The sequence below is a fragment of the Pantherophis guttatus genome, chromosome 2 (genome assembly GCF_059756535.1).
Source record: "Pantherophis guttatus breed Tessera chromosome 2, ASM5975653v1, whole genome shotgun sequence".
NCBI classification, from domain to species: domain Eukaryota; kingdom Metazoa; phylum Chordata; class Lepidosauria; order Squamata; family Colubridae; genus Pantherophis; species Pantherophis guttatus.
The window spans coordinates 251,343,915-251,406,313 of record NC_142064.1 but is presented as its reverse complement, the minus strand read 5'-3'; the positions used below and the strand labels follow the sequence as shown (position 1 = coordinate 251,406,313).

The following is a 62,399-nucleotide window of genomic DNA, read 5'->3' as shown; positions in this document are numbered from 1 at the left end:
GGTCAGACTGAAGGCGGCGTAGTTCTAAATTGTTTAAGCCCAAAATTTCAAATCTGGTGGCATAAGGTATTCTATTGCAAGCAGAGGAGTGGAGGACTCTTCTTGTGAAATATCTCTGGACTCGTTCGATTGTATTATTGTCCGATATGCAGTGTGGGTGCCTGCAATATTGATGCAGTGTGCAAAAGATGAATTCCGCGTTAAACTTCCTTAGGAAAGGATTTGAAAAATGAAACTGCTTTATGCCATTATACAGATCCTTAACACCATTATACAGATTCGTAACACAACAGTTGTACTGCTGAATCTTGAAAGGCAACGAAAGGCAGCCAAAGATATAAGGAGGTTGGCAATTTTTCAGTCTGAAAAAAAAGAAGAAAAAAGTACAGAGAAATGTGAATGCCTGCCAAATGATGCACGGATTGGAGAAAGCAAACACAGCATCTTTTTTTTCCCCCTGTACAAATGTATGACTTGAAGACATTCAACCTTGCAAAACAATGCAGGCAAAGATAAATATTTCTCATAAAACATAGTGAAGCCATGTGGTGATACAGTCCCTCATTTGTACAGCTTTAGCTGGGAATTAGACAGTTGGTGGAAGAAAAAGCTATTTGAATACCAGTCTGAATACCAGAGGAGTGTGAAAAAGCACACTGAGCTTCACAGAAACATTTTGTTGGCTAGGATAGGAAACAGCACCCTTTGGATGTTAATCTGATGTGACAGGGCTCTTGAATTGTCCTGTATTGGTTCTTTAGTTAATACAGATTTAATAATACTCGATAGTTTTGAACCAAATTATAGACTGCCTTGAAGATCTTTTGCTAGAAAGTTAGGAGTTAGATATAAAGCTATGTGAAAAGAAAGAAGCATTGCTTATTCCATTGGAAAAAGAAGTCTGTAGAGATTCTCAGCCATCCAGGTCCATGGTTGTCCCAAAGGTGCTTTTTCAGGAGGCAACTGGACTTTCTGCCTGCAAGGAATATAAATCCTTCCATTTCCCACTATCCTGTCAGAGCTGAAGAAGCTTCTTGGACGAGAAGCGAAACGTCTTCAAAAGAAAAAACAAGAAAGTCCACTTGCTGAAGTTTAATTGTATTCATTTTATGTATTCAATTCATGCTTATACTGATATATATTATTTAATATGTACTCGAATAAAGAAAGAAAGAAAGGATTGCTGGACAGGTGGCAGCTGCGAGCAAGAAACATTAAAATTGAGTTCAGTTTAAAAATAAAGTTCTTTATATACTGAAAAGAAAGAAAGAAAGAGAAAGAAAGAAAGAAAGAGAAAGAAAGGAAGGAAGAAAGAAAGAAAGAAAGAAAGAAGGAAGGAAAGAAAGAGAAAGAAAGGAAGGAAGAAAGAAAGAAAGAAAGAAAGAAGAAAGAAAGAAAGAAAGAAAGAAAAAGAAAGAAAGAAAGAAAGAAAGAAAGAAAGAAAGAAAGAAAGAAAAAGAAAGAAAGAAAGAAAGAAAGAAAAAGAAAGAAAGAAAGAAAGAAAGAAAGAAAGTCTAAAACAACCCCCACCAAAATAAAAAAATGAATCAAACTTCGGGCATCAAAAGATCTTGCAATTTTAGATGGAGGAAATGAGGTTGGACTTCGTCGCTCCAGACCACCGAAGGGTCGAGCTGCACTTCACGCGCTCTGTGCCGCATTAGGGCAGGCGTCTTTCTGCATCCGTCGGACGCTTAACCCGGCCTGTCTTTCCATTAGCGAAACGGGTTCTCCCCCTGGATCTAGAAGCTCAGGATCGTCGTGCAGAACAGGCAGCGGCCAGCAGAGGGCTCGGGTTATAATATCGAGAAGGAGGCGAAGGGAGTCCAGGCGCCCCTTCCCTTCGCTGTGCTCCCAGAGGGGTCGGCGGCGGACCTGAGCTTTCCAGGCAGGAATTTGGGAACGCTGCACGGGAAACCTCGGAGGGAGGTACGCGGCAGCTCCTGCACCCCCACGCACCAGCCGAGCAGGTCGGCTCAGAGTCCCGCGGCGTCGCCTTCCTCCCCCGACCGGAGTGAGAACTGGCCACGGGCCGCGGCAGCCATTAAATTCTTCCTGCGCTGTTGTGTAGACGGACTGCGGCGAAGGAGAGGTAAGGAATCGACTGGGCAGAAAATGGGGGGTTTTTTTAATCGGGAAATGGGGAATAGAGACGGTGGAGGATTATAAATCAACGCATTCCGCTTTCCCAGTCTGATCTGGGCTGGATAGAGAGAGAGAGAGGCAATCGACATTCTGGGGTTGCGCTTCTCTTAAGAATCATCGAATGCAAAGCTTGGGAGGGATTTTGGAGATAGCAATAGCGCTTAGACTTATATACCGCTTCATAGTGCTTTACAGCCCCCTCTAAGTCTTGTCTGACCCTTTCAGGAGTTGATTTCCTTAAGCCATGATTTGTGGGACAATGTTTGAGTTTGCAACCAGAACCAGTTTGGTCTAGTCAGTGGTTAAGGGTTATCAGGCTAGAAATTGGGAGCTTGAGTTCTAAATCCCGTTTTAGGCATGAAAGCAGGCTGACCTTGGATCAGTCACACTCTCTCAACCCAACCCAACTCACCTCACCTCACCCCACAACTTCCTCACTGTTGTGGGGAAAATAGGAGGAGGAAGGAGTATTAAATATGCTGAAAATAATAAAACTGGGATATAAATTAAAATATAAATCATGGTTTTGAAAGCGCAGTGGTTGGATTGCCACAGTGCCCCAAAGAAGTAAATGGTAGAATACCTCAAGCTTCACGTCTGGAGCTCATTCACGTTTCATAAATCAATAAATCATAAATCCCTTTTAATGATCAATAAATCATAACTCCCCTTTAGAAAAGGAGCTATAAGGGATGCTCATCCCATTTGCAGATGACACAAGCTGTAAAGGATGGTTAATACCGCCAAATACAGGCTGGGAATTCAGTAGCATCTGAGAAACATGAACAGTTTAAGTGGGAAGAAATGTTGCAGTTAGGTAAGAAAAAGCAGATCCTCAAGTATAAGATAAGGGGCACCTTCCTTGGCAGTAGTACTTAAGAGAAGGATTGAGCATTGACCATAGATTAAACATAGCCAGCAGGGTGATACAGCTGCCAGAAGAGCTGATGCAGTCTTAGACTGCAGCAACCAAGATACAGTATTGAAATCAGGGGGAAGGTTAGCTCTGCTCTATGCTACATTGGTTAGACTGGAATACTGTATCTACCAGTAGTTCTGGTCACTACAATCACAAAGAAATTGAGGAATTGGAAAGAGTGCAGAAAAGAGTGTCTAGAGTTATGAGAGGCTTGGGTACAAGATATCTTCCAACCCCATTTGGTTTAGTGTGATTAGATGAAAGTAGGTCCAGTCGACTAACGTATGTAAGTAATATACTGCCCAATGCTGAGGCCAGAGTTTCATAAAAAGCCCCAGCGCTAAATTAAAAAAGCCACCCATTTATTGTAATGACCCACTAATTTCTTATTTAGAAGAAAGGGATATAAAATTTCTAAATCACCTCATTGGGGATCCAGGCCTGGTCCACAGCCTAGATATGTTTCAATTAAGCAGGTATCATTAGCAAGATAAAGTCAGCTGTTTCGTGTATACCTTTGAAACCTGGAGATAGGCTCAGTCCAGCCATCAGTTAAGCCACATGAAGAGTGACAAAAGTTCTACAGTATTATACCAGAGTTGGTATCAGCTGTGGATGAAAACCTGTTGCACATTTGTCCTTTCAAAAACCAATCATTGCAGTAACTTGCAAATTGGAATAAAAGGAGTAATACTGTAACCTGTCATGACAACAATAGGAGTATCAAAAACGTTACAAATAGACAAAACCAACAGGCAGTAAATTAAATTGGCCAACAGGCAGTAACATGTCAACTAAGGTGTTTAAATAAAACATCTTGGGTTGTTGATGACATGCAAACAGAGAAGGAAATAATGTGTTATGTTGAGACATCGAGTTCTGCTGATCAGTTGCTGTCATAGAGAAAGCCCTTTCAACATTAGGACACAACAGGTGATCTTAAAGACAGGCAGATTCACAAGGGAATTGTTGCCACTTCCTGTAGCTTGACAACACTTACAAAGAAACTGGCAGCCATTAAAACTCTAATAATTAAATAGTTACATGAAGCCAGTATTTTATCCTATTCAAAACCTTAATAAAACTTTCTGAGTGGTTTACTGGGTGGCCCAACACAGAATCTGTTACAATAGTCTAGCCAAGATAATTTGCAGCATCCTATGGTCATGTGACCATGTTTAATGATGATTTTGCCAAAAATTGACACTTTGTTTTTGGCAAAAGCGTGCCATAATGAACAATGAGTTCACTTAACAACTGCCACAAAAAACAGTGTAAAATTGGGTTGGTCACATGACCGTTCCATTTTTACAACCGTTGCAGTTTACAACCATAATGGGCGTAATGCAAAGATTACCTGTATTCCAATCTATAAACCAATTCCAGTGAGTCCCTTCTTCTAACTCTTACAGAATTCTGCTCTCTTGCATTTTCAATAGCTGAAATCCGTCTTGATTTTCATGTACTTTGAATTAGAGAATAATTGTCATTTGCTACTTTGCCTTCATTCCATAGCACCCAAACAATGTATGCGTCAAATTCGATAAGAACAAATCTTCAGAGCAGTAGGAGCATAAATATGCTCAGAATCCTTTGAAACTAGAAAATGTGGGGCTGGATACATCACACTGTGGTTCCTAGCACAGAATAACATCTGTCATCTATTTTCTCTTCAGCTGTTAACAAAATGCTGACCCAGGAAATCAAGACGACCTTTAAACAGGAAGAAGAGGAGAAGGTACAGCAGCACGACCCCCACTTGAAGGACTTCAGAGAAGTGCAGAAGACACCTGAGGAACATGCGGTCCAGAAGAAACACAACTGTTCCATCTGTGGAAAGAATTTTTGCCGCCGCTCAGATCTTGTCCGACACCAGAAACTCCACTCGGGAGACAGGCCCTTCACCTGCACCAAGTGTGGGAAAGGATTTGTCCAGAGCACCCACCTCATTGCCCATCAGAAGAGCCACACCCGAGAAAAGCCCTACTATTGTCCTCACTGCGGGAGGAGCTTCAATCAGATCTTGAACTTCACCAGGCACCAGAGGACTCACTCCCAGGAGCCCCCTTTCAAATGCTCCGACTGTGGGAAAACCTTCAGCCGCAGCTCGAACCTGATCATGCACCAGAGGACGCACACAGGAGAACGACCCTACAAATGCTTTGACTGCGGGAATAGTTTCAGTCGGAGTTCCACCCTGGTGACTCACCAGAGGACCCACACCGGCGAGAAACCTTTTAAGTGCCAGGATTGCTGGAAGAGCTTCGGCAGACGCTCCACCCTGGTCATGCACTTGCGGACTCACACCGGGGAGAAGCCGTACAAGTGCTCTGACTGCCCTGAAACCTTCAGCGTGAAGTCTGGCCTTCTGAGTCACCAGAGAATCCATATGACCGAGAAGCCCTACCTGTGCCTGGAGTGTGGCAAAAACTTCTGCCGCAGTGCGGACCTCATTATACACCAGAGAATTCACACTGGAGAAAAACCCTATCAGTGCAATGCCTGTGGCAAGAAATTTAATACGAATTCCCACCTTGTGACCCATCAGAGGATCCACACGGGAGAAAAACCCTATAAATGCCCCGAATGTGGGAAGAGCTTTTCTTACAGTTCAGTTCTGGTGGGCCATCAGAGACTTCACACAGGAGAGAAACCTTACGCCTGTCTCGAGTGTGGGAAGACTTTCCGTAACAATTCACATCTCATCACTCATCACAGAGTACACTCGGGAGAGAAACCTTACACGTGTCCAGAGTGTGGTAGAAATTTTAGTGTAAGTTCAAATCTTACAAAGCATCGGAAAATCCATGAAAGAGAGACATCCTTGAAATATTCTGAGTAAGAAACGCAGTGGATGGGATTCTGATTAGCTACTCAAGATGCTTAAAAAGAAGATAACAAAAATATATGGCTTATTCGGGGAATTTTGCTAGAAAGTCCAAATGCTTGCGGTAAGGAAAGCCAAAATGAAAGTAGACATAAGAGAGCGAAGAATGTACAAGTAGTCCTAGACTTACGACCGCAATTGAGTCCAAAATTTCCGTTGCTAAGCAAGTGAATTTTGTCCCGTTTTTACGACCTTTCTTGCCATCATTCTTAGTGAATCACTGCCGTTGTTAAGTTAGTAACATGGTTGTTAAGTGAATCTGGCTATCCCATTGTCTTTCCTTGTCAGAAGGTCGCAAAAAGGGATCACATGACCCCGGGGACACTGCAACTGTCATAAAGATGTAAGAGCCTTGGTAGTACAGTGGTCTAAAGCACCCCGTTATTAAGACCAGCTGCCTGCAATTACTGCAGGTCCGAATCTCGCCAGGCTCAAGGTTGACTCAGCCTTCCATCCTTTCTAAGGTAGGTAAATTGAGGACCCAGTTTGTGGGGGCAATAAGCTGACTTTGTATAAATATACAAAAGTATGAAGGCTATTGCTTAACACATTGTAAGCTGCCCTGAGTCTCCGGAGAAGGGCGGCATATAAATCAAAAATTAAAAAAAAAAATAAATACATGCCAGTTGCCAAGCATCCAGTTTTGATCATGTAACCGTGAGGATACTGTAACAATCAATAGTGTGAAAAACAGTCGTAAGTCACTCTTTTCAGTGCTGTTGTAATTTCGGGCAGTAAATGAATGGTTGTAAGTCAAGGACTACCTGTATGCCATATCTTGTACGAAAGGATTTCATTATTAAAAGATCCTTGATTTTTTTTAAAAAATTCTCTTTTAAGAATGGGATCTGATGAGGAAGATGTATTGAGTTCAGATTCAGGCAACAAGGAAACAAGCATGTTTTTCTTTCTCTCCAAAATAATGTAACACAAAAAAAGTATATTTGCATACTTTTACTTGCTTGCTTGCTATTGCAAAATCCTAATTTTTAACATATTGTGGAAGCCTAAGATACGCGGTGGCTCAGTGACACTGAGCTTGTCGATCGAAAGGTTGGCAGTTCAGCGGTTCAAATCCCTAGATTCTGCCAACCTAGCAGTTCGAAAGCACATAAAAAATGCAAGTAGAAAAATAGGGATCACCTTTGGTGGGAAGGTAACAGCATTCTGTGCGCCTTTGGTGTTTAGTCATGCTGGCCACATGACCACGGAGACGTCTTTGGACAGCGCTGGCTCTTCGGCTTTGAAACAGAGATGAGCCACGCCCCCTAGAGTCAGGAACGACTAGCCCATATGTACAAGGGGAACCTGTACCTTTAACATACGGAAATTATGGAAAGATACAGTAGCAGTAGGGAGAGGGCCTTTTTTTTTTTTTTTTTTTGCAAAGTCACACACTTGGGGGATTCCAGTTGTTTAGGATAGTCATCAAGAAGTGTCAATCAACTGTGAGGCAAATAGTTCAAAATATTATTGGAACTTAAAATGTCTGATTCAGTTCTGCTGTAGCTCCTATGCTGTTAAGCTGCTTAAGCGTTGAATAAACAGAAAGGCGGGATATGATAAATAAAGATGGTCTTTTTACTCGGCTGCCAAAAGTGTAGGCTAATGTGTGAACTGTAACAGTTTTTATTTAATCCACCAAGGAAGATGAAGATGTGCAAAATAAAATGAATTGCCCCCAAACTAAATCCCTAATAAGACCTAGCTTTCTTTAATTTTTGTGAGCTCTCAGGCTACTGAATTTTCTGTGCAGCCTTAAGGATTACAAAGCTAGTTTCATTCCAGCAGTTTCCATGTCAGGATACCTAATTTTGCACTTGTGCAGTCCAACTGTCTGGGTGTGAAAGTCACAAACGTAATTAATTGCTATTGATTTGGTCTTAATTTTTTGCTGACACACAAAGCTAACTCTGTTGCTGTTAAGTGTATGAAATCATTGGAAAACTTTGACAGTATCATGGCAAAGAAACTAGTGTAGAGGTAGTCCTTGACTTATGACCACAATGGAGCCCAACATTTCTGTGGCTAAGGCAGTTAAGAAAACTATGCCCCAATTTACGACCTTTTTTGCCACAGCTGTTAAGCGAATCACTGCAGCTGTTAAGTGAGTCATAAAGCCATTAAACAAATCTAGCTTCCCCCATTGACTGCTGGCTGGGAAGGTTGCAAAAGGTGATCACATGACCCCAGAACAGCGCAACTGTCATAAAATACCTGCCAATTGCCAGGAATTTGAATTTTGATCATGTGACCATGGGGATGTTGCAATGGTGGTAAGTGTGAAAACTGGCCGTAAGCCACTTTTTTCAGTGCCATTGTAACTTAGGTCATTAAATAAATGGTTGTAAATCAAGGACTACATGTAATGTGGTTCACACATTGTGCCAAGCCTTCATTTTTGTTTGCTTTTCGCCTAGGGTGGTGTGTGAACCCAGACAATGGTAGCTTGTTTAATAGCAATAGCACTTCTTAGACTTAAATACCACTCCATAGTGCTTTATAGCAGTGGTCCCCAATCTTCGCAGCTTGGCGGCCCGACGTAGGGAAGGGGAGAGGTGAACCGGGCCATGCAAGTGGCAGGCTGGTGTGCAAGTGCATGCCCACCACTCGCATGAGTCAAGATACACGCGCATAAACGCTGGGCCGCCACTCATGGCCCGGTTGCAAATAGTGGGCAGTGGCCCGGGTTCTGAGGACCCCTGCTTTATAGCATTCTCTGAGCAATTTACAATGTCAGCATATTGCTCCCAACAACCTGGGTCCTCATTTTACCAACCTCGCAAGGATGGAAAGCTGAGTCAACCTTGAGCTGGTCAGAATCAAACTTCTGACTGTGGGCAGAGTTAGTCTGCATTAATACTGCATTCTAAGCACTACGCCACCACCACAGCTCTTAATACACTGTGGTTAAATGAACTGTTTGAACCTACGTGAATGAGTGTGCGTACATGTTTTCCTGGAAAAGTGGTTCTATACGAGCATACAGCACATACAGTGGCAACACACGGCCAGCCTGAAGAAGCTGAGTAGGGTCAGAAGGGATTTATTCTTGGAAGGGAGACAGTGCTGGAAAAGCAGTGACAAGCAAAAAGTTACAGTTTAAGGAGACATTATGAGTGATCTGAAACCTCATTAAGGAATGACTGCCAAGCAAATTTTGCTTGGACGTTGAATCAGCTCCAGTTCTGGGTTGGTTGCATTGACTTCCTGGCTGCCTTACCCCTTTTGTTCAAAAACACAAGTTCCTGTTGCTTGTCCGGTAGAGTTGCCACTGTCCTGCCTTCTCAGGTATATTTCAACCCATCTGGATCATATCCAGGTTGCTACGTGTCAAGGGATCCACAGGCACTGATGGCAAAACATTGGAAGAAGTGCTGAAGAAACAGAGGCAATTCTAGCAATGGGGTAGTCAGTCCCAGGTGTTAAGATTTCCTGAGAGAGAAATTGAAATATCTCAATTTCATGACCAGCAGTCTTATTACAGCTGGGAAACAGCAGTTTGGGAGTTTTCGAAACCTTTGAAACGGGTGAAATCCAGCAGGTTCCAACAGGTTCTGGAGAACCGGTAGCGGAAATTTTGAGTAGTTCGGAGAACCAGAAAATGCCATCTCTGGCTGGCCCCAGAGTGGGGTGGGAATGGAGATTTTGCAATATCCTTCCCCTGCCATGCCTACCAAGCCACGCCCACAGAACTGGTAGAAAAAAAAATTGGATTTCACCACTGCATTGAAACCATTTTTACCCATTTTTCCGACAGGAAAAGTCTCCTTCCTAAGCTCTTTCTAGAAAAATATAGGAGGGAGACGGCACAATTGTGCTGGCTGCATAAATATACATGAATAAAAATGATTTTAACAAAAGCTGCAAACAAGTGAACCTGGCATGTTTTGCAATTGGAACAATCCAAATAAAGGGAAACACGTCTGTTCGAAGGAACACGTGCCGAGGCCCATTTTAGTCTCAGCCACAACACAACAAAACACCTTCACAGCCAAAAGCACTAACTTTATTATTGTTGCAACTTTAAGGATGTAGTTTTAGATTTCAAAGGAACTGGTTGTCCTGTACAGGAGGAGAGGCCTCTTGTGGCTGATCTCCAAAATTGCAGCCAAGATCTATAGCAATGGTGCAGCTCTAAACTACATTCAAATATAAAAGCTGAAAGCAAGAAAGTGAGATAGTTCCAGGCTGGAAATACTTGATGAAACCAAATTCAGCCAGAGGAGCATCCATTACAGAATCATGGAGTTTCCCTTCTTGTATATCTTGTTTTCTGCAACCACAAACAAGTCACCTATTTTGAAGAATGTTTAGAATATGCTATAGAACTTCATTCTGCCAGAATTGTTAGGCTTCCTTAGGTTTTTGCATTAGTGAGTCAATCCATGCCTACCCTGGGTTCACTAATGCTAAAAACTATTACCGTTAAGTAAGCAATTTCTTAATTGTTTCTTCGCCAGATAATAAAGGATGCTTTAAAAAGTTTTAAAGTTTTTTTAAGGTTGCTTTTTTCTCTTTTTTGCAAATTCACTTCCCCACTGCTTTTGATGGTTATTATAAATCAAATACGCTAGCTTTAAAAATACGTTCTTGAATCTGTTCTGCCCCAGCTACGGACCCCAAAGAATGCAGCACACACAAACTCTATACAAAGCTTATTTTACTCAAATAACTTAGTCTTTATCAACCAAAGGCTGTTAATAAACTGTCTTAACAGCCTACCAGAATTCTAAGATAAGGTAATCACAGTCTTATTAGAGTTGGCAGAAGGCCCAGAAACAATTTTGCAGAGAATCCAGACGCGAAGGAGATTGAACTAAAGTTGTTCCCTACAGCTTGCTGCAAGCGGCATTCCTCCTTAAATAGGCTAAGGGAGTAGCCAATTAGCCCCAAGCCTTACTCTCGAGGAGACCTCCTCCTGAGGAGCCACTCCTGCCTTTTGGCAGCTCTGTGCGCGCGTGCATTGAGAGGCTCCTCCTCTTCGTCCTGTTCACAAGGAGCTTCTGGAGGTTCTGAAGGCCCTGGCTGAATCCCTGCCTCTGGCACATCTTCTCCAGCCTCCTCACTGTCCGACTCGAGCACCAGCTGCACAGGCTGCTGGCGCAGCACCACACCAGCCTCCTCGTTGTCGGAATCAGCTACAATCTGCACAGGCCGCTGACGGCCCACAACAGAATGAATGATTTTCATGTGAACTGTGTTATCTTAAAATATTCACAAAACTGCTATGCCATTCTACAAGATAGTCCTTGACTTACAACATTTCTTTTACTGACCATCAATAATCATCAATAGAAGTCTTCATGATTTCTTTTTAGCAAGGCATGGGATGTGGGTCCTTGGGTCTCTAAGCTTGGTTATTTTCATTGCCAAATTAGGTAATATTATTAGTGCACTGATGATGTTACCAAATTTGGTAATGACAGGTTGGCAAGAAAAAAAAAAAGCAAGCTTAAAGAGTACCAAGGACCCCCCAGTTCAAATCTGAGCTACAAATATTATCTTCTATCGGTAGGTCGTAGTAATACTTGTGGAATCTTTGAAGTGACAACTTTACAATGAGGAGGCTTGAGAATGTCCTATAGAGCAGAGATGGCCCAAGTCAGTCCTGATTGTTTAATAAAGTACTCACACCACTGGCCCTTTAATTTCATTGGCTGAACTGCACAAAATTGTACACTGCATGATAGATGGCTATGAAACAGAGGTGCTATTCAGCAGATTCTGACCAGTTCTGGAGAACTGCTAGCAGAAATTTTGAGTAGTTCGGAGAACTGGTAAATACCACCAGTGACTGGCCCCGCCCCTATCTATCTCCCAGCTGATTGGGAGGAAATGGGGATTTTGCAGTAACCTTCCCCTGGAGTGGGGTGGGAATGGAGATTTTACAGTACCCTTCCCCTGCCACAGTGGTGGGTTGCCCCTGGTTCTATAGAACTGGTAGTAAAGCCAACGGGAGGCTCCGCCCACTGACCCTGACATCACCAAAATGCTTCTGTGCGCGCAGCCCCGTTGCGAACCGGTAGTAAAGGTAAGTAGAACCCACCCCTGCCCTGCCACGCCCACCAAGCCACGCCCACAGAACCGGTAGTAATAAAATTTGAATCCCACCACTGCTATTAAATCATTGAAATAAGCACCAAACGTTGTCCACTTCGATTCCTTTTTATATATTAACAAGACCCACATGAAGTTCTGACAAATACATTTTGAAAGATATGCAAAAATTGGGGGGAGGGCGGGGAAATCTGAAAAGGATCATTTTCACAAAACAGTATTCACAAAATTCTATTTTCTCTCAAGAGTTTCCTGAATGGCCAAACAAAAACCAAAAAAACCCCTACAACAACATATTAAAATACAGTCATAGTTCAAAAAGAACATTTTGGATTTGGGAACAGAGATTCCAATCAGATTAAATGTTAACCAAATGGGCTCCATTTTATCACAAGTATAGAAGCTACTTTTCTTTTCTTGGTGACAATAAAGACCAAATACAAAGGCATGCTAATGAAAGAGGCAGAATTTGGTTCTTTTTTTCCCCTCCCTCTCCCCTGGAACAGACTTCTGAATCCACTTCATGAGACAGAAATAACTTCATTTAATGTGATAATTACATTAAAGTAGGATCTGCACTACTATTAGGTACAGCAGAGAGACAACGCTTCTCAAGCCTGAACTTGATTGGGGTGCGGGATTGTTCGTTTCCTTGGGCATTCTGACATGCTTTTCTCAGGCCAATGCTTGTGCTTAGCTTCTTGGTTGCAGTACAGAGTCCACACCCAAAAGACAACAGTTAGGCAAGGACAATAGTTAAATATGATTGAATGCAGTTTATATGTAATTAAAATTACATTAAATTAGTTACATATCATTAATTCCCCTTTCTGTTACACTAACAGTTGCAATCTGCTGGCAAATTTTGGAGGTGGAAAGCATATGCTAGGTTTTGGGGAGCCACATACATGCCGAGTGTCTCTGGCTGTGCACCTGGAAAATTGACACTCGGCAGACTTTCTCAGCAGACACATTCTACAGACTGGATCCTTGGGTGGTGGTCTCTGAGCTCGGTTGTTTTCTTTCAAATGTTTCATTACTCAACTAGGTAACATCATCAGCCCACAGATTCTACAGATTCAGGCAGCAAGCAGCCCTCCTCCCACACATTCTCCTCGGGCCCCCTAAGTTAGACTGCCACTTACTGGTCTAGCACAAAAAGATGTCTTAATTGCCAAAGTTGAAATAAAATCCAGCTATGAAAGTAGTTGGGGTGGTGTAAACAGAATGACGTGGGACGCAGTGGCTCAGTGGCTCAGACGCTGAGCTTGTTGATCGAAAGGTCGGCAGTTCAGCGGTTCGAATCCCTAGTGCCGCATAACAGGGTGAGCTCCTGTTACTTGTCCCAGCTTCTGACAATCTAGCAGTTTGAAAGTACGTAAAAAATGCAAGTAGAAAAATAGGGACCACCTTTGATGGGAAGGTAACAGTGTTCCGTGAGCCTTTGGCATTTAGTCATGCCGGCCACATGACCATGGAGACATCTTCGGACAGCGCTGGCTCTTCGGCTTCGAAACAGAGATGAGCACCACTAGTACCCTAGAGTTTGGAAAAACTAGCACATATGTGCGAGGGAAACCTTTATCTTTACCTTTACCTGAACAGAATGAGGGCCAGACACCTTGTTCTTCACTTCAAATAATAGAATATCTTGGCCAGCCTTAGTGGCATTTCATAAATTCACCCTCCTTCAATTCAATGCAAAGGCCCACTTGGTGGATGCCATGAAAAATGCCTTCTGTCCTCCAAAGCTGGCAGCCAGTGCAATCGTAAGAACTGTCCTCTAGGGAAACCAAACTCTTTCTAGTTCCTCTGTCCTTTCCTTGCTACCCTGGATGCTGTTCAGAAACGATGGAGATGTCTGATGATTCCACTGGATGATTCTCTTCTGGGAATAGTATCTTATTTGTGGCACTCTGTTCTTGGTCTAAAGAATTGAAAGACAGTAAACACAAGCTTTTTTTCCTCCACTTCATCTATTCTCAATAAGATTAGTTTGTGTAATGTCTTTGGTTCTCAACTCTGCCCCAACAGTTTAAAAGTTGAGAAAATTTCCTCTCTGAATCAACTAATACCACTCTATAAAGCCCTAGTAAGACCACACCTAGCTTACTGCATCCAGTTTTGGTCACCACACTATAAAAAAGATGTTGAGACTCTAATCTAGAGGAGAGCAACCAGGATGATTAGGGGATTGGAGACTAAAACATATGATGAACCGAGTGCCACATGCAGGAACTGAGCATGGCTAAGTCTAGTGAAGAGAAGGACCAGGGGAGACATGATAACAGTGTTCCAATATTTGAGGGGCTGCCACAGAGAGGAGGGGACCAAGCTATTTTCAAAAGCACCTGAAGGCCAGACAAGGAATAATGGATGAAAACTGACCAAGGAGAGATTCAACCTAGAAATGAGGAGGAACTTTCTGACAGTGAGAACAATCAACCAACGGAACAGCTTTGCCTTCGGAAGTTGTGGGAGCTTCATCACTTGAGACTTTCAAAAAAAGATTGGACTGCCATTTGTCAGAAATGGTGTAGGGTCTCTGCTTGAGCGGGGGGTTGGACTAGATGACCTAAAAGGTCCCTTCCAACTCTGTTAATCTATTAAGAACTGCCTTGAATCCAGCTCTATGCGCAGAAAAAGGCTCATAAATTGGCCATTAGAAGAGACAGCTGGGAGACGTTTTGCCTCCTTTGATTCCCTTATATAGAAATGCCCTCTTCAACTTCAGGGCTGATTGAACCAGGAATTCACTTCTAATAAGGAAATTCAGGGTTCACTCTTAATAGTTACCCCTGAATTTGGCAGGGAACCATTTTCTCCAGTGGTGTGACACCTCTTATGCTGAACGAACTGTTTGCTCCCGTTAAAACTTTTCCCACAGTCAGGACATATGAAAGAAGTCTTCGCCATGTGGATCTTCTGATGTGTAACCAAGTGTGAGCTCACGCGGAAGGCTCTCCCACAGTCGGGACATTCGTAAGGTTTCTCTCCCGTGTGAATTCTCCGGTGGATAATGAAATGAGCCCTTTGGCTAAAGCTTTTCCCACATTCCAAGCACATGTACGGTTTTTCTCCTGTGTGAATTCGCTGGTGAATCACAAGGTTCATCTTCACACTGAATTTCTTCCCGCAGTCCAGGCACTCGTAAGGTTTTAAGCCGGTGTGAATCCCTTGGTGTTTCGCCAAATGGGCATTCCGACTAAAGCTTTTCCCGCAATCCGAACACCGATAGGGCCTGTCACCTCTGTGACTCCTTTGGTGCCTTTTGAGTGCTGAGTTCTGAATGAAATTCTTCCCACAGTCTGTGCAGTGATAAGGTTTCTCTCCCGTATGGATCCGCTGGTGGTTGACCAGATGGGAGCTGTATCTGAAGTTCTTTCCACAGACGTGACAGATAAGTGGCCGTTTCACCCTAGGGATGCCTACTTTTCTTACAGTGTCCTTCTGAGATATCAAACTTCCCATGCTAGACACAGGTGCTGCCTGGGCTTGATCTGAAGGGTTTCTCTTGGAAATTTTCCAGTCCAAAAGGCATTTTTCCAAAGGAGAACTCTGAGGGCAAGCTTGCTGGAATGTCGTATAAGTGTTGCTATGCGGTTCTAACTGCACACGATTTTCAAGCTCGGAACTCTTTTTGTCATTCCCATAGGCTGTTCCATTACCTTCAGGACAAAAAAAAAAAAAAAAAGTAAGTATAATGTCAGACAGAAACTGCAAATTTAGCAATAGCAGCTCATTATGAGTCTCATTTCCCAGTGAGACTCATTTTGTATGCAGGTCTGGGTTCAATCTCAAGAAACTGGTGAAAAACGCAACTGTAACAGTAACAGAGCTGGAAGGGATCTTGGAGATCATCTAGTCCAACCCCCTGCTGACGCAGGAGACCTGTACTAGGGATTCGAACCGCCAAACTGCTGACCTTTCTGATCGACAAGCTCAGTGTCTTAGCCACTGAACCGCCTAGTCGGGCTCAGTGTATGAATTCAACTGTATGAAACCCCCGAAAAGAAGAGAATAAGAGGGCAGATTCTTATGTCCTTCCAATGTTCAGATATTGCTAATTCCACAAAGCAGAGATGATTCATTATAAGAAATCTCACAGAACACTCCTCTTGGAAGCGGAGGAGAGATCTGGGCTAGGAAATCCTTTCTTTTTTAACTTTTTTTATCTCACCGCCAAATGAAGCCTTTGTACATAATGCTAAGCAAAACTCCTCCATTAAACGCTCAACAATGGCCGTCCTGGCTGGGAATTCAGTAAATATCCAGTTTGGCAAAAACTGTACTTAAGCCACCATATAGTTTGTTTGCGGGCCTACCAGGCATCAAGTTAGAAAGTGGGAGATGGTGAGTTCTAATCCTACTTTAGCCATGCAAGCTAGCTGGGTAACCCTGGGTTAGTCTCTCTCTCTCTCTCTCTCTCTCTCTCTCTCTCTCTCTCTCTCTCTCTCTCTCTCTCTCTCTCTCTCTCTCTCTCCCCCTCCCTCCCTCCCTCCCTCCCTCTCTCTCTCTCTCTCTCGCCATCCAACCTACCTCACAGGATTGTTGCGGTGGGGAAAATAAGGGGAGGAAGGAGATCTGAATAATAAAATAAAATAAATAAATAACTAGATCTAAAGTTTTGGGTGGCTGCACTGCCCTTAGAATATTCTAACTGCAGTGGCGCAGTGGTTAGAGTGCAGCACTGCAGGCTACCTCTGCTGATGGCTGGCTGCCTGCAATTTGGCAATTCAAGTCTCACCAGGCTCAAGGTTGACTCAGCCTGCCATCCTTGTGGGGTTGGTAAAATGAGGACCCAGAGTGTTGGGGGAAATATGCTGACTCGGTAAACGACTTAGAGAGGGCTATAAAGTACCGTGAAGCAGTATATAAGTCTAAGTGCTATTGCTATTACATTATACACTATTGATGTAATTCTCCTGAAAATCTTTCATATAACCAAGAAGTCTATTTTATTTCTATTATGTTGCTTACAGGATTTCATTTCTTTTGACTCTGTAAGGTTTCTTATTTGTAATCTCTTTTTACTGTTTGAATTTGATGTACATTGCTTGGAATCATAACTACCACAACTTGGTCACTATGCAAATCTCCAAAATAAATAAAAATTTAACTGGAAAAATTGTTTCTGCAGAATGCTCTTGATACTTGAAATCAAATATATCAAATGTACATTGCTATTACCATACCATTTGATGGCTTCTGTAGTACGGAGCAAATTAGAGGATAAATGGCATATAAATGGCATTAAATTAATTAGATCAGCCACAATCTTCAATATTTAGAGGGAAGGCTGAGAATCACTTAATCAAACAAGATCAAAGAAAAAAAGAGCAATAATAACAATAGCCATTCAGTGTCATTGTTAAGTCGGGCAGCATATAGATTTTAAAAATTATGGTTGGTCACACAGCCAGCCAGATGTTTAGACTGGATTTGGCATTTTTATCCAGCTATCAAGCCATTCCCAAGAACCTGGGATATAGACAGATGCTATTATTATGGTTATATAACCTACTGACCGAGCATATGAGATAAGAACTGTTAATAAAATGTTATTTGGGAATCAGCTTACTCAACCTTTCCTAACATGGCAGCCACCAGATGTGTTGGGACTGCAACCCCCAGAATTCCCAATTTGGATGCTGTGAGAAGCAATCCCCATTCATCTGAAGGGCATCTGGCCAGGTAAAAGGCCACTGCAATAGAAAAATACAGGTAGTCCTTGAGTTACAATCACAATTGGGCCCAAAATTTATGTTGCTAAATGAAACATTTGTTAAGTGAATTTTGTCCCATTTATGACCTTTCTTGCCACATTTGTTAAGTGAATCATTGCATTTGTTAAGTTAGTAATATGGTTATTAAGTGAATCTGGCTTCCCCATTGACTTTGCTTGTCAAAAGGTCACAAAAGCTGATCACATGACCCCTGGAAATTGCAACCATCATAAATATGAATCAATTGCCAACCATGTGAATTTTGATCGTATGACCATGGGGATGATGCGAAGTGTAAAAAACGGTCATTAAGTCACTTTTTTCAGTGCCGTTGAAACTTTGAACGGTCATTAAATGAGCTTTCGTAAGTCAAGGACTACTTGTACAGGAATTACAGAATAATGGAGTTAGAAAGGACCTTGGAGGTCTTCTAATCCAAGCTCCTGCTCAAGCATGAGACCCTATACCAGGGGTGAAATGCTACCAGTTCGGACCAGTTCAGCCAAACCGGTAGTGATGGTGGCGGGTGGTTCGGAGAACCGGTAGTGACGGCAGTGCGAGGCTCCGCCCATCCATCCGGTTGTTATCACTTCCTGGTTTTAACCAGGAAGTAACCTGTATTTTACCCTCTGCAAACCGGTAAGTAAAGTAAGTAGATTTCACCCCTGCCCTATACCATTTTAGACAAATGTCTGTCCAATGTCTTCTTTAACATCTCCAGTGAACCCACAACTTCTAAAGGCAAGCTGTTCTACAACTGGAACAACCAACCAGCAGAACAGTCGGCCTTCAGAAGTTGCATTCAGAAGAAGAACGACGCTCTCACGGAGGCTGTTCACCAACCTTCCACGCCTTTATGAATTTTCCGGTGCGTAATAAGGTTGGAGCTTTGGTTGAAACCTTTCCCACAATCAGGACACATGTAGCATTTCTCTCCCGTGTGGATTCGCCGATGCCGAATCAGAGCTGACTGGTAGATGAAGCTCTTCCCGCAGTCCAGGCAGGTGTAGGCCCTCTCCCCAGTGTGAATCCTCTGGTGTTGAGTCAGAGCAGAGCTTTGGCTGAACCTTTTGCCGCAACTGACGCAGGCGTAGGGCTTCTCTCCGGTGTGGATCCTCTGGTGTTGAGTGAGGGCCGAGCTCTGGTTAAAGCTTTTTCCACACTCCTGGCAGTGATACGGCTTTTCTCCAGTGTGAATTCTCAGGTGAGCGGTGAGTGCCGATTTGTGACAGAATGTTTTCCCACATTTGGGGCAAGAATCTTTTCTTTCTCCCACGTCAGCCGGAGGGCCTTCCACAGCCTGGGTGCTTTTTCTTAAGGGAACAGGTTCATCAAAGCTTCCCTGCACGATCTGCTTCTCCTCTTGGAGTTCCTCTCTGAGGTAAGGAAGATCAGAGTTCAGGGAGTCCGTGGCTTGTAAATGACCCATCAATCTTCCAAACAGTGTCGTGGTGATGGGGTTTCCTGGTTCAGAAATATCTCCTGCAAAGAGAGTTTTTTGGACTTTTAGACCGTGTGCGAAGCACAAGAGGCCAGCTTTATGGATCAAAAGCATTCCTACCCCATTATTTCTCCATTCAGCACACTTACAAACCAAACAGCAACCCAAAAGCCAAAGTTTTCCCACTGCTACAAGAGACTGTCAGATTATTATAAAGTTTGGAATAGAATGTATGTGGCTAGAGAACAGAAGCCAAAACAAGAAATAGGAGTTTTAAATTAGTATTGATTAAATATTAACCAAAGTTACCAATTATTATTAAATTTAAATTACTGATTATAATGTAAGTATACTGTAGATATTTATTATTTATTTATTTATTTATTATATTTCTATACCGCTTTTCTCCCGTAGGACTCAAGGCGGTGTACAGTCAAGAAAAATATAGATACACAAACATCATAAAATTGCTAATTAAAATTATTATAACATAGTTTGACCCAATTAAATAGAACCTAAAATTATATGAGTAATATGAGTATTAGTAATGATATAGATATGAGTAACTAGTATTGTTATAATTGTTATTATATCATTATAGTTGTTATAACCGATAGGAAGGCAATGTAGAAGAGCGAATTATAAAAACAGAACATATATGCTGATATGGAAGGCTGTAAAACTACTCTACATTGTTATGTTTCTCTTGTTTTTTTCTGTTTTTGTTGTTTTTTGTTTTAAAGGTGAAAAATGTTTAATGAAAACTATTTAAAGAAAAAAGAAAAAGAAAGAAGCTCTCACATAAAACAAGGCAGGACTTCGATAGCTCAGCAATGGCTCCAAACACACCACAAGAAGAGGCTGATATTGTACATGCAGATAGTCCTTGATTTACAACCACAATGGAGATCAGAATTTATGTTGTTAAACAAGATGGTTGTTAAATGAGTCAAGCCTAATTTTTACCTTTTTTGCCGGGGATGTTAAGTGAATTATTGCAGTTGTTAAGTGAATCATGTGGTCTTTAAATGAATCAGACTTTCCCTATTGACTTTGCTTACCGGAAGCTGTCTGGGAAGATCATAAATTGACGATCACATGACTGCAACCACTGTAGATACAGGCCACATGTCATGTTGATCATGTGACTGTTGGAATGCTGTGTCAGTTACAGGTGTGAGGACTGGTATCATGTATTTCAGTTCCATTGTAACTTTGAACAGTCATTAAATGAATGGTTGTAAGTCGAGGACCACCTGGTGATGAAAGCTTGCAAATTCTTTTGACATTTTAATTGTTCTTAATTAGGGTACTTCCCAATTATGGACAGGTAGCTTTTTTCTTGAATCAAAATAACTACTAATTTTTATATGTCTGAAATAGGCCACCAAAATGGAGTCTTGGCATTAAAACTTCCCAGAGTTTTAAGAGGATTGTGCTGTCTGAAAGTCCATCTTCATCCATAGTTCGGTTTAACTGACCTTTTATCTAATCAAATTGTCAATATTCTCTTCCGACTTTGTTGATAATTGCTGATATAAATATTTCTTTATGTTTGCTTCCTGCCAGACTCCTGTGAGCATTGCTTGCATGGAAAATATTGTAGTCTTACTGCTTTTGGGTTTTCAGAATTGAGAGACGCAGCTGCTTTCTTTCTCCATGAAATGTTCTGACTACAATCTCCATTTGGAAACTAAGCTTGAACTTTAAACTTTTATGACTAAAAGAACTGGCCTAATGTTTACTCTTTCTTGCTTTTTTCCACTCCGTTATTTATAAAGTTCACGAGGCAGTCAAAAACTTGCACATTCTTCTGTGCCATGTTAGTTTAATTTTAATAAGGGGATTACTCAAGTTAAGATACCCTGTGGTATCCTATAAAGTAGTATTTTTACTCCACGTTGTTTAATGAAACAACTACCAGAGTTATCTAGAACTGAGATGCCACTAGATACATATTCAGCTGTCGTATACAGGTAGTCCTTAAGTTACAACTGGCCACTTAGTGACTATTAGAAGTTACAATGGACCAGTGGTAGAATTCAATTTTTTTTACTACCGGTTCTGTGGGTGTGGCTTGGTGCCAGGGGAAGGATACTGCAAAATCTCCATTCCCACCCCACTCCAGGGGATGGATACTGCAAAATCCCCATTTCCTCCCCACTCCTGGGGGAAGCAAATTGCAAAATCTCCATTCCCATCCCACTCTGGGGCCAGCCAGAGGTGGCATTTGCCAGTTTTCCGAACTACTCAAAATTTCCGCTACCGGTTCTCCAGAACCTGTCAGAACCTGTGGAATAGCACCCCTGCAAAAGACCTAACGGGGGGAGGGGGAGGGAGCATTTTGGGCGCTCGGCAACCAGGTTGCATATATGGACATTTGCAGGGTCTCACGATCACATGACCCCATTTTACTTTCAGTAAAACTGACTCATAACAAACCATGGCTTCACTTAACCATGTAGTTGCTTTTATGACTGTGGTATTCACTTAAATGACTGCCACAAAAATGGTCATAAAATTGGACCGATCATGTGGGTCACCTGATTTACAACCGTCATGAGTTACGACCCTGTTGGGCCGCCCCTACTGTGGTTACAACTTGAGGACCACCTGTATGTAATGTATAGCACAGAAATGACGCTACTGTCCCGTTTCATACATTCACAGATAGCTCCTACAATGAATGAAAATGCACTTTTAACTATACCTTTCTTATATGCATGTTTCTTTCCCCTCCCCTCAAAAAAACAAATCATTATATGCATAAAGACAGAACGTAGAGAGTAAAAATGTAATTATTATTTCAGATTATTTTAGCCATGCCTCACCGGGAATAAGTTTTGTCAAGGACTGGTTCTTCCAACATTCTTGAAAGTTCGACCTCCACAGGCCGTCCCTTTGCTCCGTATGGGTGGCCATGCCAGGCTGAGCCACTGGGAAGCCTGCTCAGAGAGAGCCCGAAACAGCCAGTCTCCCTTTGCAGTCTTGTACTCTACTCCAGCTCTTGTACCCTTTTTCAGATCAGTGGCCATTAACCGCCATGGGAAACGATTTCCCCCCTTTGTGTTTCCCCTGTCCGCAAAACAGATCCCATCCTAATGAACAAACTCTGAAGGCATGCAAGGCAGCCATATTGCTGAATGAAGGAGGACTGAGACCAATCACCCCCTAAATTTCAACTTCTACCCTCAAAATGATGCTATAGAGAGCACTGCCAGAACAACTAGACACAAGGGCAGTTTTTCCCCCGAATGCCATCACTCTGCTTAACAACTAATTCCCACAACTCTGTCAAATAATTTACTAGCCTGTGGTAAATTATTCTTCTCTTCCTTCCTAGTATCTATCTCTTCCCACTTATTACTATAACCATTTTCTTGTACCTTTCAATTTATATTGTTTCCTAGTACGATTTGATAGCTTATTAGTAACCTTGACTATCACTAAGTGTTGTATCTTTTTATTGTTGAAGAATGTATTTTATTCTCCTTATGACAGCATATACACCAAAGACAAATTCCTTGTGTGTCCAATCACACTTGGCCAATAACAGACTTGGCCAATAAAGAATTCTATTCTATTCTATTCTATTCTATTCTATTCTATTCTATTCTATTCTATTCTATTCTATTCTATTCTATTCTATTCTAAATGAGAAACCACCAGGAACTCTCCTGGAAACATCCAGGAGACAAGGAAACAAGAGTATAAAATATATAAAGGAGGTAGGGACATTAGAGGTAGTTGAGCCCAGAATTTTCATTGCTAAGCAAGGCAGTTCTTAAGTGAATCGTGCCCCATTTTATGACTTTTTTTTTCTCCATGATTGTTAAACAAATCACAACAGTTGTTAAGTGAGCCATGCTGTCGTTAAACGAAGTTAAGCAAACTTTAGAAACAGATCAGGCCTGTCGCAGCCATCTTTCCGTTTCTCAGCTTGCCACACATTGGGGGAAGGGGTGGGAGTGTCAGACCAGACAGCAGCAATAGACCATCCCGTGGGAACCCAGGTCATCTCAACAGGTGCTGGCCAGAGACCGAAGAGACACCAGAACACCTAATTGGACAATGTCCCAAAGGTGCTTTTTTCAAGAGGCAACTGGACTTTCTGGTTTTTCTTTGAAGAGGTTTTGCTTCTCATCCAAGAAAGCTTCCTCAGTTCTGACTGGATGGTGGGGAATGGAAGGATTTATACTCCTTGCAAACAGCTGGTCATTTGCATTCTTTTTATAGGGTCATTAAGACCACCTGGAGGTTTATCTGTGTCCTCAGGGTCACCTGAGTGGTGCAAATGGGTGTGGAGCCTTCTTGGAACTGTTGAAAGGACTGTGTTGTAGATTGGAGATAGACGATGTCGTATTCCTCCCCCTCTGTTGAGAGAGGGCTGTTCAATTTTGATGCAGATGGCCTCTTTTACCCCCCTTTTGAAGCAGTGATCCTTTCTGTCTAAAATATGGACTTTGCTGTCTTCCAAAGAGCGGCCTTTGCCTTTTAAATGCATCTGGACTGCTGAATCTAGCCCTGATGGGTTTGTTCTCCTATGTTGTGCCATGCGTTTATGAAGTGGTTGTTTTGTTTCCCCGATCTGCACATGGCTCGCTGCATTGTACTCCATGTACCACGTTGCTCAGTTTCTGTCTGGGTCTTTTATCCTTGGGGTGGACAAGTTTCTGCCTCAGTGTAGTTTTGGGTTTGAAGTGTGCACATATGTTGCGCTGGCTAAAGATCCTCCTTCCGATATGCCTTCCGATATGCCTGCAACGGATGGAATGACGTTGCTTCGTTTATTGTTCTTGCCATTGTCTGTTACAGAGAAGCTCCTGTAGGGTCTTTTTTGAGATTTGATGAAGGCCCATTGGGGACACAAAACAACCACTTCATAAATGCATGGCACAACGTAGGAGAACAAACACATCAGGACTAGATTCAGCAGACATCATCTCTCTCCAATCTACAACACAGTCCTTTCAACAGTTCCAAGAAGGCTCCACACCCATTTGCACCACTCAGGTGACCCTGAGGACACAGATAAACCTCCAGGTGACCTTAACATACTGCTAAAAGAATGCAAATGGCCAGCTGTCTGCAAGGAGTATAAATCCTTCCATTCCCCACCATCCAGTCAGAACTGAAGAAGCTTTCTTGGATGAGAAGCGAACCGTCTTCAAAGAAAAAACAGAAAAGTCCAGTTGCCTCTTGAAAAAAAGCACCTTTGGGACAACCATGACCTCCATAGACTAATTGGGCAATGTGACCTGTGACACTGAGGGAGGGAATTATCTACTCTTTAATTATACAGAAACCACGGGAAATATTTAGAGCTGGTTTTATTGTTATCCGTGCTGAAATGATGTACTCAATAAAACAGTTCTTTGAGAAAGTTGAAAGTCTCGGAGTGCTGAATTGGTTGGGTTCATTAGTTGGAACTTTGACATCTGGCTTCCCCCATCGATTTTGCTTGTCAGAAGCTCTCTGGGAAGATTGCAAATGAGAATTCCAGGATTCCGGGATGTTGAAACCATCATAAATGCACGCTAGTTCTCAAGCACCCGAAGTTTGATCGCATGACTGCGGGGTTGCTGCAGTGGTCGTTAAGGGTGAGAAATTGATCTTAAGTCACATTTTTCAGTGCCATTTTAACTTTGAACGGTCGTTCAACAAATGGTTGTAAGTCGAGGACTACGGTAGCTGTAATCGGGACACACCAATTTTAGCTGGCTTTACAAACAGCATGCTTTATTAGGGACTGCTGAGGGATATCAATAAACTTTGCAGTTGACCTATAAAAGATCAGGAAGGACATATAAAGTGATATGAAAGCATTTCCTTTAATAAAGTTAGTTAGGTGCCGTCAAAGCAACCTTGACTCCTTGTGATTCTAAGACCGAATACTCAGCATCTTAACCTGCCTTTGGCAATATCTGAAAGTTAATCCAAAAATCTTCTTGATCCTGATCGTCTATTTTATCTGATGTCTTCCTTTTCTGCTTCTCTTTTCACCCTTGTCAAGAATAATAACTCTATCTATCCTTTCATCCCTCACATCGTCTGTCTAAATAAGTGAGTTTTTTGCTTGTTGATCTTTGCTTCCAGAGATCAACAGGCCTTTGTTTGATTAACGGTTGATCAACAGCTGTTGATCAATCCATGTGCCTTTAGCAATCGCTTCCAAAAACCATAATTCAAAGGCATTGATCTTCTTCTTTCTCTCATTCCTTCCCTGAATCCAACTTTCACAGCCACTCCCAAGTATGAAGGTGGACAGCTCCAAAATATAATAAATAAAAAATAAATCACCACTGGAAAAACCAATGTTTTACGTGTTCTGATCTTTGTTAAAATTGAAATGTCCTGGTCCCTTCGTAATTTTGTTCATGATTGGTTGTTTATGTAAACCATGTAACACAGAATCTAAAAGAAAAAAAAATCCAAGTTTTAATAATACAGGAGATAATGGGAGAGATAACACTTACCCAGGGACAATACATGCTTATAGTTTTCCTGCATGACATCCTTGTAGAGGGCTCTTTCGTTCACATTCAGCAATGCCCACTCTTGCTCCGAGAAATGCATGGCCACCTCCTCAAACGAGACCTATTGGAAATAGGCAACATCTTTTAATTTCCAATAGACCCCTCTAGCAACCTCATAGTCATATATTGCCTGGTCTGAAAACACATGGAAGTTTGGAATGGGGCCAAGAACTGAAGGAAGAATCTGCCGAACAAACGATCTGGGTAGGGTGATAAGAGCAACATATTTCTCCTGCTCATAAGGACTGACAGCAGGGTATGATCCAGTTTTTCTGGGCTGGAGGCTATGCTTTGAGTGATTTGGGGTCACAAAAACTAAAAACCAGTGTGGTGCACCCAGAACTAAAATTCTATTTGGCTGCATTTCATTTACATATGTTCTAAATTTAATACACATAAGATCAATTCCCAATCATGTATTTAATATTTTATTATATACCATATTAAAAATTAAAATGTGGCCAGTGGGATACTTGTGGTCTTCCCGTCTCAGGCTGTACACCTCTAATATTAGATTATTACTAGATAAAGGAAAATAAATGAATACGCTCTTAACACTACCGAATAATAGTTCAGCTGCCATACCTTTTCTTTCCTTTTTTCCCCTGTCCTGCCCCCCAAACTCAACAGCACCAAGAATCGAGGCTATGATTTCAGCTGAAAACATAGCTCTTGAGTAGAGTATATGTGGACAACTGTTATTTGTTTGTTTGGTTTATTTTTATCCTGTCACAATCTTGGCTATCACAATGCCACAATAAAAAAAAACTACAGGATTTAAACAACCTACCCCACACTTTGCAAACACAAAATCAAAGCTAGGGAAAATAATAATTATAATAACAACAACAAGAGGCATGGGTGATTTTACTGAAAGTTTCCTCAAAAAAAGCTGTTTTTAATTACTTTAAGTTACCTGGGAGGCAGCTTAAATATCAATGGGGAGCCCATTATGTAGTGTTAGTGCTGCTACAATAGAAAGCAGCACCTTTTAACGTTCTCTCCTCTGGCATTCCAGAAATGTGGATTAACACATTTAACCTTTGGGACATCGTTTACGCAGGCAGAGTGAGTAAAAATATGAATAGTGCTTATTTAAAAGGGATCTGACCCAGTGGTGAAATCCAAATTTTTTTACTACCGGTTCTGTGGGCTTGGCTTGGTGGGCGTGGTGTGGCTTGGTGGGCGTGGCAGGGGAAGGATACTGCAAAATCTCCATTCCCGCCCCACTCCTGAGGAAGGATACTGCAAAATCCCATTCCCTCCCCACACTGGGGCCAGCCAGAGGTGGTATTGGCCAGTTCTCCAAACTTTTCAAAATGTCTGCTACCAGTTCTCCGAACTGCTCAAAATTTCCGCTACCAGTTCTCCAGAACCTGTCAGAACCTGCTGGATTTCACCCCTGATCTGACCGCAGCCAAAATTGCCAATTAAAAAAAAAAAAGAATTAGTGCAAAGGAAGGAAAATATCCTCTAGTGCAGGGGTCTCTAGTACAGCTTTGCTGCCTGGGGAATTCTGGGAGTTGAAGTCCTCCAGGCTTAAAGTTGCCAAGGTTGGAGACACCTGCTCTAGTGTTTCCTTTTCAGATTGTTGAGCCGTGTAAACTATATTTTGTTACCCAAAGAGCACACTTCAACATTTTTCACACGAATAAAGCATATTACAGAGACACGTGTTTTCTTCCATCTACATCTTGTGTTTGCATTTTTGTTCTCCCAAGTACAGCCTGATGTATATAAGATGCTTACCTGTCGAAAAGCCACAGAGCTAGAGTAGGGTGTTACCAAAAGTAAACAAGGCGCGATTTTGCTTTCTTTCAGAGCAAGGAGGATGCCTGGAAATTACAGAAAACATTAACATGAGACAGTAACTAGTTCGTCTATTATCCTCTCTAAAAGACAGTTTGCATGCATCTAGAATCCCTGGTGTTTAATAATACAGAAAACAACAAGATGCTCACCCAGTGACATCACATGTTCAAAATTCTCCTTCATGACATCTCTGTAGAGGACTTTTTCACCAACATTTAGCAAGGCCCACTCCTGCTCTGTGAAATACACAGCAACCTCTTCAAATGCCACCTACACCACCAAAAAAATGACATCTTTATTTCATAATAGAAGAGCTTCTATTCCTACCCTTAACACAATCACAGTTCACCACGGAGCTTTGCAAAATTATGAAAACTGGGAGCGAGGCTAAGCACTAGGGCAAGGGTGTCAAACTCAAGGCGGCAGATCCGGGTGCTTAGATCTGGACTACGGGCCCACCCTTGAAACAGTGAAGGACCGGCCCGCGTTGGCTTTGCCAGCAAAAATGGAGCTCGGGGAGGCTCCTTGCAGCCTGCCTGGGCTCTATTTTCCGCCGTGACAGTCTCCTGCAGCCCTCTGCCAGCAAAAATAGAGCCTGGGGTAGTCATATGCACACCCCCCTGGCTCTGTTTTTGGCTGCATGCAGCCTCCCCAAGCTCCTTTTTCGCTGGCAGAGGGCTACCGGAGGCTGTTGCGGTCGAAAATGGAGCCTCAATGAATGATGTCAAGCCTTCTACACCCACCCTGGCCATGCCACACACCCTGGACCTCTGAGGTCAAAGACAATCCTGATTCGGCCCTCAATGAAATTGAGTTTGATACTTCTGCACTAGGGTTTATATAGTTCAGGCCAAATGGTTGTTTGGCTTGTTCTATCCTGATACAGGCAGGATATAAGTGTTGTGGCCTGTCAGCGGCCAGCGGAGCTGGTGGCAGACTCAGACAGTGAGGAGATTGGGGAGGAACATGGGCCAGTCCTGGAGTCTGGGGAAGGCTCTGATGAGTGCTCTGCGTCAGAGGCAGAGATGGGGCCAGGGCCATCGGACAGTTATCAGCTGCCTTCGGAGCTGGATAACAGTGGGGCAGAACAGCTGGAGCCTGTTCCCGATGTGCGCATGCGCAGAGCTGCCAGGAGAAGAGAATAGCTAAGGCGCCGACTCAGGAGTAAAGACATAGGTGGACGGTAAATGGCCCCTCCAATAGGGAATAAAGAGGAGCGAAAGGGGAGGGGAGTCTGCAGGAGAGAATTAGTTCAATTCATTAGGGTGAAGATCTGTTCCCGACTTCTTGCCAAGTAATTGCTGCTACAGCGTGGTGTTTGGAAGATATCAGCCTGGCAACTCTCCAAGCCTGATAAAGGTCTGTAGTTGTGAAATCTCATGAAAGACTGTTTGCCGGGATTTTGCTGGAGAGGAATTCCCTTTAACCTAAATAAAAGAGGTTTTATCGGGACGAGGTGTCTGCTTCATGCTCTTGGGAAGCCTAGGTCAGAACAATAAGTTTATACTTTGCAACTGAATGAATTAAGAATGAAGAACTGTGGAAGCAAGCGAATAACAAAAAGAAATCATATAATCACACAATTGCCCAGGTAGTCCTTGACTGATCATCACAATGGAGCCTGACCATTATGGTCATAATGATGGTTGTAAAATGGGTTACCGACATGACGCAAACACAGCAGTCACAAACCTATTCACTGATATTCCTATTAATCTGCTAGAATGTGAAATTAAGTGTATCGTATAATATAGGTAGTACTTGATTTATGCAAACAATTGAACTCAACATTTCTGATGCTAGGCAAGACCGTTGTTAAGTGAGCTTTGCCCATTTTATGACCTTCCTGGCAACAGCTGTTAAGTGAAACATTGCAATTGCTACACGGTTGTTAAGGGAGTCTGGCTTCCCCACTGACCTTGCTTGTCAGAAGGTCGCAAAAAGTGATCACACCATTCTAGGACACTGCAACCATCATAAATGCATGACAGCTGCCAAGCATCCACATTTTGATCACATGAGCATGGGGATCCTTGCAACAGTTGTAAGTTTGAAAAACGATTGTAACTTTGACCAGTCACTGAATGAATGGTTATAAGTCAAGGACTATCTATAGTTTACATACTATATTAAGTCTCTTTTCTTTTGTGTTGACTTCTTTCATGACTTTTGACCACATGCCGGCACAGTTTGGTTAAGAATCTTTACCTGTCTGTGATAGCTTGCCATATTTCTCTAGCCTTTCAACTTGGTAATGACTGCAGTGTTGATTTAACTTTGTCTTCTAGTACTAGAGATTTGGAAAATCTTCAGAGAATATCTTGAATTTTGGCATTCCTAGTACTACTGTACACAGAATTTCAATAAACTCCTTCGACCTTCTGTGAACCAATTACCGTATTTTTCAGAGTATAAGATGCATCAGAGTATAAGACTCAGCTTAGTTTTTTGGGAGGAAAATACGGGTGGGGAAATTTGCCCACCAGGTTTTCTTCTGGCTAGCGTCCTTAGTCTAGTCAGCTTCAGCACATTAGTTTGCTGGTTTTTATCCCCTGCTTGGGGATAAAAAACAGCTTCTAAAGCACAACTGATCTTTGGAGAGAGAAGCAATGAGAAAAGAAGGCAAACCACCGAGATTGCTTCACTCTCGCTAGCACCTCGCTAGGGCTGAAAAAAAGCTTTGAAAAAGCTACATTCGGCGTATAAGACGCACCCAAAATTTCAGCCTCTTTTAGGAGGGAAAAAAGTGCGTCTTATACTCTGAAAAATACGGTATTTTCTGTTTATGAAGAGTCCTTAGCATGCCAAGTCAAGGACGGAATCTTCTAAGTTCAGAGATCTTCTGGAAGACTCTCCTTGTTTTCTCCCATGTCTGTTTCCATCTTTGATGTTGTAATGCAGGGGTCCCCAACCCCTGGGGCATGGCCCACTGCCGAGCAGTGGCCTATTCGGAACCAGGCCACGTGAGAGACGGGCCAATGTGTGTGCACAGCTCCACTCATGTGAGCAGCACCCCAAAAGCTTCTCTTCTCTCTTGTGTGAGTGAAGCTGCCAGTCCACCACTCATGCGGCCCCGTTCCCCTCTCCCCCCTCCAGCCAGATCACCAAGCCACAAAGGTTGGGGACCGCTATTATAATGAACCTCATCTAACAGTCTCTGAAATGTTTTAAGTTTCTTCTTGAGATCTTTGTTCTTTCCTCCCTTTGGTTTTTCTTCTCTTCTTAGCAATTTTCACTACCTATTCTGACATTCAGATTGCTTGCTTTCTTTCTTTGACTCCCTCTTTTCACATTCAACCTTTAACAATTTATTTGATCTCATTCCATAGTTCTTCCTGTTCCTGACCAAGGAGACTCATGACTTCAAAGCAATTTCTGATGTTCTCCTTGAAAATGATGGATCAGTGAGCTGAATCATATCTGAAAACTAGCTGGTTTTGTTCTTCCAATTTAGCTTGAATTGGAACTTGCACAGGAGCAGTTTATACATATGTTCCACAGTCAGTTTCTGGCCATAATCGTTGCTGTAATAATTTAGCTGATTCACCTCTTTGTAACAATAACACAGCCAATCCTTTTCCAGTACAGGAATCATATTGAAATCATCTCCAGTGGATGACTAACCAGCCTCTAGTCTAGTGATATGTTAAATCTATTATCTTTCGGCATTATTCCCAATGTTAAACTTTACTGGAATACATCTGCAGGGTACATGTACAGTAGCTGAATAAAAAATAACATAATTCCATATTGTTATATTTGAACCACTGGATTTATTGTTCTATTAAAGTGATAAGGCAATACATTATTTTCTATACACTCTCACAGAGTGTATAAAAATACACTCTTTTTGTTGGGAGGGTCATCAGACTTAATACCTGGGGTTAGTTTACACATATCAATTTCCTTAGCCAAAAGAACATTGCCCATGGAGCCTATGTTCTTTTTGCTCACCTAGGCAAAAAGGATAAAAGGGGGACAGCCACTGTGTTCCCCTCTGAGGCATTTTTGCTCTCCAAAACAAAGCCAAATAAAGACCTCTTGAAAACTACCTACCTGAGGAAGTTCCATCTTGCTAGAAAGAAGCACAGGAAGTAATCCAGGGAAGCAGAGACTGTAACTTTTTATCTGCCCAGAAATTAGAGAAGAAACAATTTATTATAGTACAATGGATGAATCCCATTAGTCCAGTGGTGAAATCCTCCGTGGGTTGCCACCAGTTTGCTGCCCACGCATGCATGGTATGTGCCAGATGCACGCTGCGCGCAGTGCACAACAAACACGCTGGATGTGTAACACACTGTGCATCAAATGTGTGTTTCACACGGAAAAAGGAGCCATTTGAAAGTAAGTAGAACAGCGAGGGAGGGGAACAGTTGTGCCGCGTGATTTAGATTTGCTAGAAAGCAGGATTTCCTGCTTTCTAGCGAATATAAATCGTATGGCACAGCTGATCATTGGAAATACTGGTTCCGACAAACCGGTACCTTTTTTGACTTCCGGTTTGCCCAAACCAGTAGCTTTTATTACTACTGGTTTGCCTAAACCAGTGCGAACCGGTAGCATTTCACCCCTGCATTAGCCCTATAGTAATACTACAATTCCAACAATCAAACCTAGATGCCAAAGGTGGATTTTTAAACAAGAGAAACTCCCCCCCCCAAGGAATGCAGAACTGCACATATGTGTACTATAAAAGCCAATGGGTTTAAAATTTATTTACAAATAAGAACAGTTGGTTTATTTGGTTTTCTTCAAAGAAGCAAAAAAAAAAAATAAGGTATTCATTTCCAATAAAGCTCAGCAATTGGTATTGGATGCTTCTCTAGATTACGGTGTTTTTCAACCTTGGCGTCTTGAACATGTTTGGACTTCAGCTCCCATTCTCAACACCAAGGTTGAGAAACACTATTCTAGAAGCTAATCTACAGTCCATAAGCAAGTCTTATCAATCCAAACAGGGCAGAAGGGGCTTGGGCCCCAGTAAACTGAAAAATCCTGTATGGAAGAAAAAGTATATTCTGGTGGTAGCTAATTCTCTGATGAGAAGGAGCAAAGCTGCAGTACAGACTTGATGTGATCCTGCAGCCGGGGGATTGTCTTTCAAGATGTGACAGACAAGATGCCAAATCTCTTCAATCCCATCAAAAACTACCTCTTTCCAATAATTCATATGAGGGTGAGCAGCTCTGACAAAAGAAGCTCTAAACAGATCTCCAAGGGCTATACAGTCCCGGTCAGGAAGGTGAAGAAACTGGGAGCACAAAGTACAATCCTCGACTTAACCACCACAAATGGCACCAGATTTTCTGTTGCAGCACACTACTAGAAGGGGAAAAAATGAGAGACATCTAAAGAGATCTGTATGGGCATTTTTTAAAACAAAAAGGCCACATTTATAGGAAATGGAAGAACATATAAACAAAGGATATAAGGCAGTCAGCAAATATTGCTGGAAGTACTTCAATACAGCTAAATTCAGAATATGCTCAAGTTTGGGAGAAAGGCCAAGAGGATGTCAGTCTGTTGTTAGGAGAAAGGAATAAACAGGTGACTGTACGAAGGTAGAATCTGTTACCTCATCTTTTACATTTCACAACTCTCAGAAGGAAAACAAAGGCCTAACTGGCCACTGTTGTTGTGCCACACGTGGAAAGAAGGGGTTACAATTCAAGGTACACAAGAGGAGGGTAGAAGAACACGGAGCTAATTTGACAAATTTAAGCTTTCCAGAACCAGGTGACTCACTCCCTAGAATACAGAAATTAAGCAAAACTGTTAACAGTGGCTCTTGTGACTGCCTGTAAAACTGGTATTCCAGGAAACTTGGAAGGTAGCAAATGTCTCTGGCCTCAGAAAAAGAAAAAGAAAGAAAAAGAAGAGATTCTGGAAAATTACAGATCTGTAAACTTGATGTCTATATTCAAAGTTTTGAAGCAGACAGTACTTGGATAGGAATGCAATAATTAACTAGAGCCAAACTAATCTTTTCTTCTTTTCTGACAGAGCTATTATTTATTTATTATCCTGCCTTTATTTTTATAAATAACATCACTATATTTTCAATAATAAAATAGTCAAATATGAGCTAGGTAGATAAGATGATAGATGACTTCATTGGTTGAATAATTGCATCTGAGGGCTCGTATCCTGGGCCATTCAATCTTTTTATTAATAACTTGGATGAATGGGTTCAAGGGATGAGGATTACATCTGCAGATGACTCAAAGGTGCTTTTTCCAAAAGGCAACTGGATTTTCTTGGTTTTTTTTTCCCTTTGAAAACATTGCACTTCTCTATCATCCCAAAAGCTTCCTCAGTTCAATTCTTCAAATCCTTCAGATTCAGAAGCGAAATGTTTTCAAAGGGGGGGGGGGGAACCACGCCTTGCTTGCCTTTTGGAAAAAGCACCTTTGGGACAACCATGACCCAGATGATTGAGAATTTCTATAAAAATCTGCAGATGATACACAAGGCAAGGAAGAATGACTAACACGAATCTAGAAGATAATAAGATGGGGGCAAACTTGGCTTGGTGTTCATGCGTTTTAAAAGGATCTTGGTCTTCTAGAATACATTTAATAAATATATATGCCTCCCAGCGACTCTGGGTATCTTATCAATGGTTTAAGCACCTTTAAAAACAAGCAACCACACAAAACGGACTAAACAAAGAATCGACAAATGCACAAAGCAGTCCTTCTGCCCCCCCCAACCCCACCCCAGGAAGCCAGCAAAGCAACTCAAGAACAGCGCAGCCCAGGGAGCGCGGAGCAAATTAAAGTGTTGGATCAGATCCGGAAAGACCCAGGTTCAAGTCCACTTTGTGCAGTGATGACACCCTCTTTTTTCTTGCCAACAGATCTACCTCACCGGGCTGTTGTGTTGTGTGCAAAAGGCGAAAGAGAAAGAAGCACTTTGTGCATCGCCTGGAGGGAAATCCACGTTCAATGCACAACGAATGCACAAAATATGCAACCGTAGGTTGGACACACACACACCACTTGCCTCCAGCGACCTCCTATTACATTGCAACCACACACAAACACACACACCCGGCTCGCGACTATAAGGAGCCCTTAACCAGCCGGCAAATCTAGTTCCCCTGGGTTTCCCATCGAGTTCCTTGCTTAAACCCGGTACCTTCGCCTCTCCTCCTTCTTCCAGCAGCTGTTAACGATCCAAACGGGAAAGCCGAAGCGCCTCCGGCCCGGGACAACCAGGCGGCGCTGCGTCTAAAATGGTCGGTAATTGACAGATGGGGCGGTGGAGGCGGCGCCTCCTTTCGTTAGCCATGAGAGCGCGGCGCCCTCTGCTGGCCGGCTGCCTCCCTGCAACGAACTTGACTCACCCCGGGTTCTGCCATTGTCCGAAGCGGCTCGGGAGCGGTGGAGGTGGGGGAGGACGTATTCGAGTTTAAGGACAAAAGGGTGCATTTTCCTCAGTTTAAGTTTCCTCAGTTAATTTTTTTTTTGGATTTTTTTTTTAAATTTAAAACAAAAACAAAACTTAAACTCACCATCATTCAAATACAATTACAGTGTGTCGATCGGTTAGAATTTTTTTGTGCTCAATCCCTTATCCCAAAATACCAATTATTTGATTTCTCTTACTTAACAGTTTTAAATATTATACTCATTTAGCCATTGTCTGGCAAAAGAAAACCTTTCATCTATTTTTACCATTACATTAATTTCATATTTCATCTCCATGCTTTATTGCCTAGCCATTGATAAAACAAGTCCCAAATCAAATAGTATTGTTTATCTTCCTGTTCTCTAATTTCGAATGTCAATTTACTCATTTCAGCACACTCCATAATTTTTTTAATAACTTCATCTTCAGTAGGTATCTTCTCACCTTTCCAATTTTTAGCAAATACAATTCTAGCCGCTGTTAAAACATTCACAATTAAATATCTCAATTCTTTGTTATATATTTCTGATGAAATCCCTAATAAAAATATATCTGGTTTAAAGTCAATGTGTTTGTCATTTTTTTCCAACCATGTGTGGATTTCCTTATGGGGGTTAATTAATAACTACAGTAACAATATATATCCTTTATTCTAAAGGACAGCCCTTTATTTCAGAAAACTGTTCTTTACGTTTATTTGATTCCATTATTTCGTTTCTATAGTTTACCTTCGAATTTTCCTTTATAAAGCAGATTTTTTTTTATCCTCTTTCAGATTTGTCCCTTTTCAGGTTGGACCTTTATTTTTTTCCCCCCAAGAAGATAGAATCGCTGTAGTTATAGCAACACTGGAATGCATCCTTAAAGCCTTCTCTGAAGTCATCCTTGACTGAAGGGCTTTATAAATGCAAATATTAAATGTGATATTTGCGGAAAAGTAGATTTGTGGATCCAGATTGGATCTTGTAATATTTGCATTTAATCTACCTCTGCTGTCTCAGGCAGTCACAGCCATGTTGAAATCTGGACTTCGATATTGCATTGATTTTAGCAAACCTGTTTTAAAAATGCTTTTTGTCCAGTAAAGCTGTCCCAAGTGGCAAGATGTTTAAATAACCAAACAACTGCAAATGCTTCTTTCAGTTTTGAGGTGCAATGTTTTCTTGGAAATTCATCTTTCTTTGAAAGTCCTCAGCTTCCTATCTTCTAAGGAGTTAAGTTTGTTGAATGGATTTTCCCTTCCCTTTCCCTGAATGGAGAGTCACTTGGGAGTTGGGTGGCATAGAAATTCGATAAATTAAATTAAATTAAATTTACTTGCTTCTCCCATCACTCCATTCCTCTAGCAGAGATAAAAGGAGATATGGGATAGGATGTTAACAGTTGAGTAGACAGACTATCTCCAAAACATTTGCTATTAAAATGGCTGGGTAGTGCCTGGACATATTCTTGCAAAAAAAGATAATACACGTACGTAGAGTTTAACCCTTTTCTCCTTCCAATCTCCCTTAAATACTTAGGTTCCAGCAAGTTTTACAACATAATCTCACATAGGAATCTACTCAAGTTCACTCACAACATCAGCTGCAATCAAGCAGATATATTTATGTTATCTTAAACTGTAAATAATGATGATAGAGTGAGAATTGGCGGAGTTCCCAGAAAGCTGGAGGACAGCAAATGTTTTTGTCTTTAAAAAATAGGAGGAGGATGATCTAGGAAAGTACAGATTTCTCAGTTGACATTGCACTCGGGCAAAGCCCTTGAACGAATGATTAAACAGTGTGTTTGCATACTGAAATAGGAATGCAAAAGTTAATAAGAGCCAGCATGGGTTTGTCACAACAAATAAGGCCAAGCAGACCTTTATCTCCTGGACAGTTGCCACCTTAATTGTACAGAACGTAATGTAACTTGACCTCAGCAAAGCCTTCAACAAAATCTCTCATTATATCCATACAGGCTACAGGTGGCAACTGAGAATGACTGACTGACTGTACTCAGGAAATACACATAAACTGATCCATATCAAGCTGGTGATAGATACTGAGTTGAGAGCAAAAGAGACCTGTCCTGGGCCTGATGTTGTTCAACATTTTCCCCTGTTCAATCGTGTTGGAGTCTAAAGGACGGTTGCTCATCTCCATTTCTTAGCTGAAGGAGACAGTGTTGTCCAAAGACATTTCTCTGGTCATATGACCAGCATGACTATATGCTGAGACCCACCGAAAGCTGTTATCTTCCCACCACTGAAGTGGTACTTACCATATTTTTCAGAGTAAAAGACGCACTCCCCCCCCAAAAGAGGGTGAAAATTTGGGTGCGTCTTATACACCGAATGTATCCCCGCCCACCTGCCGGCCCCCAACCTTTGGCCTCTGCCTCCCAGCAATTTACCTCCTTGCAGCAAGCAACAAACAGCAAAACAGCCCATTTCAGCTTTAGCACAGCCTGCTTAGCATAAGTTGATTGTCAGTTGGACTGGCCTCCCGACTGTCAGCTGTTTCAGGCTGCAGGGATTGCCATTGCCTATTGCCGTGCAGGCATCCGCTGCTTGCTGCAAGCAGGCAAATTGTTGGGAGGCAGATTTATTTTTTTCTTGTGATGAAAATGAAAATGAAACTAAAGGAGGCTGCTGCAAGGAGGCAAACTGGGAGGCAGAGGCAGAGTTATTGTGAGTGTTTTATGGTCTTATTTTCTTTTTTGTGTCCTTTTGTTGTAAAAATTCTGTCTAGAATCAACAGTTACCTGGAATTTAAAAAGCATTTCAGTAACTTAATTAAAATGTTACCTGAAGGAAAATAAAGAGGGGGGGGGTGAAGCTTTACATCTAACAGATTGTGGGCTGAATAACTTACTGATTCTGATTACAATACCAATCTATGCAAAGAAAAAAATTTAAAACAGTTCCAAACTGGTAAAATTTCATATTATTTCCCATATCCATGCACTAGCTTATATCTTGTTTTCCTCCCAAAAAAGGTAGGTGCATCTTATTTATTTATTATTCAAATTTCTATACCGCCCTTTCTATACCGTCCTTTCGGACTCAGGGTGATGAACAGCCAAGATAAAAACATCTATACAAACATCACAGTTAAAAATAAAGTTAAAATAATTTATAAATTTGGCCCATAATTTAAAACTTGTCAATTAAAATCAATATTAAAATTTTAAAACTAACCCTAAATCTTATAGACTATAGACTATAATCTATAGACTATAATCTTATAATCCGGAGTGTCTTATACTCTGAAAAATACGGTATTCATCAATTCCCATTTGCTTGCTTTCAAACTGCTAGGTTGGCAGAAGTTGGGGCACTCGGGCTCCAGTGTCAAGCTCAATGTCTTTAACCGTTGAGCCATTGTGCCCCCTAGAGGAGGGATCAGGCTTGTTCTTTGTTGACCAGAGGGCAGAACTACAACTAGTGAGTTGAAACTTGAGGAAAGTATATTCAAGTTAGATATTAGGAGGAGTCTTCTGATGGGAAGAGGTTATTAATCAATGGAACAGATTGACTCATGAAGTGGTATGTTCTCCTTCACTACAGGTCTTCAAACAGAAGTGGCCCAAATTGCATTAACAAGTGTTGCATTGAATGGAAGGTTGGATAAGATGACCTCTGAGACCCCTTCCAACTTGATAAATCTATGATCAATACAGGAGTAAGCGAGGGAGGAGGAAGAAGCATTAGAAGCATTAAGAAGATTGAAAGAAATCTGCTTGTCTGACAGAATTAAAAACAACCTCAACCGCAATGGTTACTAGAAATCTCCATGGATTTGTTAGAAAGAATCCTCCTTCTTTTATTTCATTTCATTTCATTTCCTTTTATTTATTATTTCTTAATTGGATTAAAGGCTTAGTGGATGGTTTGAATAATGGTGACACTTTGATTTCACCCAAGGGAGTAGACAGTGTTCCTTGTTATCTGTGATCAACAAACTTATGTGTTGACCTAAGGCTATCTGTTGAGCAACTCGGAGTTGGCTACATTCACAACATTCTCCAAGGTTTTTTGAATTGTTGCTTTGTCTTAATCTCTCTTTTGAAGGTCAGTTCAGCCTTCAGGATGAAACACATTAAATTGTTTAATAAACAGAGGCAGGATGGTAATTTTACATGGAAATAACAGATAGGAAGAAAAAAAAAAAGAGGCCAAAAAATGGGATCACCCAAACTTGTACAGGCAACAGTTTTGTCTTTTGAGTTTTGCATTACTGAATGTAACTTGCATTGCAACTTGCAACCTTCAGACGGATGAACTACCATCCCTGAGAAGGAAGAGTGGCTCTTTGTCACATACAAATGTCAGAAACCCCAGTAGCTCTGAATTTTATTTTATTATTTATTTATTTATATATCAAACTTCTTAATCATCCATCTCCCTCCTGGAAGGGCTCTCTCCCTCTCGCTCTGAATCCTTTATATAGAAAAAAAAATTTTTTTTTAAAGCTAAAATCTATGGAAAGTGGCTGGATAGGAAATAAGATCTCCATCGTCCAAATAGTTGCCGATGAGCATCTATTTGAGTCCATGAATGCTGAAATGGAGGATGCCTCACTCAGAATTGTAGAAAAGGAAAATGATGGTGTAAAGCAGGGGTGTGAAACTCAAAGTCCATGGGGGGATGCTTAGATTTGGCCCGTGGGGCTGTTCTGGAAACAGCAAAGGAAAGACCAGCAGTGTCTCTGCTAGTTTAGACATTAATGGCTATGTCTTGCATTATTTTGAGGGGACAGCACATTTACAGTTATACAAGCTATACACTCACTACTTTACATTGCAGCCAAGAGTCATTTCTTCAGTGTTCACATGAAAAGATATACTTAAATATTTACAAAATGTGAGGGGGTGTACTCACTTCTGTGATGTACTGTAGATCAGTGTGGTGGGTTTCAAATTTTTTTACTACTGGTTCTGTGGGTGTGGCATGGCTTGGTGGGCATGGCAGGGGAAGGATACGGCAAAATCCCCATTCCCACCCCACTCCAGGGGAAGGTTACTGCAAAATCCCCATTTCCTCCTGATCAGCTTGGACTTGGGAGGCAGAGAATAGATGGGGGCGGGGCCAGTCAGAATTTTTACTACCGGTTCTCCGAACTACTCAAAATTTCCGCTACCGGTTCTCCAGAACTGGTCAGAACCTGCTGAAACCCACCTCTGCTGTAGATCCAGCCTATGGGGCCACCCTGGAAACAGCAAAGGACTGGCCCACAGTGCCCCTGCCAATGAAAATGGAGCTTGGGAGGGCCGTGTGCGACCCCCCCTGAGCTCTGTTATCACTGGCAAAGGGATGCAGGAGGCTGTCCCCAGCTGAAAACGGGGCCCAGGTTCCATTTTCACTGGTAGAGGGCTAGCAAAACAAAAGGAGAAATGTCTCCCCTTTTGCATTTGAGCATGGAAGAAGGGACAGGAAAGGAGAAAGGAAAAGAGGAAAGAAAAAGAAAAAGGAAAGACAGGAAGAGAGCATGGAAGGAAGAAGAAGGAAAGTGGGAATGAAGAAAGGAGAATGAAGAGGGAAAGGAAGGAAGGAAGGGAAGGAAGGAAGGAAGGAAGGAAGGAAGGAAGGAAGGAAGGAAGGAAGGAAGGAAGGAAGATTATAATGAGAGGGAGGGAGGGAAGTCTGAGGAAAGTCCACCACAGACACCCCTGACATCAGTGACATTTAGCTGGTCACACACACTCTGACCACACTCCCCCACCAGCCCCCTCCCCAGGTCAAACACAACCCTGATGCAGCCCTCAATGAAATCGAGTTTGACACCCCTGGTGTAAAGAATCTGTGCCAGGGGTGAAATCCAGCAGGTTCTAACAGGTTCTGGAGAACCGGTAGTGGAAATTTTGAGTAGTTCGGAGAACCGGCACATACCACCTCTGGCTGGCCCCAGAGTGGGGTGGGAATGGAGATTTTGCAATATCCTTCCCCTGCCACGCCCACAGAACCGGTAGGGAAATTTTTTGAATTTCACCCCTGATTTGTGCTGAAGTGTTTAGTTTCTGTTTTTCAGGATGAGCAGTTTCATTTTATTATCTCTACTATCCAACTGTTACAGTCTTGGATGTCTGGTTTCAACCTCAGAAGATGTTCATAAAAAGTTTTTCTGCAGAATCTTCTCAGGATGGAGGTGAAACCAATCCATCCCAGATAAGAAAGTGACAGGCCACATGAGGTGATGACATCTGCAGGACAGCACACTTGGGTACCTAACAACATCCTCCCTGGAGATCAGGCCAGCAATAATTCATTCAAAGGGTCAATCAAAACAGAATTATTTTGCTGGACCTCGGAAAGCGGAGGTTATCTTAATGCTAGTGTGCACTTCCGTCCTTAAAATGCAGCTACATTCATTGTAATTTTTTTATATATATATTTTATTTTACATGCATTTTGATTTGTTTTTTTAATACTTTTGTGGCTGTGAGCTGCCAGGAATCTATTTGGCCAGGCCACACACCGAAAGAACGAAAAAACTGATTCGATGAACATTGTTTCAAAGGGAATACTGGGAGTTAAAACCCACACATCTTAAAGCTGCCAAGTTTGAGGAACACTGGTCAGCATTCTAATCCTGGGGTTTTCTGATGACCTCTCAAGTTTTAATATTCACCGAGTCGGAACCTGCTTAGCTTCCAAGCCCAGACAAGGTCAGCCAAGAGCTTTACACACCCACACGCCCCCTTTACCTAATCGGCCTTCGTCTCTCCGTGTTCGCCCAGCGGAGTGTCTTCCTGCCCGCCACCACTAGGGGGCGCTGCACCTAGGAAAGCAGCGGTTTCCACACACACACACCCAACTCCCCCTCCGCTCTCTCTCCGCCTCTCGCTTCCTTTGTTCCGAAGCTTCCATCCCCGACTACATCCGGTCGGCCACCATATTGGGGTTGCTCGCCGCCCGTCAGGCCTCGGCGCCACTTCTCCTTGCGGCCGCCCGACGAGGCGACTGGCCGGGGCCCCGGATCCCGCTCCGATCGGCTCCTCCTCGATCCCTGGTTAGGCGGAGGAGATCGCGAACGAGGGTTGGTCTTCCGTGGGGTCCCAGACCCGCCGCCCTTCCTCCCCTCCCCCCCCACTCCGAAACCGCAGGGCAGGGGGACGGTTGGTGGGGGGGGAGGTGGGGGCTGGGGAGCGGGAGGGGAGGAGGGCCGGCAGAGAGAAGAGGAGGGGAGGAGGGCTCGGAGGCCCCGGCGGGGCTGGAAAGCGGGCAGAGCAGCCAGGCGGGTCAGAGGAGACGGGATCCCCCTCTCTTCCCCCTTCCCCACAGCCCCCCTGCCCGGCCGGCCACCCACAAGGCGGGGAGAACCGGTGGCTTGACTGCCCAGGAGAGCCTCAAGGGGCTGGGAATTGGGGGAGGGGGAGGCTTGGGTGGGCCTTGGCTGCCTCTCCCCAGGGTAAATTGAGGCTAAATTGAGAGATTAAAAAGTTTGGGATTATCCCCAAACTCCTTCCTACCAATGGAAGTTTAAGTTTAGGATTCTATTGTTGGAAGAAACATCCTTCTGGGTTCAGCTCCAAGTGGGGAAACAGACACTGGAAACATGGAGACTGCTTGGAAAGATGGTTTAATGGTGGACAGGATCACATGGCTTGAGTTCCTGAACAGAAAAGGGGCAGATGCAGTAAATCCTCGGGTTTTTATGCTCTCTCTGGCTCTGCATTTCCTGGGCCTCCGAAAGAGTATCCTGATTGGTTGTCAGACTCCCAAGGGGTGGGGGGTCTTAGCTAGCCTTGCTGGCTGATGGTCACATGTGCTTCCCAGGTCACATGTGGTGAGTTTCTGCTGCTATTGTGTAGAGAGCTAATCCTATCTTCCTTGGATCTTTGGCAATTCCTACTATAGCTCTGCCTGAAGGAGGCAGATCTTTGCTATGTAGAATAGACTGGCCCAGGCCTTAATGGCCCATTGACAAAGGGTGGGGGCAGGAAGATGGGAGCTGCTTCAAAACATGCTTATCCCAGGGAAATATAATATTCTGCCTTTTTCACATTTCCTAAAATATTTCACTCTTCCAGGAAAGGGGTGGGTGGTAACTTCCTACACTATGGAATGGAAAGGCAGAGAATAAAAATCTAGTAGAGATGAGCAAGAATGAGAAGTAGGTATAGTTTTGAGGGACTATCCTATGCGTTCAAAACAGCAATAAAGAGGAACAATGAGCAGTAAACTTAAGATATTTGCAGTCTGATGGGCAGAATTTCACATAGGAAATGAGAGGGGGTGTTCTGCATTATTGGCCGATGAATGGTAATTTTTCTATATTGTACATTGCAAATGTAAGATACTTTTGTGCCTAAATCCATGCAATGATCCATGTAATAAATACATCCATGTAATACATGTAATTACAAAATACACCTTTTGTCTAACTAGAATAGGAAAGCCAGCTTTCTTTTGGCTCTTTTCATGTTGTGCTAAATTGAGAGATTAAAAACTCTCTACATTTTGCTCACATCTTGGTAACTACATCCCTATGTTTATTTACTTTTGTTAGCAAACACAAGGGAAATAAGTTGCCATTGCCTTTTTTCCACGATCTTGTTTTTCCTATTTCTCAGTATAGTATCTGGTCCTGTATTTTCTCTCATCCAAGTCGAGGAAGGTCGGACCCGCCTTAACCTTTTGAGAAATTGAAAGAGCTTGCTGCTGCCATCTGCCTAGGAGAATTACAGGAATTGGTCATGGTCGACATATTTTTTACTACTTCGTTGTAGGGCCTCTCAGAATAACAGTGGGAAGGGACTTTGGAGGTCTTCTAGTCCAACCCCTTGAGCAGGAGTTGGACTTCCTTGCTCAAGCAGGAAACCCCATACAGACAAATACTTGTCCAATCTCTTCTTAAAAACCTCCCGCATTGGAGCACCCTCAACTTCGAAAAGCAAGCCATTCCACTTGTTTAACAGTTAGATCTAACAGACAGCCACTCCGCTGACAATCATAACACAGTGTTGGTTGCAGCCCAGTCATGCCCTATGGTCATGGGGCATATCCCCAAGTGAGCTGTGTGGTTTTTGAGGCATCATTCACGTAGCACAGTGTTGTCTGCTTTTGCATTTGAATCAAAGGGTGTTGAGTTCCTCTTCATGTTGAAGCTTGATTAATTTTCCTGCTAGGTTCCAAGGCTGCATTAGTGAGTAGGGCATTGGAGGTTAACTGACTTTCTCATTTGCAGGGGCTCATCTTGAGGCCTTAACAACGAGTGAGATCATGGAGGAAAATGGTGAAGATGTGGCTCCCCTGGGTAAGGATCCCTTCTCTATCATTGTGTTATCATCTTAATATTGAATGTTCAAGAAATTGTTATAGCCCTGGTTGTGAAACCCCTCACTGTGACCAAATTACCCCTTCCTTTAAAAATAATTGTAAGAACTTCAGTTGACACAGGTGCGGAGAGTGGAGTGGAGTGGAGTGCAGTGACTATGCTATGACTGGGTCTTCTTTTTATGGGTCCTTTGGGCTCTTTTAAGTTAAAAAAGAGCTCATTTCATTCAGTAATGTACCCCAAAAATTGGGAACTGGAAAATATGTCTGGGAGGGAAAAACAAATTCTGTGACAATTGTGTTTCTGAACAAGTTAATGAATAATATTTAATTACAAACTAAATATGATCCAGCAATAAGATGTGGCTGCAAAATTAGCAAAGATAGGTTTAGGCTGCTTCAACAGGAATTTGGGATGGAAGATCCAGGAGGGGTTGAGAACATGAAGTCTGGTGTTGTTTCCTTATCCAGATAATTTTGTCTTAATTAAGCTAGGTATAAATCAATCTGGAGAAATACTTTAGTAGGCTTTCAAGATCCTGCTACTTTATTAGCAGTGAAGGTGTTTCAAGAAAGCTAAGTAGTTCTTGTTCCTGAATGAGCCAGCTCAAGGGTTAGACAGAAGTGAAAATTCCACTATTGTATAGGGTGGTTGAATCCATTTTAAACATTATGTACAGTTCTGGGCAATCCAGTTTAAAAACAATGAAGCTTTTAGATAATCTCAACACATGAAAGGTCTATAGGAGTTGGGTTGCTGATGCAAAATCAGTGGAGTGCAGCATGCAGATGAGCAGGGCAAGAATTTTCCATTTTTCTAGTTTTTGGACTATCATTGAATTTGGGATTGTACATTATCGTTCCTGTTCTTGCCACAAAATTTTGGAATTTTTGACTCTTGCAGGTATGGTGGGGTGGGAGGGAGGGGGAGATAGAGGCAAAACTGGCTGAAAGATCATTTGAGGCTCCAGGGCCTCCGTTTGCCCATCCTGGCTCTGAGGCAGCTATTTTATTTTGTTTCATTTGCCTCAGTAGACTCAAATTATATTGCGTCTTTTCAGCCCCTCCCAGACCTGAAGCTGAATATTTTCCCTGCAAAAAAAAATAAATAAAAATAAAACAGGTATTTGAGGGAAGAGAGGATTTAGTCCTTATTACCAACACGGCTGCACTGGCTCCCGGTGGTCTTCCGAGTGCGCTTCAAGGTTTTGGTCATCACCTTTAGAGCGCTCCATGGCTCAGGACCTGGTTATCTACGGGACCGCCTGCTACCACCAATAGCCTCCCACCGACCAGTACGCTCCCATAGAGAGGGGCTCCTCCGGGTGCCGTCGGCCAAACAATGTCGACTGGCGGCCCCCAGGGGGAGAGCCTTCTCTGTGGGGGCACCTACTATCTGGAACGAGCTCCCCCCCGAGATACGGAGGATTCCGGATCTGCGTACCTTCCGTCGCACGCTGAAGACGTTCCTATTCCAGCAAGCCGGCCTGACCTAAACTTCTCTTTTAAATGGGAATTTTAAATTTGGTTTTAAATTATTGGGGTTTTAAATATGGTTCAGCCAAATTTATCTAACTTGTTTTATTTCTATTTTAAATTTTGTATTGATATGTTTTATTTCATGGCTGTTCACCGCCCTGAGTCCTTCGGGAGTAGGGCGGTATACAAATCTAATAAACTAAACTAAACTAAACTATTATAATAGTAGCTCACTGAAGGGATAAGTATAAGTAGGTAAGTGGTCAACGGCTCCTGTGGCATCCATTTCAGAGAGAGCGGCAATTGGAGAACCACATTGAGAAGGATGGTTTTTTTAAGGCAGGTCCAGTGGTGATGATGATGATGCTTATGGCTTTTTTTCATTTTGATCCCTCTTATTCTTTCTTATCTCTGAATGCCAATTGGGAACAAAGCCGTGCCTCCTGTTTTCCCCTCCCTCTCCAGGCAAGTGAGATTTATCGCAGTGTCTTGGCTGAAGTTCCAGCTGGATGCTTTTTAGTTTTGTTCCAAGTGGGGAAGATGTAGATCTTGTATTCTTGAGGAAGTTCAGGCTAAAACATGGGAGCTACTGGCTGTAAAGAGGGACATTTCATCTTTCATTATCTGATATTTTCCTGCAGCGTGTTTTTAGCTTTATTTAAGCCCTGATCCTTTTTTTGGGCAGTCTTGACAAGGGGATAAACACAGTGATGATAGCAGCTGAGGAGGAAAATGGGTGTACAGGTAGATCTTGAATTACAATCCCAGTTGGGACTGTGAAAACTAGAGAAGAGCTCAAAGAACAAGGAATAGTAATAGACTGGTGGCCCTACTCGCAAATAAAGGTAAGATACAGAAAGGACCAAGAGGAGGAAGGAATAGATTTAAAACAAAATCGATTGGATAAATTATTAGAATCTAAAGAAGGGAAATTAATTTCAAAAATTTATAAATATTTACTCGAATACGATTTGGCAGAAGAGTTGGTCAAAGGGCAGATGATAGCCTGGGCGAGGAACATAGGGCACAATATACAACTGGAAGATTGGGAAAGAGCATGGGAAGATAATTATAGCATGATAAAATCGGTAGCCTACAAAGAGAATCACTATAAAATGTGGTACCGATGGTATCTGCCACCCACAAGGTTAGCAAAAATGTATCCAAATGTGAATCGGCTTGTTGGAAATGTAAAAAAAATGCAGGGAACTTTTTATCATGCTTGGTGGCTTTGCCCAGAAATTAAAAAATATTGGAACAAAATAAAAACATGAATATTAGAAATAACAAATCACGAAATTGAATTAACACCCGAAGTCTTTTTACTAGGCATGATTAATAAGAATATTAGAAAGGACATAAAATACTTAATACTCCACATTATAACAGCGGCTAGATTAGCATTGGCACAACTCTGGAAAATAGATCGTTTGCCAACTGATCAGGAAGTAATACAAAAAATCTATATATGCGCAGAGATGGATAAATTAACCCTAGAATTACAGGATAAGGAAGACTCAAAATACTTCAAAATATGGAATAGCTGGTACCAGTGGATAAGTCAGAGGAGGGGGAATGGTTAGAGATGAAATTCAGGAGAAATCAATGTAAATAAACAACTGCACTGTCAGAGATATAGAAGGAAATAAGTCACTGTGCGTATGTATATATGTATATATAACATTAGAAAGTAGTTAATAGATGAAGTTGAGCACTATATATGTACTGTATATGTATATGTAATTTGTGTGTTTGATTAAGAGAAACTTGTTAGTTTTTCTTATATTTGTTTTAAATGTCTTTTTTTAAATACGAATAAAGTTTGTTTTTAAAACGAAAAAAAAAAAAAGAAACTTACATAGACATAATATTACCCTATCTGTATCTGGGGGCTAGCAGGCAAAGTAGTTTCAGTCTAGCTTCAGAATGTGTTTTTCATTTTTTTTTTTAAGCCAAGTTCCAGTTCTCATGGTTAAAAGGGTACAGAAATTCAGCTTTATTTATTTTTCCCATGAATGCACTCCTGTTGCAATGAAGGCATCTAAAAATGACTGCCTCTAATTTTGTCTGTTTTTCTTTTCTCCTTGAGCGGCCTACATTTCAACAGATGGCAGCTACACAGGTGAGTAATTGTTGTTTTGCATGTCAGTCCATGAAACTAAACCAGCCATGTCTCTAAATCTGCTCTGAAATTTTGTGATTGGAATCTATTATGCAACAGTGATGTATTTTCTTTAAAAGTATATCTTTGGTCAGGGGCTAGGCTAGTGAAGTTTAAGGAGGGATGGAACTTTAAAACTGCTTCACACATTACGCTAGACACCCGTATTGCACCATTGTCGGCTCTTGGGTTTTTTTTTTTTCATATGCAGACCCCCTGAGTCGTTTTCTTGAGGTCACACATGCTTTCTTTGCAGGCCAACTTGTGGGAACAAAGATGCGAGATGCGTGTCTCTCGTAACATTGTGTGAGATGCAGTGTCTCGGGGGGGTGGGGTTGCCAGCATAACCATAGAGTGCATTGTAGAGAGTGTCCCATCTGTCTCTATCCACACTCTATCATTGCACCCAAATCAATTGAAACGTTTCCTGCTACCATTATAAAATTCCCTGCTGCCAATAGCACCGTGTCATCTCTGGAGCACACCATGTTGTCTGATACCCTTCCAGAGACCGTGCCCATGCCGACTCACAACACACTGACGGCTCCCTCACAGGACTCTTCCTCTGCCACTAAATCAAAGCGCCAGCCTGTTTGGACTGACGAGGAGACCCGGGCCTTCATCCAGGTGTGGGGTGATGACGCGGTGCAGAGTGCCCTGGCATCAAACTATCGTACAGTTGCACAGTTCCAGTGGATAGCGGATGAAATGCGAGCCCAGGGTTACAACAGGGATTGGGAGCAATGTCGCGAACGTGCAAAGGCCCTTCGACGAGGCTTCAAAGTTATAGTGGATGGGAACAGCAATGCTCGCCATGGACGCCGCGTGTGGCCTTATTTCGAAGAACTTAATCGATTTCTTTGCATCAAGCGAAATCTGGTCGTTCCCCGGTTTTCAGGGAGCAACCTGTGGCCGCCTGTGAACCGCCGGAGTTGTGAGTACAGAGAAGCGCAAGATGCCCCGTATGAGCCATCCCCAGTAGGCAAGAGCAACAAAGGGACTTTTGAAGAGCCAGACGGGGACTGTCTGTTGTTGCCCGAGCCAGGATCTCAGCAGAGTGAAGCCAACATGGAAAACCAAGCGGCGTCTCCAGCAGCAAATTCTGATATTTCCATGGAGGGTAGCATTGGTCCTGGCACTCCCACCGATCTTTTGCCATCCAATGACTCAGTTACTGGTGAGTTTTGTTTGGATTTGCCGTGTGTCTTTAAACGGGTTTTGTATAATGTGTTGTTTCAGCCCTCTGGATTTCTAAGCACCTTCTTTTCAGTTTGTTTGGCTACAAAGGCAGGTGACTTAATGTCGTATTTGAAATATTATCAGATAAATGTCAGAGTTCCTAGGAGAGACTTGCGTAAAACTGCATCATTCAGAACAGCAGCGTCTGCATTCTCTGCCTAACTCTTCCTCCTACAGACAACAGGACATGATTGCACTAAGCAAATGTTGATATGCAACGGTACAGTTTCAGTTACAATACTTTTGGGTTCCAGCTTCTCACTCTTCCTTTCACATAATAAAATAAAATAAATGGGGCAACCTTGGTATAAAACCTGGATTTGTTAGGGCAAAGGATATTCTTTTGTAAGCATACCCACTGCCACTGATGTTTGCCTCCACAATGCCCCATCTGTCTCTGTCTCTGTCTCTCTCTCTCTCTCTCATTTTTTTTTTTAATTAAACACTCTTTGATCTTTGTTCCTACAGCACCAAATATACACCCTCAGCCTCTGACTGCTGCAGAGAGGATGCGTAATTTTCGTTGCCGGCAAAGAAAGAGAAGAGGGGATACTTTGAAAGAGCTGATGGAAGTCACCTCCCAGGCTACCAGTTAACTAGTCCGGACATTATCTGACCTCAGACATAAAGAGGTGGCTTCTTTTGAGCATGCTTATAAGGAGGATCCTGCGGCCCGGAGGGATCAGATTGGAGAAGAGCACTGAGGACATTGGTTAGCAAATGTTTTTGTCTTTAAAAAAAAATGGAAGGAGGATGATCTAGGAAAGTACAGATGTCTCAGTTGACATTGCACCTGGGGAAAGCCCTTGAACGAATGATTAAGTAGTGTGTTTGTGTACCTGTATAGCAATGCAAAAGTTAACAAGAGCCAGCATGGGTTTGTCACAAGAAGTTAGGCTAGGCAAACCTTTATCTCCTGGACAGTTACCACCTTAATTGTACAGAACGTAATGTAACTTGACCTCAGCAAAGCCTTCAACAAAATCTCTCATTATATCCATACAGGCTACAGGTGGCAATTGAGACTGGCTGAATGACTGTACTCAGGAAATACAAATAAACTGATTCATATCAACCTGGTGATAGATACTGAGTTGAGAGCAAAAGAGACCTGTCCTGGGCCTGATGTTGTTCAACGTTTTCCCCTATTCAATCGTGTCCGGGTCTAAAGGGTGGTTGCTCATTTCCATTTCTTAGCTGAAGGAGACAGTGTTGTCTAAAGACATTTCTCTGGTCATGTGACCAGCATGACAATATGCTAAGACCCACCGAAAGCTGTTATCTTCCCACCATTGAAGTGGTACTTATTTATCAATTCCCATTTGCTTGCTTTCAAACTGCTAGGTTGGCAGAAGTTGGGACATTTGGGTGTTGAATGTAAAGTCTTACACTTAGGCAAGAAAAACCAAAAGTACACATATAGACTGGGTGAAACCAGGCTTAATAGCAGTGACTGTGAGAGGGATCTTGGAGTCTTAGTGGACAACCAGTTAAATATAAGTCAGCAGTGTGCGGCAACAGTCAAAAAAGCCGATGCAATCCTAAAATTCATGAACAAAGGGATACAATCAAGATCAAGTGAGGTACCAATACCACTCTATAAAGTAGTATAGAGTACTACTTAGTAACTAGTACTTACTTAGTAAGTTAGTAAGACCGCACCTAAAATAATGCATCCAGTTTTGGTCACCACACTATAAAAAAGATGTTGAGACACTAGAAAAAGTGCAGAGAAGAGCAACCAGGACGATTAGGGGACTGGAGGCTAAAACATTCAATGAACGGTTGCAGGAACTGGGCATGACTAATCTAGTGAAGAGAAGGACCAGGGGAGAATAGCAGTGTTCCAATATTTGAGGGGCTGCCACAGAGAGGAGTGGGTCACCTGAAGGCCAGACAAGGAATAATGGATGGAAACTGATCAAGGAGAGATTCAACCTAGAAATAAGGAGAAATTTTCTGACAGAACAATCAACCAATGGAAGAGCTTGCTTTCGGAAGTTGTGGGAGCTTCATCACTGGAGGCTTTCAAGGGGAGATTGGACTGCCATTTGTCAGGGATGGTGTAGAGTCTCCTGTTTGGGCAGGGGGGTTGGACTAAATGACTGACAAGGTCCCTTCCAACTCTGTTAATCTATCTAATCATTACACCCTATCAATGAAGGGAAGAAGGACCGAGACCTGAAGCTTGAAAAAAAGGCTGTCGGCTCCAGTGTCAAGCTCAATGTCTTTAAAACGTTGAGCCATTGCGCCCCCTAGAGAAAGGAACAGACTTGTTCTATGTTGACCAGAGGGCAGAACTACAACTAGTGATGTCGTCATTCCGAGTAATGAACTCAGGGTAGTTAGGACTCGTGACACTTTGTTGAGGTTCAAGAGATCCTATATTGAGTACATCATATCAACACTTAGAAAGATGAAGCTAGCTCTAAATTATTCCGCGCTTAGGGACAATTAAAAGAATACGATCTCCCCACCCCTCTTTGTCTCTCAGGTCACATGGGCCAATCAGTCCATATGTAGGTTCCCGCTCAACTTCAACAGGTGCTCGTTGACATGACCTTGGTTCTCACGCCGGTTGGTAGATGTTATGGCCAGCAGGCTGAGGCACCACATTCCCGAGTCCCCACTCCTCCCATTCTCTCCCCCCCCCCTTGAATGGCAACCAAGAAATGAATCAGAAATAAGTATGGCTTCAGCTGAAGTCATTTTGCAAGGTTGACAAGTGAATATACTTGAGGAAAGTATATTCAGGTTAGATATTAGGAGGAATCTTCTGATGGGAAGAGGTATTAATCAGTGGAAGAGATTGATTTATGAAGTGGTATGGAGGTCACTGCAGGTCTTCAGTGGTCCAAATTGCATTACCAAGTGTTGCATTGAATGGAAGGTTGGATAAGATGACCTCCGAGACCCCTTCCAAGTTGATGTGTCCATACAGGAGTAAGCGAGGGAGGAGGAAAAAGCATTAGAGGCATTAAGATTGACAAGAAATCTGCTTGTTTGACAATTAAAAACAACCGCAGTGGTTACTAGAAATCTCCATGGATTTGTCGGAAAGAATCCTCCCTCTTTTTATTTTATTTTATTTCCTAATTGGATTAGAGGCTTAGTGGATGGGTTGAAGAATGCTGACACTTTGATTTCACCCAAGGGAGTAGACAGTGTTCCTTGTTATCTGTGATCAACAAACTTAGGTGTTGACCTAAGGCTATCTGTTGGCTGAGTTGGCTACATTCACAACATTCTCCAAGGTTTTTTGAGTTGTGGCTTTGTCTTAATCTCTCTTTTGAAGGTCGGCTCAGCCTTCAGGATGAAACACATTAAATTGTTTTAATAAACAGAGCCGGGATAGTAATTTTATATGGAAATAGCAGATAGGGAGAGGAAAAAAGAGAGAAATAGCAGATAGGAAGAGAAAAAAAAGAGGCCAAAAAATGGGATCATCCAAACTTGTCCTGGCAACAGTTTTGTCAATGGGAGTGAAGGAATTCTGAATGAATGAGTAAAATTCAGATTCTTTTGAGTTTTGAATTCTGCATGTAAGTTGCAGACTGATGAACTACATCCCTGAGATCAGCAAGAGTGGCTCTTTGTCACATACAAATGTCAGAAACCTCCATAGCTCTGAATTTTATTTTATTATTTATTTAATTATATATCAAACTTCTTAACCCACCATCTCCCTCCTGGAGGGGCTCTCTCCCTCTCTGAATCCTTTATATAGAAAAAAAATGTTTTTTTTTTAAAAGCTAAAATCTATAGAAAGTGGCTGGATAGGAAATAAGATCTCCATCGTCCAAATAGTTGCTGATGGGCACCTATTTCAATCCAGGAACACTGAAATGTAGGATGCCTCACTCAGAATTGTAGAAAAGGAAAAATGATGGTATAAAACACAGGTGTCAAACTCAAAGTCCGCAGGATGCTTACAGTAGATCTGGCCAGTGGTGGGATTCAGCCAGTTCGCACCACTTCGGGAGAACTGGTTGTTAACTTTCTGAGCAGTTTGGTGAACTGGTTGTTGGAAGAAATCATTAGGGCAGAGAACCGGTTGTTAAATTATTTGAATCCCACCACTGGATCTGGCCCATGGGGCTGCCCTGGAAACAGCAAAGGACCGGCCCGCAGTGCCTCTGCCAACGAAAATGGAGCTTGGGAGGCCCATGTGCGACACCACCCCCCCAGCTCCATTATCGCTGCAGGAGGCTGTCCCAGCCGAAAACGGGGCCTGGGCTCCATTTTCACTGGTAGAGGCCTAGCAAAACAAAAGAAGTAATGTCTCTCCTTTTGCATTTGAGCATGGAAGAAGGGACAGGAAAGGAAAAAGGGAAAGAGGAAAGACAAAAGAAAAAGGGAAGGAAGAGGGAAGGAAAAAAGGGAAGGAAGGAAGGAGATAATGAGGGAGGGAGGGTCTGAGGGAAGTCCTGCCGTAGTGCTTGGCCACCACAGGTACCCCTGACATGAGTGACATTTAGCTGGCCGCACACCCCAGCCTCGCTCTCCCCCCCCCAACCACCACCACTCCCCGAGGTCAAACACAACCCTGATGCAGCCATCAATGTAATTGGACTCTCTCCGTGTAAAGAATCTGTGCTGAAGTGTTTGGTTTCTGTTTTTCAGGATGAGCAGTTTCATTTTATGATCTCTACTATCCAGCTGTTACAGTCTTGGGTGTCTGGTTTCAACTTCAGATGTTCATTGAAAGGTTTTCTGCAGAATCTTCTCAGGATGGGAGGTGAAACCAATCCATCCCAGAGAAGAAAGTGACAGGCCACATGAAGCGATGAGATCTGCAGGACAGCCCATTTGGGTACCTAACAACATCCTCCCTAGAGGTCAATCAAAACAGAATTATTTTGCTGAACCTTGGAAAGCAGAGGTTATCTTATGCTAGTGTGCACTTTTGTCCTTAAAATATGGCTACATTCATTGTAACTTTTTTTTTTTACATGCATTTTGTTTTTATTTTTTAATACTTTTTTTTTTTAATTTGATTTATATGCCGCCCTTCTCTGGAGACTCAGGGCGGCTTACAATGCGTTAAGCAATAGCCTTCATACTTTTGTATATTTTATACAAAGTCAGCTTATTGCCCCACAAACTGGGTCCTCATTTCACCTACCTTAGAAAGGATGGAAGGCTGAGTCAACCTTGAGCCTTGGAGAGATTCGAACCAGCAGAAATTGCAGGCAGCTGTGTTAATAACAGGGTGCACTAAACCACTGTACTATCAAGGCTCTTTTGTGGCTGTGAGCTGCCAGGAATCTTTTCGGTCTGGCAAAACACTGAATGAATCAATGAACATTGTTTTAAACGATTGACTTCGTTGGCTAGGGAATTCTGGGAGTTGAAACCCACACATCTTAAAATTGCCAAGTTTGAGGAACAAGGCCGCCGAGACGATTATTAAGTGCTGGAACAAGACTAATATGAGAGCCCCCCCCATGCATGCGCGTATGCCCCCCCCCACCTGCATGCCTCCTGTGTGTGCACACGGTCTCCCGGCATGTGCTCTGTCCCTCACCGCATACGCAACAGAGACCCAAAGACCATTTCCACACAAATTAAGTGTGTGACATCCACATGGCGAAAATAAAGCTGTTTCACAGGGCAAAAAGCGTTTGTCACCCCTTTTTATTCATCTCATCACCTGTCTAGTTTTTCCTTGCATTTTCGAGCTCCGGATTTTTGAAATGACGTTTCATAACCATTCATAAACTGAAATGAAATATAAAACGTATTCATAAAAGAACTGAAAGTAAACTAGCAAACTTAAATAAGTACTGAAATTAAAATTCAATAAGTTACCTAAATAACAGTTCACTTGAGTTTCAGATTAATAAAAGGTTGTGTCTCAAACAAGGCTGTGGAAGGCGGTTTTGCTATACATGCAAAGAATAAGAGTATGGAAGTATATACCCAATATTGTTTTTGTTTTTAAAAAAATTGGCTTTGTAAACATTTTTTAAAATTTCACCCTGATTCATGAGCCCCGGAACAATGTAGTAGCTGAATCCCCCACTCCTCAGGCCTGTTGAGGAACACCGGTCTGTATTCTAATCCTGGGATTTTGTGATGACCTCTCAAGTTTTAATATTGACCGTGTCGGAGGCTGCTTAGCTTCCAAGCCCAGACAAGGTCAGCCAAGAGCTTTACACACCCACACGCCCCCTTTACCTAATAGGCCTTCTCGCACGGAGACCCGTGTTGGGGGTGTCTTCCTGCCCGCCACCACTAGGGGGCTCTGCACCTAGGAAAGCAGCGGTTCCAACCTCCCCCCTCCGCTCTCTCTCCGCCTCTCGCTTCCTTTGTTCCGAAGCTTCCATCCCCGACTACATCCGGTCCCTGCATCCGGTCGGCCACCATATTGGGGTTGCTCGCCGCCCGTCAGGCCTCGGCGCCACTTCTCCTTGCGGCCGCCCGACGAGGCGACTGGCCGGGGCCCCGGATCCCGCTCCGATCGGCTCCTCCTCGATCCCTGGTTAGGCGGAGGAGATCGCGAACGAGGGTTGGTCTTCCGTGGGGTCCCAGACCCGCCGCCCTTCCTCCCCTCCCCCCCCACTCCGAAACCGCAGGGCAGGGGGACGGTTGGTGGGGGGAGAAGGGGGGGGCTGGGGAGCGGGGGGGGGAGGAGGGCCGGCCGAGAGAAGAGGAGGGGAGGAGGGCTCGGGGCTGGAAAGCGGGCAGAGCAGCCAGGCGGGTCAGAGGAGACGGGATCCCCCTCTCTTCCCTCTTCCCCACAGCCCCCCTGCCCGGCCGGCCACCCACAAGGCGGGGAGAACCGGTGGCTTGACTGCCCAGGAGAGCCTCAAGGGGCTGGGAATTGGGGGAGGGGGAGGCTTGGGTGGGCCTTGGCTGCCTCTCCCCAGGGTAGGCTGCCCACTTTCCTGCCCGCCACCCTCGCTTCCTTCTTTTTGGGGGGGAGGCTTTCCTGGCCGTCTCTCTCCTTCCCCGGGGGCCAGGGGAGAGAGAGGTGGGCCGCCGATGAGTCATACCAACCGCGGCGATCATCTCCCGCCTTGGCATCGCGGTTCAAACGAGCGAAAACGGTTTGAGAGCCGTCGTTTCCCTGGTTTTGTGGTTCAACAAACGAAACGGGTCAGCGTTGCAAAATGCTTGCCTTTCCCCCCCCCCAACCCCCACCTCTCCCCCCTCCCAAACGCGGACGAGCCGTTTGACATCTGGAAAGGACGGCTTAGTTTTATAGCCTTTCCGCAAGCCGGCCTGCCTGCCTGCCTACCCTAAGGATGGGTTGGACTACAGTTGCCCCTGATTGCGCAGGCCACCAGCGCTGTTGGGGGTTAGTTGGGTGTATGTGAGAGTCCCAGAAGGGGAGCCAAGTTGAGGCAAGCCGCCTTAAGCTGGCCTGGAGTAGAAACCGCTTGATCAAGGCAGAACTAGAGAGAGAGAGGAGTGCTTAACCTGCTGAGATGGAACAAAAGCAATGCAGAAAGTGCAGAAGAAGAAAGGCAATATTATCAGCACTCATTTCGAAAGCTATAATATTGATTGATTGATTGATTCGATTTATATGCCGCCCTTCTCCGGAGACTCAGGGCGGCTTACAATGCATTAAGCAATAGCCTTCATACTTTTGTATATACCTGCTTAGTAGGGCTTTTGGGGGCCCCCTAAGTGGTGTTCTTTTTTTTATACAAAGTCAGCTTATTGCCCCCACAATCTGGGTCCTCATTTTACCTACCTCGGAAGGATGGAAGGCTGAGTCAACCTTGAGCCTGGTGAGATTTGAACTTGCAGTAATTTCAGGCAGCTGGCAACTAAGTGCTACTTTAACAGCACTTTAGTCCGTTGCACCACCAAGGCTCTTATAGATAATAGATAATCATCTCGCAGTAGCGAGTTGAGTCCAAAAGTGTATATTTTTGGATCCAAGTTCGGATTATCCCCAAACTCCTTCCTACAATGGAAGTTAAGTTTAGAATTCCATGAAATGGAAAGGCAGAGAATAAAGAATGAGAAGTAGGTATAGTTTTGAGGGAATATCCTATGCATTCAAAACAGCAATAAAGAGGAACAATGAGCAGTAAACTTAGATATTCACAGTCTGATGGGCAGGATTTCACATAGGAAATGAGAGGGGTTGTTCTGCATTATTGGCTGATGAATGGTAATTTTTCTATACTGTATATTGCAAACGTAAGATACTTTTGTGCCTAAATCCACGCATTGATACTTTAATTACCAAAGACACCTTTTGTCTAACTAGAATAGGCAAGCCAGCTTTCTTTTGGCTCTTTTCATGTTGTGTTAAATTGAGATATTAAAAACTCTCTACATTTTGCTCACATCTTGGTAACTAACGGTACATCCATCTATATTTATTTACTTTTGTTAGCAACACAAGGGAAATAGGCTGCCATTGCCTTTTCCCAAGATTTTTTTCCCTATTCCTCAGTATAGTATCTGGTCCTGTATTTTCTCTCACCCAAGACTAGAAGGTCTGACCCGCATTAACCTTTTGAGAAATTGAAAGAGCTTGCTGCTGCCATCTGTTTAGGAGAATTACAGGAATTGGTCATGGTCTACATATTTTTATTACTTTATTGTAGGACCTCTCAAAATAACAGTTGGAAGGGACTTTGGAGGTCTTCTAGTCCAACCCCTTGCTCAAACAGGAAACCCTATACCATTTCAGACAAATACTTGTCCAGTCTCTTCTTAAAAACCTCCCATGTTGGAGCACCCTCAACTTCCAAAGGCAAGCCATTCCACTTGTTTAACAGTTAGATCTAACTGTCAGTAAATTTCTCCTTATTACTAGGTTGCTGTTCTCCTTGATTAGTTTCCACCCATTGCTTCTTGTCCTGCCCTCCGGTGCTTTGGAGAACGGCTTGACTCCCTCTTCTTTATGGCAGCTCCTGGGATATTGGAACACTGCTATCATGTCTCGCCTAGTCCTTTTCATTAAACTAGACATACCCAGTTCCTGCAACTGGTCTACATACGTTTTAGCCTTCGCTCCTTTCAATGTTTCCCTTGAAGTACATTGAACATAACTTACATTTTGTTTTGTAACTGTTCTATCATTCTACTGATCATCTGCAGGTTAAGTAAGTTTTGGGTGTTTATAAGGATTTAGTAGTCAACATTTTCACATGTGTTGGTAGCCACAGAAGAGCCCAGAGTTTTGTAAGTGCCAGTTGGGACACCAGTACAGCAGTCATTGGTGTTTAGTTTGTGGGTACAGCGTTAACAGACAGCCAATCTGCTGACAATCATGACACAGTGTCGGTTGCAGCCCAGTCATGCCCAATGCTCATGGGGCGTATCCCCAAGTGAGCTCTGTGGTTTTTGAGGCATCATTCACGTAGCACGGTGTTGTCTGCTTTTGCATTTGAATCAAAGGGTGTTGAGTTCCTCTTCATGTTGAAGCTTGATTAATTTTCCAGCTAGGTTCCATGGCTGCGTTAGTGGGTAGGGCATTGGGGATTAACTGACTTTCTCTTTCGCAGGGGCTGAACTCATCTTGAGGCCTTAACAGCAAGTGAAATCATGGAGGAAAATGGTGAAGATGTGGCTTCCCTGGGTAAGGATCTCTTCTCTATCATTGTATTGTCATTGTAATTTTGAATGCTTAAGATCTGTTTAAGAAATTGTTATAGCCCTGGTTGTGAAACCCCTCACTGTGACCAAGTTACCCCTTCCTTTAAAAAAAATTGTAAGAACTACAGTTGACACAGATGCAGTGAGTGTAGCATTCACTATGCTATGACTGGGTCTTCTTTTTATGGGTTCTTTTAAGTTAAAAAGGAGCGTATTCTCATTTCATTCAATAATGTATCCCAAAAATTGGGAACTGGAAAATATGTCTGGGAGGGAAAAACAAATTCTGTGACAATTGTGTTTGTGAATAAGTTAATAATATTTAATTACAAACTAAATATGATCCAGCAGTAAGATGTGGCTGCAAAATTAGCAAAGATAGGTTTAGGTTGCTTCAACAGGAATTTGGGATGGAAGATCCAGGAGGGGTTGAGAACATGAAGTCTGGTGTTGTTTCCTTATCCAAATAGTTTTGTCTTAATTACGCTAGGTATAAGTCAATCTGGAGAAATACTTTAGTAGGCTTTCAAGGTCCTGCTACTTTATTAGCAGTGAAGGGGTTTCAAGAGAGCTAAGTAGTTCTTGTTCCTGAATGAGCCAGCTCAAGGGTTAGGCAGAAGTGAAAATTCCACTATTATATTGGGTGGTTGAATCCATTTTAAATATTATGTACAGTTCTGGGCAATCCAGTTTAAAAACGATGAAGCTTTTAGATAATCTCAACACATGAAAGGTGTCTTAGGGATACGTGGGGAGGCAAGATTCCTTCTCAAGGGGGAAAAAAAGCCACATGAACAGATTGTTGTGCAATCTGTTTCAGCGTTTTTAAAGATCCTGTCAGCCTCTGCAGCTGTAGAAGAGTAATACAGTTCCAGAATTAGAGTTTTTGGATAATCTGTAACGGTCCATTGGATGTCTTAAATTAGACCAGAGGTCAGTTTTTGTTGTATTAATATTGTTGCCCTAGCATAGAAAGGTAATCCTGATTTGGGAAATCATTGTTTTGCTGAGAATTTTGCACAGAGCTGAACATAAAAAATATCCAAGATGTCATCCCCTTAATATTTCTAGATAGTTGAGCAATTGATTGCCATTATATATTGATCATTATAAATATATATAATTGTGTGTGTGTGTGTGTGGTGGCTCAGTAGCTAAGACGCTAAGCTTGTTGATCAAAAGATCGGCAGTTCAAATCCCTAGTGCTGCGTAACGGGGTGAGTTCCCGTTACTTGTCCCAGCTTCTGCCAACCTAGCAGTTCGAAAGCACGTAAAAAATGCAAGTAGAAAAATAGGGACCACCTTTGGTGGGAAGGTAACAGCGTTCCGTGTGCCTTTGGCGTTTAGTCATGCCGGCCACGTGACCACGGAGACGTCTTTGGACAGCGCTGGCTCTTTGGCTTTGAAATGGAGATGAGCACTGCCCCCTAGAGTCGGGAACGACTAGCACATATGTGCGAGGGGAACCTTTACCTTTATATATTGATCCCTGTGGTTCATGTTGTGCCAACCTTCAGATAATGTTGGTGTCCTTTCTAGTTGCAGTGGAGATTATGCTTGCTTGACATTGAGAGCAGGGCAAGTTGCTTGTCTATGTGTTTTCAAGGACTGTTTTAGTCCAGAGGTTACATAATTAATGACTGAATATCCCATTATTTACTCAGTTAAAATATCTGAAAGGTAGAGATGGTTCTGAAATAATAGTCTATCTCCCAGCACCCTCGCTTGTGCCCGGGGTTTTGAGTGCACAGTTTCTTGCCCCAAATTTATCATTTCTGTGGGCATCTGCAGGGCCGGTTTTAGATGAAAAGAGGCCCTAGGCTATTCCACTTATGAGGCCCTTTCACCTATAGTGAAAGTGTAATTTTAATTTTGCTAACAATTTGAATGTAGGCCCCTCTTGATCTTGAGGCCCTAGGCTGAAGCCTAGTTAGCCTATAGGAAAATCCGGCCCTGGGCATCTGGTTCCGATTCCATTCTGTGATTATGCAGAGATGAACTTTCAGCCTTGATTTGCCTTGGCTATTAGTTGGCTGGAGTAGAGACTGAGAAGATGGTTTCAAGGACAGCCATTGCTGTGGAATTCTGAGTCTTTTCTGTTGTGTCTAAGACTCTGAATTATCTCCTGTAAACGGAAAAGAGTACTGAATTAGAAATCTGGCTGAGAGGCTGGCTTGGGAAACTCAACCAAATCAAAATGTCTATGGATTTACACACCCGTATTAGGAAAATCTGAAAGGAGCCCCATAGAATGCGGTAACCTTGATTTAGTTTGTCAAAACCTGGCCAATTTATTGAAGTAGCTTCAAAAGTGAAAGTGTCTTCACAAAGCCATTATCCTGCTTAAGTATAAAAACCTGGTGGGAATGGCTAGGCTTTAGGTCGTTCTAAAGTGGGGGTCTCAACAATGTGAAAGAAATAAAACAGCCTGTTTTCAAGATGAAAAGGCCAGGAAGGTTTGACCTCTCCTCCTTGGCTATTATGGTACCCATCTTCCACATCCCTGCCAGATTTTTGCAGTGCCTGCAAAAAATATTTTCCCTGCAAAGAAAAAAAATAAAAATAAAAGGGGTATTTGAGGGAAGAGAAGATTATGTCCTTATTACCAACATTTTAAAAGTAGCTCACTGAAGGGATAAGTCTTTATAAGTAGGTAAGTGGTAAATGGCTCCTCTGGCATCCATTTCAGAGAGAGCGGCAATTAGGGAACCACACTGAGAAGGATGGGTTTTTTAAGGCAGATCCTGTGGTGATGATGATGATCATGGCTTTTTTCATTTGATCCCTCTTATTCTTCTTCTTCTCAACCCCTTGGCTTTCTGATCTCTGAATGCCAATTGGGAACAAAGCCGTGCCTCCCATTTTTCCCTCCCTCTCCAGGCAAGTGAGATTTATCGCAGTGTCTTGGCTGAAGTTCCAGCTGGATGCTTTTTAGTTTTGTTCCAAGCGGGGAAGATGTAGATCTTGTATTCTTGAGGAAGTTCAGGCTAAAACATGGGAGCTACTGGCTGTAAAGAGGGACATTTCATCTTTCATTATCTGATATTTTCCTGCAGCGTGTTTTTAGCTTTATTTAAGCCCTGATCCTTTTTTTGGGCAGTCTTGACAAGGGGATAAACACAGTGATGATAGCAGCTGAGGAGGAAAATGGGTGTACAGGTAGATCTTGAATTACAATCCCAGTTGGGACCACAATTTTGGTTGCTAAGCATTATGGTCATTGAGTGAGTCTTCATGGAACTCGACCTGATTTTATAACCATTTTTGTCCTGGCCATTGAGTAAGTCATTGCAGCTCTTAAGCAAATCACATAGTCAGTAAGTGAACCATGGAGTCTTTAAGCAAAGATTGCAAATTGCCACCATCGTAAATGCGACCCAATTGCCAAGCGCCCAAATTGCAATCGTGTAACTGAGGGGATGGAGTGACGGCTGTAATTTTGAATCGTAAGGTCACAAGTCACTTTTTCCAAGGCTGCTGTTAAAAACAGACTGCTGTAAAAACCAACAATCAAGGACTACCTGTAGAGAGATTGTCTGTAGGAGGCAGGCAGTTAGGCCCATAAAACTACTTTTTTTTTTTTTTTAAAGAAAACTAGTATATTTATGTCAATCATTTATGGCACATAAATGACTTACAAACCTACATAGACATAATATTACCCTATCTGTATCTGGGGGCTAGCATGCAAAGTAGTTTCAGTCTAGCTTCAGAATCTGATTTTCATTTTTTTTTTTAAGCCAAGTTCC

At 42.7% G+C, this 62,399-nt stretch overlaps 4 protein-coding genes across 9 annotated transcripts in view; 3 read left to right on the top strand and 1 right to left on the bottom strand.

The window, feature by feature from the left end:
* The first annotated feature begins 1,652 nt into the window (after positions 1-1,652).
* LOC117674026 (uncharacterized) lies at positions 1,653-7,642 on the top strand. Of its 2 annotated transcripts, none has more exons than XM_034431810.3 (2): positions 1,653-2,092; positions 4,741-7,642. In XM_034431810.3, the coding sequence occupies exon 2, from the start codon at positions 4,752-4,754 to the stop codon at positions 5,904-5,906; it is 1,155 nt and encodes a 384-aa protein (XP_034287701.3). In that variant the 5' UTR covers positions 1,653-2,092; positions 4,741-4,751; the 3' UTR covers positions 5,907-7,642. The 2 variants fall into 2 exon arrangements, with proteins under 2 accessions (XP_034287701.3, XP_087739984.1); XM_087883858.1 differs by lacking the exon at positions 1,653-2,092 and adding an exon at positions 4,510-4,591 and having other exon boundaries at positions 4,741-7,522.
* A 4,458-nt stretch (positions 7,643-12,100) lies between these two features.
* On the bottom strand, positions 12,101-34,791 carry LOC117674031 (uncharacterized). The gene is made up of 7 exons (XM_034431819.3): positions 34,670-34,791; positions 31,583-31,654; positions 27,676-27,796; positions 27,464-27,549; positions 25,655-25,775; positions 18,581-19,219; positions 12,101-15,679 (listed from the first exon to the last, which is right to left on the bottom strand). The coding sequence occupies exons 2-7, from the start codon at positions 31,595-31,597 to the stop codon at positions 14,784-14,786; spliced, it is 1,878 nt and encodes a 625-aa protein (XP_034287710.3). The 5' UTR covers positions 31,598-31,654; positions 34,670-34,791; the 3' UTR covers positions 12,101-14,783.
* Positions 34,792-41,785: 6,994 nt separating this feature from the next.
* LOC117656870 (uncharacterized) lies at positions 41,786-50,158 on the top strand. The gene is made up of 5 exons (XM_060684227.2): positions 41,786-41,937; positions 44,116-44,184; positions 47,773-47,805; positions 48,353-49,021; positions 49,552-50,158. Exons 2-5 carry the CDS (start codon positions 44,151-44,153, stop codon positions 49,677-49,679), a joined length of 864 nt encoding a protein of 287 aa, XP_060540210.1. The 5' UTR covers positions 41,786-41,937; positions 44,116-44,150; the 3' UTR covers positions 49,680-50,158.
* A 5,233-nt stretch (positions 50,159-55,391) lies between these two features.
* The window catches only part of LOC117674024 (uncharacterized), a 9,874-nt gene continuing 2,866 nt past the window's right edge, over positions 55,392-62,399 (top strand). The window contains exons 1-2 of one of the 5 annotated variants that reach the window (XM_060684224.2): positions 55,392-55,567; positions 58,560-58,633. In XM_060684224.2, the coding sequence (XP_060540207.1) occupies positions 58,600-58,633 (34 nt within the window). In that variant the 5' untranslated portion in view covers positions 55,392-55,567; positions 58,560-58,599. Of the gene's footprint in view, positions 57,806-58,559; positions 58,634-62,399 lie in introns of all 5 variants that reach the window. The other 4 variants (XM_060684223.2, XM_060684226.2, XM_087883856.1 and 1 more) reach the window with 4 other exon arrangements.

Bases quoted from the DNA above. Each gene is read 5' to 3' on its own strand.
- LOC117674026 (XM_087883858.1), top strand. From the start codon at position 4,525: ATGTACTTTGAATTAGAGAATAATTGTCATTTGCTACTTTGCCTTCAT. The intron at 4,592-4,740 runs GTATGCGTCAAA...TTTTCTCTTCAG, and splicing joins TTCCATAGCACCCAAACAAT to CTGTTAACAAAATGCTGACC.
- LOC117656870 (XM_060684227.2), top strand. From the start codon at position 44,151: ATGGAGGAAAATGGTGAAGATGTGGCTCCCCTGG. The intron at 44,185-47,772 runs GTAAGGATCCCT...TTTCTCCTTGAG, and splicing joins TGAAGATGTGGCTCCCCTGG to CGGCCTACATTTCAACAGAT. The intron at 49,022-49,551 runs GTGAGTTTTGTT...TTGTTCCTACAG, and splicing joins ATCCAATGACTCAGTTACTG to CACCAAATATACACCCTCAG.
- LOC117674031 (XM_034431819.3), bottom strand. The intron at 19,220-25,654 runs GTAAGTGTTATC...CTCTCTTTGCAG, and splicing joins TAAGCATGTATTGTCCCTGG to GAGATATTTCTGAACCAGGA. The intron at 15,680-18,580 runs GTTGGTGAACAG...TTTGTCCTGAAG, and splicing joins AATTCATAAAGGCGTGGAAG to GTAATGGAACAGCCTATGGG.